At 32.1% G+C, this 72089-nt stretch overlaps 2 protein-coding genes across 2 annotated transcripts; one reads left to right on the top strand and one right to left on the bottom strand.

Moving 5' to 3' along the window:
• The first annotated feature begins 21901 nt into the window (after positions 1–21901).
• Positions 21902–28933, top strand: LOC139865964 (probable CoA ligase CCL8). The gene is made up of 17 exons (XM_071854082.1): positions 21902–22144; positions 22733–22902; positions 23008–23184; positions 23474–23633; positions 23718–23806; positions 24039–24110; positions 24222–24272; positions 24375–24482; positions 25823–25921; positions 26322–26414; positions 26523–26600; positions 27195–27290; positions 27433–27523; positions 27784–27857; positions 27953–28132; positions 28541–28594; positions 28687–28933. Exons 1-17 carry the CDS (start codon positions 21973–21975, stop codon positions 28732–28734), a joined length of 1812 nt encoding a protein of 603 aa, XP_071710183.1. The 5' UTR covers positions 21902–21972; the 3' UTR covers positions 28735–28933.
• An 8073-nt stretch (positions 28934–37006) lies between these two features.
• On the bottom strand, positions 37007–40774 carry LOC139865841 (protein NRT1/ PTR FAMILY 1.2-like). Its single transcript, XM_071853947.1, has 4 exons — positions 40646–40774; positions 40230–40447; positions 38848–39395; positions 37007–38264 (listed from the first exon to the last, which is right to left on the bottom strand). The coding sequence occupies exons 1-4, from the start codon at positions 40731–40733 to the stop codon at positions 37322–37324; spliced, it is 1797 nt and encodes a 598-aa protein (XP_071710048.1). The 5' UTR covers positions 40734–40774; the 3' UTR covers positions 37007–37321.
• Between the last annotated feature and the right edge of the window lie 31315 nt (positions 40775–72089).

Genomic DNA, 72089 nt, shown 5'->3' with positions numbered 1-72089 from the left:
GTACTTTTGATAGACCACAAGATTTAAATGCTGTATGGTACAAATGGGCCCGAATCCTATACCCACCTGTAATGTACATGCGATATCTTTTAAATACAGTACACCTTTCTCGTGTACGAAACCATTTTTCACAAATCTTAGTAACCGTACACATATCTCGTGTACAAAATCACATACACATAACCTGTGTATAAAAATCATTCTCTTGATACATAACATTCACTTTGCTTTCATAGCTTGGCTTGGTAACCGACCTTAACATCTAATGCGCATAAATAATGTCCCCAAAACAGAACCTCTCGTCTGTATAAATATATAAACTTCGAAGTACTAAACACCACGCCCACTAGCTCTTCCGTCTAGTGAACATTCTATGTGAGGGTGTTAAACCCGGTAGCTACCTTTAGGATTCGAGTGAATTAGGGCCATACCCGTTTCTAATTCTTAGGTTACCAAGCAATAATAATCAGGGGAAATATTCACAACAATTAGTAGCAATTATAACGTCCAATTAATTCAATAATAATCCACAGAACTTCTGTCTGCATAATAATTCATTCGAGGAATGTTTTGCTTGTGTCTATCTCGTCAAACATTTATAAAAACATTTCATGTATTCGTAGTTCAAAATATATTTCAAAAGCATTTAATAAAGCAGTTGTAAAAGCAGCGCATGTATTCTCAGTCCCAAAAATGTAAAGAGTAAAAGGGAATCAAATGAACTCACAATATGATATTTTGTAGTAAAAATATGCATACGACGATACAGAACAATGCAGAGTTGGCCTCGAATTCACGAACCTATATCATTTATATATATATATATTAAATTTATATATATATATATATATATATATATATATATATATATATATATATATATATATATATATATATTAGTGATATTGTTTTATATTAATAATTTGTATGTTTCATAAATGTATTCATTTTATGTACTTTAAATAAATAAAAATATAGTTATATTATGTGTATTAAGTATAGTTTTATATAACTAATAGTTATTTGATAAAATAATATTAATAATAATAAATAAGAAGTTGTACCTTTTTATGATAATAATAATTAGACTAATAATAATAATTATAATAATAAGAACAATACTAATAAGAATAATGTTAAAAATAATAATAATAATAATAATAATAACAATAATAATAATAATAATAATAATAATAATAATAATAATAATAATAATAATAATAATAATAATGATAATAGTAATACTACCTCATAGAAGTAGTCCTTAAAAATGCCCAAGTCCAGGTTTGAACCCGCGACGTCCCGCTAACCCGATATCAACCTAAACGTCTTCGGTTCATCAATATAAATCATCACATCACGATCATTATTAATGATCATCAATATCTTATCCGATCGTCATCATCATTGTGACTCATTACGATTATCATAATCATGGATCATCATCACTATCCTATTATTATTATGATCATATTATCTTAATCATTAACACAATATCCTTATCCTAATCATCTTACTCGCTTCCTAATCATCGATCGTTTCTTGTGATATAATTATCTCATCACTTATACCGTATCATTATCAACATCATACAACCATAACCATCTTCACATATCATCATCATCATCATCATCATCATCATCATTACCTTAATATCTAATCATCACCATCATAATCTTAATCATCTAATCTCATGATCAACTTCCATTATTCTTCATCATCATAATCGTCATCATAAATATCATTTTTTGCTCAATCAATTATGCAACTTTGATCATCATTTATCTCGCTATTTACATCATTACTCTTATATTATCCTCGCCCATCACTAGATAACATCATCTATCTCATATTTATCATGTTTCTTCATCGTTGTATATCATAAATGTATTAGAACCAGGGATCGAATAGCAATTTAATACTCCATATCTCTTTCGGCCCAACATCACTAATCATAATGGCCCAACTGAAATATTTAGACATACGGATTCATTCAAAATAAATCAAACCGCTGTACTAATCAACGAATAAAAAAAAAACACGTCGGTATCCAACTCATTCATTATTTATTTCCACATATTTGTTTCTTCACCAGCGCATTCTCCACTTGCGATAAATAAATATATATAATATTCAAAAACTAAAAGTTGTATATGTGTGAACGTCTTTCGGCCAGCCACTTACTTAAGTCTAATAGCACTAGCGAATTGTTGTCTCCATGATTGATTATGCCATGTATTTAATATTCAAACATCCAATAACCACTAAACTCCCCAAACTAAAAGCTGGATCCCGCTAATGACATAATACCTTTAATTATTCACTCAATAAAGTGCAAGTGAATTGCACCGAATTTCTTTGAAAATATTATCAAAAGAATAAAAGGGATATTTGTGTTTAGCACTATCAACTTCATTATTATCACGTCTCTTTTTTTTTTTAAAGAAGTCACGAAGTATAAAGTATACAAAATCAGGTTTGTTGTTTTAGGGAGTCAGAAAAATATAACAGGTATCGTAAAGAGAGAGGTACAGACCAATATCATCATCTCTATATGTGAGTTCAAAGCAAGAATGCTTCAACATATGGATGAAGACTCTAGTGTACAACAATCATGGATGCACTCCAGTTCAAATGGCAAAATTTGTTTATCAAGTTGATAACTTTGAAGAGAAGAAAAAAAAATATATGTAGATTTAGGGTTACATCAAAAAGGTTACAAGATAGTTAAAAGTGGTGTAGGGTTTAAGATTGAAGATGATGACATGGTGGTGGTAGCTCAATGATGGTGGCGGTTTATGAAGGTTTTATGTGGGTCGGTTATGCTATAGCAGAAACAAGGTGATGTTTAATGGGTTTCTTTTAAGGTCATCAATAGCAGCAGTAGTTCACTAATGAAGAGGGAGAGAAAAGAGAGAGGTTGGCGATGGTGGCTAACAGTGGTGATCCAATGGTGGTGCTAGGTGGTTACAAGTGGTGTGTTGTGGTTTATGGTTTAAGGTGATGTTATGGTACTCAGGGTATTGTAATTGAACAATTAACAGATAATAGATTGAAGGTGGTGATGGAGAAATCGAATAACTTCCTCCACAATTTGAGGCCAACGTATGTTATATAAAGAAAGTGTGTTCGACAGATGGAATCAATCCATGAAGAAGGAAACAAAGAAATAAAAGTAGAAAGAGATTGGAAACAGATTCGTACGATTTACTGATATTGATAGGTAATAAATTTTGTATTCATTTGTTTGATTCTTCTCCCCCTCCATTCAAATTTCAGTAATGGTTAACATTATGTATTGTAATCGAATATTTGAAGCTGTAAAGACGATACGACCCGTTTGTTTTGTAGCTTAACAAACTCGACAAGAATCATTTACTCAGTACCGAAATATATTAGAAAATTAAAAGGGGAAGTTGATAGCTAACAGAATTTAGATGCGTTCAGTGATTGGATCCTTGATTGTACAAATTTTGTAAATCAGATATAGTATGATAGTTATGTGTAACAATATCGTACCATCTGTTAATTTCTTTATATATTTTATGTAATTAAATAAATATAAAAGTAAATTAATAATAATAATTACTTCTAATATTATAAATAATACTAAAATTAATAATACAAATTCTTAATATCAAGTATATTGATAATTGTTAATAATAGCGTTAATAATATTAATAATAATAATAATAATAATAGATAATATTATTAAGGATTTATAAATAAAAGGATAAGTTTAATAATAATTAATAAATATAACAAATCATACATATCAAATTTTCATATTTATATATTGTATATTGGGATAATAATATTACTAATACTGATATTAATATTAATAATAATACTAATTGTACTAATTCTAATATTATTAATGATAATAATAATATTAGTAATAACAATACTATAACAATTTGTAATATATGTATATATATTTTATATAATAATATTAATGATACACTATTAATATTAATATTAATAATAATAATAATGAAAGTAATGAATATAATATTAATATAACATTTATATTCAAACTCGTAATACAATTTATTAATTTTATCATGTTTAGTAATTAATATATTGAATCTTTAATTGTTATTGATTACAATACTATTTATGTATAGAATTCATATATATATATATATATATATATATATATATATATATATATATATATATATATATATATATATACACATACATTTATTTAAAAATAATTGTTCGTGAATCGTCGGGAATAGTCGAAGGTTAACTGAATCCATATAAACAGTTCAAAAATTTTGAGACTCAACCTATCAGACTTTGCTTATCGTGTCAAGGATATTAAATCGTATCGAAAGTTTGATTTAAAATTGGTCAAAATTTTCCGGGTCGTCACATTTTTTTTTCCAAATTTTTTTATACAATCACACGTGATTTATCTGCACAATCACATGTGATTGAATTGTACAATCACATGTTATAGGATTTAACATGCATAATCACATGTGATTGGCATGCAGAATCACATGTGATTGTAAAAAAAATATTCGAAAAAAAAAGTTTTCAAAAAAAAATTTCAAAAAAAAATTTTTGAAATCTTTTTTGTCAATCACATGTGATTTTCTCGCCACATGTCGCACTCTCGTTGGTCCCTTAGATTTCAAGCAAATTAATAGATGCAAGTGATTACAACTCTACTAGATGAAGGCCAAACGCGTTTCACTGCTCTTTTTAATATATTGTTTTTGTATACGCTATTACACAAAGTACAGCATTACTACAATAGATTACACAATTAGAGAGGTCCCAACGGCTCGTCCACAGCCCCGCCCACAAGCCTGCCCAGGTGGGCGCCGATGGCACCAACCCCGCCCAAGTCTCGCCCAGAAATCGCCGAGCTCGGCTCGTCTCTTCCTTCGTCCATTCTGAGCATATTTGTGGACGAGAATTTGGTGTATATTTCCTTTTCTTTGTATTTTTTCTTTTTTCTTTTACCAGCTCATTGAAGAAATTTAGAGGATGAGGATGTAAATGGAAGTTGCTCATTGAAGAAATTGAGAGGATGAGGATGTAATAATTGGAGGTTAGCCTATATTTTTTATTCTGTATCTATTTAATAGTGGTTCCAAAAATTTTGTGACTTACATTGATTTAAGTAGTACTTTTTTAATATTCTATTTTATCTTGTAAATAAATATTTAATCAAATTAATTTTTAAGTTTGATGTAATCTAATAATTAATAATTATTTAAATTAAAATTATATTTATAATATTAGTAATAAATAATAATAAAAGTATTTTCAATTTAGTTAAAATAATTAAAAGTAATGAATTATATTTATGTTTAATTTTAATTATTTAATTTTTAGAAAAAAAGTAATTAAAAATATAGAAGGAGGAGTGTCACTGTTGAGAGTGTTTAGTCCTGGGTTTAGTCCTGGGAAGGAAGTGAGATGGAAGTGCTGATGTAGTGCTGAATGGTTGGCTAGTCCTGGAGGAAGTGCTGTCATGGTTGGGAGCCTCTTACTTCAAAAGATTTTTTGATTTCGGAGCTTGCTTTCATGTTTAGTGTGTACATGATTGTACAGAAAGTTACATACACACAGGAAGGGTAGAAGCCAACCTTTCTTAATTAAAATTACATTTCCTTTGCATACAAATTGAATTTGACAGAATGCACCTGTGTGGAAACGCGCATAGATGGCTTTCATGAACCTCAAATCAACCATCCTCCTATATTATAAAGATGACAACTAATAGGATAAGCATGTAATATACATCAATAAGATTGCAAAATATGAATCTTTTTTAGAATTTATCATAAATAATGCATGTTTTGTAGCTGGTCCCATGACATTAGGCCCGCTTCCTTCTCAGATAGTTGCTTCATTTTACCCGGTTGACCTGCCAGAGATAATACATAACCAAAATCAACCAATTCATAACCTAATGGGCTCTAATAGCAACCTCAACGTACGTGAAAGAGCATGAAAGTATATAATACCCATGAGTTTTGAAACATATGCTTATATTTGCTGAAAAGCTGGATCATCTCTTGCCTCGGCTCAACTTGATGTTAAAGTAGAAATTAAGAAATGTGTATATAATACCTGGGACACTTCAATCAAACATGCAATAATGATCATGTAACATAAAACTGTATATGAAGTGTCTACATCATGCTGTTTCATATTTTAAGAAAAAGATTATCCATCTATTAGCATCATTGGGCAGTAAAAAAAAATTTATAATACTTCAATCAAACCAACCTCATATCATATCATACTTACTAATATTAAACTAAAATCATATGAAAAAATCACAGTTGTAAATACCATTGCTACGTTGCTAATTGGAGCAAAATACATATGTATTTGACAAATTACATGTTTTTATGTGACAAATGTGTTTAATTGACAGTTTGGTTTTCACATTACTATGTATTCCATTTGACAAAAACTCATGAACCTGAAATATCATCTACTTCAAAACATGTAAAAAATAAAACATTAAGAAAACCTTAGTAACTTTCCTCTATAAATACATACAACATCCCAAACGACAGTGAGTGATCACAGAATGGTAAACATAGGACAGCGGCAAATACACAATTACTTAAAAAACAAACACGGTCAGATTCAAAAGAATTAGGCAAGGATTTTGAAATATTGAATATGCAAAGGGTAAGTGAACTAAAACATGTGATGATAAAATCTCAAATTACCCTGAAACGGAAGAAAGGTCGAAGGCAGTAAGAAGCTTGATCAACAACGAACATACAATAGCATTAAAATCAAACTCTTTGTAATATGAGACAAAATGACAATCGAAAGAGGCAGTTACCAATGACGCCCTCAAAGCGCGTTAATAACCTACAAACAACCAATGCACTCAAAACGATAAAACTTAAACAAAACCATTCTTGTAATTCCCAATTATATTGTGTTGAGAGAATGGACTCATCCCACACAAAATTGCATGTTAATATGTAACAATATTACAAACTAAATAAACTAATTCTGTAATAGAATCTTGGGAAAATTATTTAAAAATACATTGAACTTTCACCAAATTCCTATTGTATGCATCCAACTTTCATATCTTCTATTGTATGCATTCAACTTTCTAAATTGTTCTATTGTATGCATCATGTAACTTGTATACAAGGTATCTAGTAATTATGTAGAAAAAATAGTAATTATGTAGAAAAAATTTGTGATTGGTCCCTCGACTTAACGTCCGTTAAATTTTTCCGTTAGATCTTATTTCATCTTACCATTCCCTTCATTAATAAAGAACCCTAACATCTTCATCACTATAAAAATAAAATAAGAACTCTAATTTTAAAAACCTCAAACATTGAATTCAACCATTAAACATGGATTATAAACTATTGTTGTTGTTTTTTTGAAGTAATCTACAAAATTTGGAGTATCAAGAGTGTACGTTGCTGTAAGATAACGGTTTTTCGGTGGATGTCCAGCATAAAAAGATTAAGACGGGAACCGCTGTGAGATTGCGATTGAGAAGATCTACCAAAAGTGTACGTTGCTGTAAGATAATTTGTTCTCAGTCAAACTTTCAAATACTAATGGTCTGTTTTCTTGAAATAGTTTGTTGATTTGTTGGATTTTTTTCCAGGAGATGCATTTAAATATGTTGTGATATGTTTCTCTATGTTGCAGAACTTCATTCAAGGAAATCGTTAGTAATCCATTAAACTGTTAGGATATTGACCATCTACTTAGCTCTAACCATGGTCAAATTGATACCCCTTGTTGTTGTGTGATTTAGCAAAAAGTGCAAAAACGTTGTGATCATTATAGTAAAATTAGATGAGGGATCAATGAAAGTAATTTTGTCTAGAAAAAATAAATGATGCAATATCTAATAAACATGAGGGACCAATAATGTAACTATTAAATTGAGGTGACTTGAAGTTTACCTGTTATAACAGGTTAAATACATACAATAGAACAATTTAGAAAGTTGAATGCATACAATAGGAGATTTGAAAGTTAGCTGTATACAATGGGAATTTGGTAAAAGTTCTGTGCATTTTCAAACAATATTCCCTAGAATCTTATATTCATCTCAATTTAATATATGGTACTACATGATCGATTTGTAGCGGTTAATATAACACTACTAACCATTCAAAATAATTGATAGTGACAATACATATGTAGCTGATCGATGTTGTCCAGAAGAAGCTCTTATAATCCAAAATTGTGAAAGAGCTCCATGAATACTACTCCGTATATTAAACAAAAGAAAATAAATACGGGAACAGATTATCACAAAGAAAGATTAAGAAAAGTAGCTTAAAAAGTGAAACATGTATAATGAAGTGGTTGATCATTACCTTCATCGTACGAAAAACCATCTTTATTCTTCTTTCAAGCACAGAAACAATACCTATTAATGACACAAAAACGCAAAAAGTAACCAAATTTCAAAACTAAGATTAAAAAAAATAGCCATCACTAATCTTTTTTTCTTTTTTTTTTTTAAAGCTATGGCTTCCATTAAAACTAACACCAAGACAGGAGCTAATTACAACCAGAGGGGGCTATTCATAAGGGTGCAAACATTTAGACACCTGATGATAAAAATCACAAAAATTACCTAGTTATCATTTACATCACTTAAGATTGCTACACTCTAGAATAAGTTGTATTATCTAGTTTTTCATCCCCTGGTTTAGGATTACACTTCCAGTCTTCCCATGTAAGTTGCAGTTGAGAACTTCGATTCAGAATCCGACGTAAATTTCAGTTTCGCCAACAAATTTCCATCTAAAACGGAATGACAAAAATTGAACAAACATAGCGACAACCTAAAATTTAACACAAAAACCCAAGAAATCAAACAAATCTAACACTTCATACTTTATACGATAAATGTATATATTCTCACTTACCAATTGCAAAAACAATAACAAACATAAATCTCCCGTAATCCACCAACACAAATATTTTCATTCTCAAGTAGATAAAAAATCTATGAACCACACTAACAAAGCCCCCAAACCTTCTAAATTTTTACAGTAGAGGTGTCAGTATACACGCCGACAGTTGGGCAGAAAAAATCAAGAGCTTCCGAAATTGTAGTTTTCCAGCGCGTATAGACGCGTTGTTGTGTAACATCTAGTGATATTTGTAAGGAGATGTTCGGGCGCAGAGCCACCAGAAATCAAGTAACCCATCAATTGCTTCAAACCCTAATCTGAACCCTATATCTGCATCGATATAATTTGTGTAAGATACAAATTGATTAAAGGAGATGATGGAGAAGGGGTTGAGGTCAATCACCCAATTTGTGAAGTAAACATTAGGTGGTTTCATTTTTTTTTAGACCAAGAGAGACGACATGATGTGGAGTGGGTAAAGGAACAGACCAGAGTAGGCTGCTGTTGGAAACGGTGTTGATGTTGGCGACGATGGTGTTGATGGCGATGATGGCGAGTAAAGAGTGATCAAGTGAGAGAGAGGTGAAAGAGGGATGAATGATGAAGGGTTGGTAGTAGGAGTGTTCATGGGTTTGGTTAAGAGTTAAGACCATTTAAATCGAATACCAAATCGAAACCAAATCAAAAAAATCCAAACCGAATGTATAAAATGATTTTCGGATCGAGCGAAACCGAAAACCGAATTAAAATTTGATTTTCGGTTCGGTTTTTGGTTTTGAAATTTTTGAATTTGGTTAACCGAAAAACCGAATATAAAACCGAATTCAATTTAAACATTATTAAATAAATATATTAAGTAATTAATATTATTGTATACATGTGTTAGATATATGATTTAAGTAGATAATTTACATTTTCAAGTCAAAGTTTGTTTACTCGATTTGAAATCCTATTTAATTTATTAATTCATATATTTTCTAATTTCTTTCTTTCCGTATTCTTATACATGTAACAAATTTAAATCGACTTTCTCTTGGTTATTGATTTTGTTTATTTTTTTTATATAATATGTATTGTATTATGATATTTTATAAGCTAATATAAGCTTATTGTATTTTGTAAATTTGTATATATACGTACATTCGATTTATATATTACTTTAGTATGATATATTACAAAGTTGATACAATAATGTTTATACATCTCGTAGGGAAAAAGTAAAAAATTGATTTTGAAAGTTGAATTCGATTTTAACCGAAACCAAACCGAAACCGAATTTGAATTTGGTTTGGTTTTGGTTTTGGTTTTGGTTTTGGTTTTGACATTTACATTTGGTTTTGGTTTGGTTTTCGGTTTTAATTTTTGAAGTTTCAAAACCAAAAAAACCGAACAGAATAATCCAAAAAACCAAAAACCAAACCGATGAACACCCCTAGTTGGTAGGTGGTGGAGTGTTGTAAGAGAAAACAGAAGAACGTGAAATTACAAAATTAACCTGTTACTATTCATCAGCCTCGGCTGATATACTTTTTAGTTATTAGAAATAGAAATGGAAATAGAAATGTTTATATCGTTCTTCCAGACTTCTAGCAATACGGCTTTTAAACTCGTTTACTTTGAGCCAAACATTTGGGCTTATGTCCATTAATGTATATGTAAGCTACATTATGATATTCTCATATTGCAATTGGGCTATTGGACTATTGGGTGGTTAGATATAGATATAAAACAAAAATATACTAAACTGTAGTTAAGAAAAATAAATTCTAAACGACTACATTTTTGTTTAAACATCTACTTCTTCGTTCCGAAATAATTGTATACTTTATTATTTTTATTTGTCCTAAAAAAATTGTCTCTTAGTCAAAATAACAATAAAAATTCCCTATAATTCCAATTATATCATTATATCATGTCGGTTATTGAAAGATACAAATACAATTAAATACGGAGTATGTCAACTACTTAGTAGTTTAAGCAATCTTTAATTAAAACTAATCAATTAAATTAAGTGCAAATGGACAATCTGCTCATATCTCTTAAATCTAAAAAAAACAAACCAAATAATCATTTTGGGACTGAGGAGTAAAATTTTTATAAACATAAAAAGTTTATATAATAACAATTTTATAAATTCAACAACTTTTATAACTTTATTCTTTTTATACTTGTAGGTTTAGTATTATTCTTTTATTTATCCTTTACCTAAATCACTTACTACTATATTTTTTTTTTTAAAATTTAATTAATAAAAGGTTAGATAAGAAGATTGTAATTATAAGTGTACGACACAAACTAATTCCTCGCAAGACCGTGAGTTATATTATTTAATAGATAGTCGTTTCATTAATTTTAGCTAGCAATTTATATAAATAAATATGAAAGATTAAACTATTGATGCGCATGTCAATATCAGACTCGGTTATTAAGACTTCAACATAACTTCAACCTAAATGTAACTATCGACGACTCACAGGTCCGTCGCAGTGCAAGGACCTACCATTAATTCTCCTCTATTGAAAGAACAAACCCTACCTCAAGGATTGATTTAGGAAGAGTGTTTTATGTATTTAAAGAATGGACTTTTTTCCTCTGTTGTTACCTGTATTATACCTCATATTGCTAACAGCGTCCCTCAGGCCTTTTTGTGCCTTTAGAATCTTTTTGTCAAACTTATGTTAAATACGTCCGTTAAGTCTTGACATATGCAATGTATGTGAGGGTGAAATCGTCCTTTAACCCATCTTCTTCATCTGAATTGAATGCAGAATGCCAAAAACAAAATAACAAAATTGTTACATTTGACAGTTATAATTTGAAAGGGTGTAACCTTTCATTTGGGTGGGACCTCAGCCAGGGGCGCTGGGGCGCAAATGAAATGTCCCGTTCATATTGATTATAAACGTTCCATATTAATGGATTTCGTTACGAGGTTTTGACCTCTATATGAGACGTTTTTCAAAGACTACATTCGTTTTTAAAACAAACCATAACCTTTATTTTATCGACAAGGTTAACAAGACACCACTTAGATTATCCAGAAATAATAATCTAACAAATATCACACTTACACACTACCAATACATATTGGTTTACAAATATTAATATGTTACAACAAAATAAATCTCGAATGCAGTTTTAAACAATATTATACAAGCATGCTGACACCAAATCTTGTCCATATAATAGCATGCAACAGCGGAAACTCTTAATAATCACCTGAGAATAAACATGCTTCAAACGTCAACAAAAATATTGGTGAGTTATAGGTTTAACCTATATTTATCAAATCGTAATAATAGACCACAAGATTTCATATTTCAATATACATCCCATACATAGAGATAAAAATCATTCATATGGTGAACACCTGGTAACCGACCTTAACAAGATGCATATAGAATATCCCCTATCATTCCGGGACTCCCTTCGGACATGATGAATTCGAAGTATTAAAGCATCTGGTACTTTGGATGGGGCTCGTTGGGCCCAATAGATCTATCTTTAGGATTCGCGTCAATTAGGGTATCTGTTCCCTAATTCTTAGATTACCAGACTAAAAAGGGGCATATTCGGTTTAATAATCCAGCCATAGAATGTAGTTTCATTTACTTGTGTCTATTTTGTAAAACATTTATAAAACTGCATGTATTCTCATCCCAAAATAGTAGATTTTAAAAGTGGGACTATAACTCACTTTCACAGATTTTTACTTCGTCGGGAAGTAAGACTTGGCCACTGGTCGATTCACGAACCTATAACAAATATGTACATATATATCAAAGTATGTTCAAAATATATTTACAACATTTTTAATACGTTTTGCTGTTTTAAGTTTATTAAGTCAGCTGTCCTCGTTAGTAACCTACAACTAGTTGTCCACAGTTAGATGTACAGAAAATAAAGCAATATATATTATCTCGAATCAATCCACGACCTCGTGTATACAAGCCTCAGGCTAGATCATAACTTAAAGTATATATAATATTTTGGAATCAACCTCAACCCTGTATAGCTAACTCCAACATTACTGCATATAGAGTGTCTATGGTTGTTCCGAAATATATATATATAGATGGGTCGATATGATATGTCAAACCATTATATTCGTGTCTATGGTATCCCAAGATTACATAATATATTAAAATACATGTATAATATAATATGAGTTAGCTAGGATATGATTAATATATATTTGTTACCAATTTTCACGTAGCTACAACAAGAAAAATTATCCAATCTTGTTTTACCCATAACTTCTTCGTTTTAAATCCGTTTTGAGTGATTCAAGTTGCTATGGTTTTATATTGAACTTAAGTTTATGAATTTAAACAGAAAAATTATAAGTTCATAGTCAGAAATACAGGTTACAAGTCGTTTTTGTAAAAGTAGTCATTTCAGTCGAAAGATCGACGTCTAGATGACCATTTTAGAAAATATACTTCCACTTTGAGTTTAACCACGATTTTTGGATATAGTTTCATGTTCATAAGAAAAATCATTTTCTCATAAGAACAACTTTTAAATCAAAGTTTATCATAGTTTTTAATTAACTAACCCAAAACAGCCCGCGGTGTTACTACGACGGCGTATATCCGGTTTTACGGTGTTTTTCGTGTTTTCAAGTTTTAAATCATTAAGTTAGCATATCATATAGATATATAACATGTGTTTAGTTGATTCAAAAGTCAAGTTAGAAGGATTAACTTTATTTGCGAACAATTTTAGAATTAACTAAACTATGTTCTAGTGATTACAAGTTTAAATCTTCGAATAAGATAGTTTTATATGTATGAATCGAATGATGTTATGAACATCATTACTACCTTAATTTTAGTAGGTAAACCTATTGGAAATGAGAAAAATAGATCTAGCTTCAAAGAATCCTTGGATGGCTTGAAAGTTCTTGAAGCAGAATCATGACACGAAAACAAGTTCAAGTAAGATTTTCACTCGAAATAAGATTGTTATAGTTATAGAAATTGAATCAAAGTTTGAATATGAGTATTACCTTGTATTAGAAAGATATCTTACTGTAAATAAGAAAGATTTCTTGAGATTGGATGACCACTTTACAAGATTGGAAGTAAGCTAGCAAACTTGGAAGTATTCTTGATTTTATGAAACTAGAACTTATAGAATTTATGAAGAACACTTAGAACTTGAAAATAGAAATTGAGAGAGATCAATTAGATGAAAAAAATTGAAGAATGAAAGTGTTTGTAGGTGTTTTTGGTCGTTGGTATATGGATTAGATATAAAGGATGTGTAATTTTGTTTACTTGTAAATAAGTCATGAATGAATACTAATATTTTTGTAATTTTATGAGATATTTCATGCTAGTTTCCAAATGATGGTTCCCACATGTGTTAGGTGACTCACAAGGGCTGCTAAAAGCTGATCATTGGAGTGTATATACCAATAGTAAATACATTTAGAAGCTGGTATTGTATGAGTACGAATACGAGTGCATACGAGTAGAATTGTTGATGAAAATGAATGAGGATGTAATCGTAAGCATTTTTGTTAAGTAGAAGTACTTGGATAAGTGTCTTGAAGTCTGTCAAAAGTGTATGAATACATATTAAAACACTACATGTATATACATTTTAACTGAGTCGTTAAGTCATCGTTAGTCGTTACATGTAAATGTTGTTTTGAAACCTTTAAGTTAACGATCTTGTTAAATGTTGTTAACACATTGTTTATTATATCTAATGAGATGTTATATTATTACATTATCATGATATAATTATGTATTAATATATCTTAATATGATATATATATACAGTTAAATGTCGTTACAACGATAATCGTTACATATATGTCTCGTTTCGAAATCCTTAAGTTAGTAGTCTTGTTTTTACATATGTAGTTCATTGTTATCATACTTAATGATATGTTTAATTATCATTTAACATGTTTATATATAATGTATCAATATCTTAAAATGATTCATATGTAATTAGTAAGACGTTGTTATAACGATAATCGTTATATATACCGTTTTCAAGTTTCTTAATTCAATAGTCTCATTTTTATGTATATAACTCATTATTAAAATACTTAATGAGGTACATACTTATCATAATATCATGATAACTATATATATATATATATATATATATATATATATATATATATATCCATATGTATGTCATCATATAGTTTTTACAAGTTTTAACATTCGTGAATCGCCGGTCAACTTGGGTGGTCCATTGTCTATATGAAACCTATTTTAATTAATCAAGTCTTAACAAGTTTGATTGCTTAACATGTTGGAAACACTTAATCATGTAAATATCAATTTCATTTAATATATATAAACATGGAAAAGTTCGGGTCACTACAGTACCTACCCGTTAAATAAATTTCGTCCCGAAATTTTAAGCAGTTGGAGGTGTTGACGTATCTTCTGGAAATAAGTGCGGGTATTTCTTCTTCATCTGATCTTCTCGTTCCCAGGTAAACTCGGGTCCTCTACGAGCATTCCATCGAACCTTAACAATTGGTATCTTGTTTTGCTTAAGCATTTTAACCTCACGGTCCATTATTTCGACGGGTTCTTCGATGAATTGAAGTTTTTCGTTGATTTGGATTTCGTCTAACAGAATAGTGAGATCTTCTTTAGCAAAACATTTCTTCATATTCGAGACGTGGAAAGTGTTATGTTCAGCTGCGAGTTGTTGAGGTAACTCAAGTCGGTAAGCTACTGGTCCGACACGATCAATAATCTTGAATGGTCCCATATACCTTGGATTTAATTTCCCTCGTTTACCAAATCGAACAACGCCTTTCCAAGGTGAAACTTTAAGCATGACCATCTCTCCAATTTCAAATTCTATATCTTTTCTTTTAATGTCAGCGTAGCTCTTTTGCCGACTTTGGGCGATTTTCAACCGTTGTTGAATTTGGATGATCTTTTCGGTAGTTTTTTGTATTATCTCCGGACCCGTAATCTGTCTATCCCCCACTTCACTCCAACAAATCGAAGACCTGCACTTTCTACCATAAAGTGCTTCAAACGGTGCCATCTCAATGCTTGAATGGTAGCTGTTGTTGTAGGAAAATTCTGCTAACGGTAGATGTCGATCCCAACTGTTTCCGAAATCAATAACACATGCTCGTAGCATGTCTTCAAGCATTTGTATCGTCCTTTCGCTCTGCCCATCAGTTTGTGGATGATAGGCAGTACTCATGTCTAGACGAGTTCCTAATGCTTGCTGTAATGTCTGCCAGAATCTTGAAATAAATCTGTCATCCCTATCAGAGATAATAGAGATTGGTATTCCATGTCTGGAGACGACTTCCTTCAAATACAGTTGTGCTAACTTCTCCATCTTGTCATTTTCTCTTATTGGCAGGAAGTGTGCTGATTTGGTGAGACGATCAACTATTACCCAAATAGTATCAAAACCACTTACAGTCCTTGGCAACTTAGTGATGAAATCCATGGTAATGTTTTCCCATTTCCATTCCGGGATTTTGGGTTGTTGAAGTAGACCTGATGGTTTCTGATGCTCAGCTTTGACCTTAGAACACGTCAAAATTCTCCTACATATTTAGCAACATCGAATTTCATACCCGGCCACCGAAAATGTTTCTTGAGATCCTTGTACATCTTCCCCATTCCAGGATGTATTGAGTATCTGGTTTTATGAGCTTCTCTAAGTACCATTTCTCTCATATCTCCAAATTTTGGTACCCAAATTCTTTCAGCCCTATACCGGGTTCCGTCTTCCCAAATATTAAGATGTTTCTCCGATCCTTTGGGTATTTCATCCTTTAAATTTCCTTCTTTTAAAACTCCTTGTTGTGCCTCCTTTATTTGAGTAGTAAGGTTATTGTGAATCATTATATTCATAGTTTTTACTCGAATGGGTTCTCTGTCCTTTCTTTTCAAGGCGTCGGCTACCACATTTGCATTTCCCGGGTGGTAACGAATCTCAAAGTCGTAATCATTCAACAATTCAATCCACCTGCGCTGCCTCATGTTCAGTTGTTTCTGATTAAATATGTGTTGAAGACTTTTGTGGTCGGTATATATAATACTTTTGACCCCATATAAGTAGTGCCTCCAAGTCTTTAATGCAAAAACAACCGCGCCTAATTTCAAATCATGCGTCATATAATTCTGCTCGTGAATCTTCAATTGTCTAGACGCATAAGCAATTACCTTCGTTCGTTGCATTAATACACAACCAAAACCTTGCTTTGAGGCGTCACAATATATCACAAAATCATCATTCCCTTCAGGTAATGACAATATAGGTGCCGTAGTTAACTTTTTTTTAACAATTGAAACGCTTTCTCTTGTTCATCCTTCCATTCAAATTTCCTCCCTTTATGCGTTAATGCATTCAAGGGTTTTGCTATTTTGGAAAAATCTTGGATGAATCTTCTCTAGTAACCAGCTAATCCTAAAAATTGACGTATATGCTTCGGAGTTTTCGGGTTTTCCCACTTTTCAACGGTTTCAATCTTTACCGGATCCACCTGAATACCTTCTTTATTCACTATGTGACCGAGGAATTGAACTTCTTCCAACCAAAATGCACACTTTGAAAATTTAGCGTACTGTTTTTCTTTCCTCAACAACTCTAGCACTTTTCTCAAATGTTCTTCGTGCTCTTGATCATTCTTTGAGTAAATAAGTATGTCATCAATGAAAATAATGACAAACTTGTCAAGGTATGGTCCACACACTCGGTTCATGAGGTCCATGAACACAGCTGGTGCGTTAGTCAACCCAAACGGCATAACCATAAACTTGTAATGACAGTAACGCATCTTAAAAGCAGTCTTTGGAATATCATCCTCCTTCACCCGCATTTGATGATACCCAGAACGTAAATCAATCTTCGAATAAACCGATGAGACTTGTAGTTGATCAAATAAGTCGTCGATTCTTGGTAGTGGGTAGCGGTTCTTGATGGTAAGTTTGTTCAACTCTCGGTAGTTGATACACAACCTAAATGTATCATCCTTCTTCTTGACAAACAAAACAGGAGCTCCCCATGGTGATGTGCTTGGTCGATTGAAACCACGCTCTAAAAGTTCTTGTAACCGACTTTGTAATTCTTTCATTTCGCTGGGTGCGAGTCTGTATGGAGCACGAGCTATTGGTGCAGCTCCTGGTACAAGGTCTATTTAAAATTCAACGGATCGATGTGGAGGTAGTCCCGGTAATTCTTTCGAAAATACATCGGGAAATTCTTTTGCGACGGAAACATCATTGATGTTCTTTTCTTCGGTTTGTACTTTCTCGACATGTGCTAAAATAGCATAGCAACCTTTTCTTATTAGTTTTTGCGCCTTCAAATTACTAATAAGATTTAGCTTTGCGTTGCTCTTTTCTCCGTATACCATTAACTGTTTTCCTTTTTCCCGTACAATGCGAATAGCATTTTTGTAACATACGATCTCTGCTCTCACCTTTTTCAACCAGTCCATGCCAATTATCACGTCAAAACTTCCTAACTCTACTAGTATCAAATCAATCTTAAATGTTTCACTAACCAGCTTAATTTCTTGATTCCGGCATATATTATCAGCTGTAATTAATTTACCGTTTGCTAATTCTAGTAAAAATTTATTATCCAAAGGCGTCAGTGGACTACTTAATTTAGCACAAAAATCTCTACTCATATAGCTTCTATCCGCACCCGAATCAAATAAAACATAAGCAGATGTATTGTCAATAAGAAACGTACCCGTAACAAGCTCCGGGTCTTCCTGCGCTTCTTCCGCATTAATATTGAAAACCCTTTCGCGGCCTTGCCCATTAGTATTCCCTTTGTTTGGGCAATTTCTAATAATGTGGCCCGGTTTTCCACATTTATAACAAACTACGTCGGCATTATTTGTTCCGACCTTATTTGTTTCTTTATTTTTGTTGTTCTTTGGTCCGTAAACCTCATATTTTGCCGCGCCATGACCACTTCTCTTACACTTGGTGCAAACTGTTGTGCAAAACGCATTCGGATGGTACTCTGCACATAACTTCTTGTTTTACCCATAACTTCTTCGTTTTAAATCCGTTTTGAGTGATTCAAGTTGCTATGGTTTCATATTGAACTTAAGTATATGAATATAAACAGAAAAAGTATAAGTTTATAGTCGTAAATACAGGTTACAAGTCATTTTTGTAAAGGTAGTCATTTCAGTCGAAAGAACGACGTCTAGATGACCATTTTGGAAAACATACTTTCACTTTGAGTTTAACCATGATTTTTGGATATAGTTTCATGTTCATAAGAAAAATCATTTTCTCAGAAGAACAACTTTTAAATCAAAGTTTATCATAGTTTTTAATTAACTAACCCAAAACAGCCCGCGGTGTTACTACGACGGCGTATATCCGATTTTACGGTGTTTTTCGTGTTTCCAGGTTTTAAATCATTAAGTTAGCATATCATATAGATATAGAACATGTGTTTAGTTGATTTTAAAAGTCAAGTTAGAAGGATTAACTTTATTTGCGAACAAGTTTAGAATTAACTAAACTATGTTCTAGTGATTACAAGTTTAAATCTTCGAATAAGATAGTTTTATATGTATGAATCGAATGATGTTATGAACATTATTACTAACTTAATTTTAGTAGGTAAACCTACTGGAAATGAGAAAAATAGATCTATCTTCAAAGGATCCTTGGATGGCTTGAAAGTTCTTGAAGCATAATCATGACACCAAAACAAGTTCAAGTAAGATTTCCACTCGAAATAAGATTGTTATAGTTATAGAAATTGAATCAAAGTTTGAATATGAGTATTACCTTGTATTATAAAGATATCTTACTGTAAATAAGAAAGATTTCTTGAGGTTGGATGATCACTTTACAAGATTGGAAGTAAGCTAGCAAACTTGGAAGTATTCTTGATTTTATGAAACTAGAACTTATAGAATTTATGAAGAACACTTAGAACTTGAAGATAGAACTTGAGAGAGATCAATTAGATGAAGAAAATTGAAGAATGAAAGTGTTTGTAGGTGTTTTTGGTCGTTGGTATATGGATTAGATATAAAGGATGTGTAATTTTGTTTACTTGTAAATAAGTCATGAATGAATACTAATATTTTTGTAATTTTATGAGATATTTCATGCTAGTTGTCAAATGATGGTTCCCACATGTGTTAGGTGACTCACAAGGGCTGCTAAGAGCTGATCATTGGAGTGTATATACCAATAGTAAATACATTTAGAAGCTGGGTATTGTATGAGTACGAATACGAGTGCATACGAGTAGAATTGTTGATGAAAATGAATGAGGATGTAATCGTAAGCATTTTTGTTAAGTAGAAGTACTTGGATAAGTGTCTTGAAGTCTTTCAAAAGTGTATGAATACATATTAAAACACTACATGTATATACATTTTAACTGAGTCGTTAAGTCATCGTTATTCGTTACATGTAAATGTTGTTTTGAAACCTTTAAGTTAACGATCTTGTTAAATGTTGTTAACACATTGTTTATTATATCTAATGAGATGTTAAATTATTACATTATCATGATATAATGATGTATTAATATATCTTAATATGATATATATAGTTAAATGTCGTTACAACGATAATCGTTACATATATGTCTCGTTTCGAAATCCTTAAGTTAGTAGTCTTGTTTTTACATATGTAGTTCATTGTTATTATACTTAATGATATGTTTACTTATCATTTAACATGTTTATATATAATGTATCAATATCTTAAAATGATTCATATGTAATTAGTAAGACGTTGTTATAACGATAATCGTAATATATACCGTTTTCAAGTTTCTTAATTCAATAGTCTCATTTTTATGTATATAACTCATTGTTAAAATACTTAATGAGGTACATACTTATCATAATATCATGATAACTATATATATATATATATATATATATATATATATATATATATATATATATATATATATATATATATATATATATATATATATATATATATATATATATATATATATATATGTATGTCATCATATAGTTTTTACAAGTTTTAACGTTAGTGAATCGCCGGTCAACTTGGGTGGTCAATTGTCTATATGAAACCTATTTCAATTAATCAAGTCTTAACAAGTTTGATTGCTTAACATGTTGTAAACACTTAATCATGTAAATATCAATTTCATTTAATATATATAAACATGAAAAAGTTCGGGTCACTACAGCAAACCCCTTGACCCTCGCAATCATGCGACAGTTAGTAGCCAACTCTTACGGGCGTGTACTCCACACTCTTCGAACCAGTTGTTAAGTATATAACTAACTAACTCTTGCATTCAAGTAAATCGCAATTATCTAAAATGAATGGTGGATGACACTAAAATCACCAACAATCTACTCAAACGAGCGAAAGATTGGCAACCATTTACATTGAGAGGAAATTAAACCGAAAGAAGCCAATGAATCCAGATTAAATATCTTTGATAAACTCGCCGAATTGTTCCATTTCAACACCTTGAACCGGTCTTTGCTTCTTAGGCTTTTTACTCTTTAACCAGGGCAATAGGAGGGTCGCTAGAATTGACAAGAGAAGCCTACACCAACTCGCCTTCCATTTTCTTCATTATATCGTCAAACGCCGCAAACACTTTTTCAACTATTGGTAGTCGAATTTAGAGGCGACATGAGCAAAATCGATACCCACAACCTCATGCTCTTTAAAGCCAACATCACCTCCACCCGCAATCACAGATAATTCGTGCTCGCCCATACCAACCGAATCAACACCCACTGTACCCGGATTCGAAGTAGATTCAAAAAAGACCATTTATATTGGGATCAATCTCATCACCATTAACATCTAGTAACTCAACTTTTATTGTCTACGTCTATGAAAGCTCACGTTCCTATTCATAGTGTTGATAAAAATGCAAAATCCCAATACTGTAATTTTATCTCTAAATATGCCATCTTTCTACTTACAAGAGAAACGTGGAAAAACATCTTTAGTTTTGTTTCGTAGTTCAACATAATCTTTTCATTGATTTATTGATTGATTGACTTTATTTGACAGTTGGATCGCCATAAATTCAATCACCAACACTCATTCACCGCTCAATAGCGATGTACAAATGCTCTACATTTATCACCGCCCTTTATCATCATCATTATAAAAACAATAACTACAATACTAATAAGAAGACGGCTTTATTGTTATTCAACTACTTTCTCACCCAACACAGTCCTTCTCTATTTACTTCTAGTTGTTTCTTCCCTGAATCTCGTCAATTTTCTGGTAAGTTTTTCTAATTTTCTTGATCATTTCTTTGTTGTTTTGTTGATGATCCATGGGTTGTAGCATGTGTAAAGTGTTAAAAGTTTTAGGGTTTTGTGATGGGTACACGTTGTTTGTTACATGTGTAATTGGACACCAGGTGTTTGTTGAAATGCCTGAATAACAATTTTGAATTGTATGCTTTCAAGTTGTTTCTTTCTTGATGGCTGATTGGTATGTCTGTGTGAGTGTGATCTTTTGTAATCAGCATGTTAATATGTTTCATGGAGCCTTTGTAGATTCAAATTATCAGTCCCCACTTGGAACATTAAACTAGAATTTCGAATACTAGTACTTAAATTTGACATGAATAACAAGTATCTGAGAGTTGAATTTTTGAGTCATGGAAATTGTGTCATGTGTGATGATTTAAATGAGAGGACAACCTGAGCATGCGTGATCTGTTAGTAATATATATAACAGACACTGAGACACTAGTTACTTTTATATCAAGAAACTTGGTTACAGCAATGTTATAGAGTAGAGATACGTAACATATGAGGTGTATTTAAAAAATCTTTTCTTTTTAAAGTTGGTGAAATTGAACAGCTTCAAGTTGCGAAACGTTCATGGATGTTGTTAAAGCGGTTGCAAGTCACGGGTCTGCATCTAATGGAAGTATTGCTATCAAAGCTGATGTCAAACGCTATGGCTACAATCACATAGTTTCTTCTGCTAGGAGTATATCTCTGTTGTTATCCAGTCATAACCAAAAAATTGTGAGTTTCAAATAATGCAGTGATATAAGTATATTATGTCAGGTTTGTAAATGTTTTGTGGTAATTGAATATTATTTTGTGGTTATTTTGTTATTGTTTTTTCAGGTTGATGGGACCATGGAGAATAATAATAGTCTAAATGGGGCCAGAATTGGTGTTGTGGCTAAACCGTCAGCTGAGTTTGTAGCCGGAGTACTTGCAGTGTGGTTGAGTGGGGGTGTAGCCGTACCGCTTGCACTCAGCTACCCAGAAGCTGAACTATTACATGTCATGACTGACTCGGTATGCTCTGGAAACCATTTGTGCGTTCTCGTCGTTTTCGTACTTTCTTACATTGTATTGGTGATGTTTTTTTTCCCTGGTTAAGTGTCTGAAAAGTTTAAAAGTTACTCAAAAGTCTATGATACTCGATCTTTGTAAGTTTCTACTTTATGCATCCATTGACTTCCGCGTAGGTAATCGGTTTCTGTGTTTTGTAATTTAGTTTGTAACATACAATACACTGCTCCTTCGATAAATATCATACACTTATTTTATTTTTTCCCGTGTTTAACTAGTATTCTATTTGTAGGATGTATCGATGATTTTGAGTACTGAGGATCACAGTGAGCTTATGCGGAAAGTTGCAGAAAAGACTGAAGCTCAGTTTTCTCTGATACCTGATGTTCCTAGTGGTGATGTCAAAAACGGGGCACATTTGAAAGATAGTCAATTCTCAGTTAACGTAAAAGGTGTTTATCCGTTCTATTAAATACTATATAATTTTATATATGAGTTACATTATTGAATTCCTGTTTATGTTAAATCTCATATAGATGATGATCCCGCATTGATTTTGTATACTAGCGGCACAACTGGAAAACCAAAAGGAGTTGTTCATACACATAGTAGCATTTTAGCGCAGGTCCGTTTTCTATTTTCAGTGTCTTTCTGCGAGACCTATCTTTCTTTTATATCTCATTTTTGGCTTTTTATGATATTGCCTTCCCCAAAAAAGGCATTTTAGCACAGATAATTTAATGTGTGTTATATCATCTAGAAGAAATATTTGATTACAGGACGAAAATGCATAGTACGAAGGAAAAACAATAAAAACATGTGGTATTCTAACTGCTGTTTTTTATGTTTAATTTCAGGTGAAAACGTTGTCAACGGCTTGGGAGTATACATCGAGTGACCGTTTTTTGCATTGCCTGCCATTACACCATATCCATGAACTAAACGTTAAACCATTTGTTCTTGATGCTTGTTAATTTGGTATTCAATCTTTTATGTAAATTAATGGTTTTCTTTTTCTATCCTTAACTTCATCTACACATGTTCATGGGCTTTTCAATGCATTGTTTGCCCCTCTTTATGCTGGTTCCATGGTAAGCAGCTACAGTTATCTCATTGGAAGTTAAGTCAGTTTGAATTCATGTACGCTGAATTGATAGCAGCAGTTAATAATTTGTATGTGTATTTTGTTGAAGGTTGAATTCTTGCCGAAGTTTAGTGTGAGAGGTATCTGGCAACGATGGCGTGAATCTTACCCAAAAGATGGGACTAAGCTTGATGATGCAATAACTGTATTTACAGGGGTATGCCATTTCTTTTTAAATCGAATACAAAGTTCCAGATCTTTTTATTTTTGCTATTTTCACCTCTTTTCTCTGTCACCTGTAATGCATATTGGTGTTAATATAAACACACCACCTTAGGTTTTAAATGAGTTAATCCTAGGTGCTAGTTAGCAGACAAAATTGTCAAGTGTACCAATCTTATGGTAGTATAGCTTAGCAAGACCGGTTTTCGATCACATGGAGTTTGAATTGAATTTCGTTAATTAGAATTCGTCAATGCTTAATTGATAGAAGTTTGGTTAGTTTTAACTTTTAAAATGACGAATTAATGTAAATTTTATTCTAGCAATGAAGTATTTATTAAACTAGCTAATAAGTAAGATGAGGTAAACTGAAATGCAATGATAAAATAAAGGTATCTGCTTAGACTTGATTCCCAATGCGATGACGAAGATGGGTGTTATAAAAACTGTGTGAATTGGAAGCTAGTATGGAGCTCTCTAATATCCCCAACTACACACAAAAATCCAACACTAATAATGCTCTAGTGTTTCCACTTACCTTAAATCGTCTATCAAGCCACTGGTTAGTTACCGATTCCAAATGTGACTTAAACTTTGTGAAATAGTCATGATGTTGTAACTCTAATATGGAGTTCTTCAAAGTTCCGTGAGTTAACAATTAGACCACTCACTATGGTGACTGTGATAAAATATGATTGGTAGTTGAGTGAAAAGTGTTAAAATAATAGAAAGACAAAAAAAATTCACGTGAAACCAAGCAACAACAACGCTCACATTTACCTCCGTTTAAAAACAAATCCCCGACCACAAATTTTCAACCAAAAACGCCTCATTAGCGGCATCTGTGAGCGTTTTTCTTTGTCAGCTAAGATACAACGAGCGTTGTATCTCCTGATAGTGAATAGTGAATGTCTTGGATCAAAAAATTACTATATAACCACATATTTTATTTCTCCTTTATGTGCTTAATCAATGGTTTAACCACAATTTTTAAATAACCAACTACAATTTCTTGTTTTATACTCTAGCAATACTTTTCTTTTTTCTTTTTTTTTTTTTTTTTTTTTTTTTTACTTGTCACCAAATAATCATCAACAAACCTCCTAGCACTTAGTGGTTCATGTCGCTGTAAGAGAACACGCCCCATGTAAGCTGAGTAATGGGTCATGTCAATGTCGCTGTAAGAGAACATGACTCATGTCCTGTTCGATCTTAGCTTCATTGAAATGCACTACAGTCATCATGGCTGATATCACATAATCAAAACATGTTAAAGGTCAGCAAAGTCTTGTTTTGAATTGACGTTGTCATATAAGAATTTATTTGTTCTTTTAGGTTCCTACCATGTATACCAGGCTGATCCAAGGCTATGAGGCTATGGATCCAGACTTACAATCAGCTTCTGCTGCAGCTGGAAGCCAACTGCGTTTAATGGTGATTAACTAAATTTATGGCTATAATCTTTTAAACATACAGATTGGAGCTACTGATACATGTCATTAGAAAACTAAATTTATTCTTATCATCAAAGGTATTTAAGGTTGTTACCAAAAAAGGTTTTATTTTTACCTTTTCAGGAAATCATCAAAAGGTTTTTCAATTGGTTCTGAGACTACCTTATCTGTTTTTAACAATCAAATAATGACATTTATTTTAGTTTTTACATGTTGATGCAAAAAAAGAAACCCTTTTTGATGGTGAAAAACTTAGATACCTAAATTTTATCAAAAATGGCCTTAAATTTATCAAAAATGAAAAAAAAAAATGAGTACCCGATATGATTATATTGGTAATGTTTGGAAAACCTTTTTGTGGCATTGTTTTTTATATTCAGATGTGTGGTTCGTCAGCTCTACCACTGCCGGTTATGCAACAGTGGGAGGCTATCACGGGACATATACTATTGGAAAGATATGGCATGACAGAGGTATCTGCTTATGTCATCTCATAGTCCTTTTTTATACAATTATACAAAGGTTTTAATGGATGATTTACTAATGGTCATTTTAAATGATTTTGACTCGTGCTATTTTAGTTTGTCATGGCAATTTCGAATCCGTTAAAAGGAATGCGAAAAGGAGGCACTGTAGGCAAGCCCTTTCCAGGCGTGCAGGTTAGATAACTTTTTCGGTCTTGGAACATAAAACTAAAATTAAAGCTGTTTGAACATTTATAAGGATATTTGTGCAACACAGATTTGCGTTTAAAATAAAACTTGTATGTAGGACTGTTAACGAACCGAAGAGTTCGTGAACTGTTCGATGGGAAGTTCGTTTATGTTTGTTTATTTAGTGAACAAATGACATGAACATGATAATTTGTCCGTTTGACCAAATGAACGAACACATACATGTATCTCGTTCGCCATGTTTGTCAGGGTTCAGTTATGGTCACATGTTATAGCTATAGCAAACCAATTGATTAACTGACTGTAAATTTGAAAGCTTTTTATACATTAGATAAAACTATTAATTAAGAGTGTGTTATATATGTTTGTTTAAACTTAAAAATCTTGAATCATGATTTAATTATTATGTCTCTTTGTATGTTTTCACTGTGTTCGTTTATGTTTGTTAACTTCTTAATGACCGAACATAAACGAATACGAACACACCTATGTTTTTTAATGGAAAAATATGACTATATGAACATGATATTATGTTGCAGTGAACTTGACTTTTTTTTTCTCTGTAATTGTTGGTAATAGGTGAAGATTCTTGCAGATGATGATCGTAATGAGGGCGTTGGTGAGCTTTGTGTCAAAAGCCCTTCATTATTCAAGGAATACTGGAAACGTCCCGAGGTACTTTTTATATCTTGATCTTCCTACTTTTTGATGTATCAAATATCACGGTTAAGAAAGAAAAAAAAAAACCTGTTAATAATCGTAACGATATCATGTCACATGTTTTGTGATTTAATACTGATTCATTTTAAACTGTTAGGTAACTAAGGAATCATTTATAGAGGGTGGCTATTTTAAAAGTGGTGATGCTGTTAAGGTGGATGAAGACGGATATTATGTAATATTGGGACGTAAGATTCATCTACTGATCTTCTGTCGTATTTTCACTTTTTCTCGTCATGTAAATATACTCTATTGTTCTCATCATTATAAATGGGTCCTTTTTTTTTTTTTTTTTTTGGGTAAAGGGTATTCACCCGGTTGCAGAAAAAGCGATTGCAGATGTATCAAACTTTACACAAATTTCTATTTTATTTAACTTCAAAACTAATCATCAAATTTCTATTTTATTTAACTTCAAAACTAATCATCGTATAATACTAACTTTCAGGTACTAATGCTGATATAATGAAGGTCGGTGGATACAAGTTGTCAGCATTAGAAATTGAAGCAATTCTTTTGGAAGTAAGTTTTGTTCGGCTCATGTTTTTATAGTTACGTCTCCCATTTAGTGATTAAATTACATAATTTGATACATTCAGTCCATTGTTATTATACAGCATCCAGCAATTTCAGAATGTTGTGTATTGGGGTTACCGGATAAAACTTACGGAGAAGCAGTGACGGCGATAATTGTGCCCGATACGGAGATAAAAAATGTTCGTCAGAAAGATTCGAAGCCTGCTTTAACACTGGATGAACTCTCCTCATGGGCTAAACAGAAACTTGCACCTTACAAGGTAATCCTATTTTCTGAAGGTGGCAATATGGGTCAATCAGGTAACAGATCAAACGGGTCATATTGAAATACGCCGGTTCGAGTCGACTCATAAACAGTTTATGCCAATTTCTATAAATAATCAATAGACACAATTACGCGGATGGCTACCAGATTAGTAGTATTGTCCCAGTGCTTTTTTTACTTGGATGGTCCCTGTGGTATTCAATTGTAACGCTGGTGCTCCCTGTCAGTAACAAGCGTTAAAAAATCCCGTTAAATTTTTACAAACTACAGGACCATCCGCGCAATTAATACTTTAACTATAATTTCACATGTTCCCCTTTTAGAGATTTGTTTTTTGTTTAATTTTTACGTTGTTAGAATGACAAAAGCCCACCTCATCTATTATTTTGTGTTCCTTGTACAGCTACCAACCCGATTATTTTTATGGGACTCGCTGCCTCGTAATGCAATGGGAAAGGTAAAATACTGTATTTGTTCGCTCACGTTTCGTACTATTACAATTGCAAACTCTCATGTAAACTAATGAATCCATATTGTTTGTAAGTTTAGGTTAACAAAAAGGAGTTAAAGACAAAGTTGGCTGCTGAAGTACAATAATTTAATTCAGTCATATTCTTAAGATGCAACATAATATTGTTAGTAAATAATGTTTGCAGATTGCAGTGTGTTGTAAGAGGTAAAATTAAAGGATAGAATTTATTGGGGTCTAATTTATCTTGTTAAATTTAACTTCTTGATACAGGTTATTCAGTTTTTATAGGTTGCTAATAATTATTAAATTAAAGTTGAACCTTTATTTTTTTTTTTAATTTGGTGTACTATGTTTCAAGCTCATACCCTTTACGTTTAAGTTGAGTATGTGACTTTTTGTACTCATTTTTTAATGTTTCTTGTAGACGATGGTCCAGTTCATGTGCTGTAGAATTCTTTATTTCATGAGTTGGTTTACATAATATTTTATAATTAACACCATTAATAATAATAAAATAATCCTACACTTAACAGTATATATACAACACTCTAATCTTTCTATTTTTAGTTTAAAATACGCTTAACTTTCTTAAATATTATCAAACTATAGTGTGAAACAACCATAGAAACATACACACTAATAAGATTATCTATCTATTTATCTATCTATACATTATTATTATATATAAAGCGCGTGACAATAATCTTACATGTCAACTCCTAGTTAACTTCTGTCACGTGTCAGTCTATCAATTATTTTCATATATTAATTGAGTTATTAGTTTATCTAATCTAATTTAATTAAACACATAGATTTCACTATCTAAAATATTATGCTCGTGTTATATTATCATGTCATACGATAACCTTATGAAAACTTAAAATATTAATTCAAGCAAGCTTAAAAATAATAACAAGCAAATTCGATTCATAAACTAAAATACATAATAATAAAAAAATTTAAAAGTGTTTATTAAAGCAAGTCAAATTGTAATATGAAAGTTTTAAAACATAAAATGATTTGCTTTCAAAAGCTCTTAATCCTCGATCGTTTGTTTACCTTTTCCTCTTCCATTTTTGTTGGTTTGTCATCTCTTCAATTGTCACATTTAAAACATAAAAAGTAACATAAAACATAATATGTAATTATAATATTTAAACATATATATGAAAGATAATTTTCTTCAAGTAAGATTTTTTAGAGTTTGTTCAATTTTATTTTATTATAAAAATAATTGTGTTACTAATGGTCATGTTTTGCTAAATTTTTTGTTTAATGACTTATATCTATCATGTAATATAGTATTCTCATCGAACCTAATACGCCTCCTTTCATAAATCTAGATCAATTACAAAATATAACATATCATCAAATCACGGGCTCATAAAATAATTGTTTCTTCTAATTAATAATTTCGTTAGTTTTTCCGTTTTCATGTAACGCACGGGCTCATAAACTTTAGATCAATCCAAGAATGTATAACATATCTTCAAATCACGGACTCATAAAATGATTGTTTTTTAGAATTGATATTTTTTTTAGTTTTTACGTTTCCGTGCAACGCACGGGTTCATAAAACTAGTTATAATATATTACATATACATCACAAACACTCAAACTAAACTTAGGAAAGAATGTTCTGTTTCTGTTTGGACAGCAAGAAGTGGGATTAAAGAATTCCCCATATTTAGTGACTGTTATAATAATAATAATAATAATAATATAGATATGGATAGTCAATTTTGGTGTATACATATAGTCAATTTTGGTACACAAAGTATGTATTTTTATATTGAGATTTTAGGCTATAAATACTCATGAATGCAAGCATTAAACTTGCACCATTTCTCACACTTACAAAGTGTTTCTTTCTTTCTCTCCATTATCATCTTTGTTCTTACACTTCATTATTAGTATTCTAAATCAAGAATCAAATCACTAAAGGTAGTTATAAGCCTACTGAATTATAACATCAAGAATCAAACCACTAAAGGTAGTTATAAGCCTACTGAATTATAACATCAAGAATCAAACCACTAAAGGTAGTTATAAGCCTACTGAATTATAACACGTTATCAGCACGATAATCTTAATACTAAATATGGTTGGCTCTGCCACCAAAATGATATATGGTCGGTTATACCACCAAAATGATATATGGTCGGTTATACCACCAGAATGATATAGGTCGGTTATACCACCTGAAAAAATATATGGTCGACACTGTCGCCAAATTTTCATTTATGTTTACTAATATTTATATTTTTGTTATATAACATTTATTTATGATTGCTTACACATGGTCGACACTGTCACCTACTTATCATTTATGTTATATTAAATTTATGTTTAATGTTTATATACTTATGAATATAAATTGACTCTAATTTATCATGATGTTTGTTTTAATTTTTGATAATAGAAAATGTCGAATCTGGAAAAGCTTAAATTTACTCCTTTAGAATCAACTGGAAACAACTACATGCCATGGGTTATAAAAGTAAAAATGCATCTTAAATCAATGGGCATTCTTGAAACCATAAATGAAAACAACACTTGTTCTGAAAAAGAACAAGCTACGGCATGTTGCTTTATTCATCAACATATTGATGAATGCTTACAAAATAATTATGTGACTGTAGAAGATCCCCATGTTTTATGGGAAGGTCTCAAAAGCAGATTCAATAATCAAAGAGAAATTTTACTTCCAGCTGCAATGGAACAATGGAGAACATTAAGGTTCCAAGACTTTAAGAAAGTAAATGAATACAGCTCAGCTCTGTATAATACATGTTCACAACTTAAATTCTGTGGACATGAAATTAGTGATGCAGACATGATGGAGAAAACTTTCTCCACAATGAATGCTGCAAACATCACAGTGCAAAGAAATTTGAGAATGCTAAAGTTCAAAACATATCCTGAACTTAATTCATATCTCTTAGTTGCAGAGCAAAATGATGAGCTATTAATGAAAAATCAGCAATCCCGTCCTACTGGTACACTTGCAATCCCTGAAGCAAATACTGCAAATAATTATAAACAGGGACAAGGACGCGGGCAAGGTCGTGGTTATAATAACCATCACCATCATCATGCCAAAAGCCATAACTATGGTAGAAACCATCCTTATGGTAATGGTAATGGGCGTGGACGTGGTCGTGGTCGTGGCCGTGGTGGTCAAAGAAATAGTAATCCACGAAAATATAAATATCAACCACAAAACAAGCCCATTAAACAAGATGTTGAAGAAAATTCTTCTAAAAATTCTGAAGAATCTTGCTACAGATGTGGTAGAATGGGCCACTGGGCTAATACTTGCCGAACATCTAAACATCTTGTTAAGATGTATCAGGATTCGCTGAAAGGTAAAGAAAAGGAAGTAAATTTTGTGGATAATATTGATCCAACAGTCACTGAGAAACCATCTGATTTATATGAAGATTTCTTGAATGTTTAAGTTGTGTGTCTTTTGAAAAATAAACGATTTAATATCGTCTGTCTTTGTCATTATGTTTGCTAAATGTTTCAGTACTATCTATTTGCGTTTAAAATATTGTGTAATATTAATGTACTCACTATTTATTTCTTATATATGAAGTTCAATATGAATTTTGCTGGAATACAACATCAATCAAGTGGTGGAGATCTCTGTATAGCAGACAGTGGAACTACACACACTATACTTAAATCCGAGAAATATTTTATTGATCTAAAACCAACGGAAGGAACTATACATACAATATCAGGACCTGCTAACTTGATAAAAGGGATAGGAAAGGCAAATTTCATACTACCAAATGGTACAAAATTTTTAATAAATGATGCCTTATTTTCTCCCAAGTCAAGCAGAAATTTATTGAGTTTCTCCGACATATACCTTAACGGGTATGATTATCAGTCAGTGACAACAGAAAATGAGAAATATTTAAGTATCACTGACAAGAGTCATGTGGTTGAAAAACTGCCAAGACTTAGTTCTGGATTACATTATACACATATAAATGTACCAGAAATACATATGGTAGTTAACGAAAAATATATTGATCCTGGTGTATTAAGTTTATGGCATAACAGATTAGGCCATCCAGGATCAACAATGATGAAAAGGATTATTGAATGTACTCATGGACATCCACTAAAGGATAGAAAAATCCATCATGATACAATGGTTCCATGTACATCTTGCTCTCTTGGAAAATTGATAACTAGACCCTCACCACTTAAGGTTGAGAAAGAATCACCAATGTTTCTTGAAAGAATTCAAGGTGATATATGTGGACCAATTCATCCACCATGTGGACCATTTAGATATTTCATGGTTCTAATAGACGCATCTAGCAGATGGTCTCATGTTTGTCTGTTATCAAGCCGTAATGTGGCATTTGCAAAATTTCTTGCCCAAATTATTAAATTGAGAGCTCATTTTCCTGATTACACCATTAAAAGGGTGAGACTTGATAATGCTGGTGAATTTACATCTCAAGCATTTAATGACTATTGCATGTCTATAGGAATTGTTGTTGAACATTCTGTTGCTCATGTGCATACACAAAATGGTTTAGCCGAGTCATTGATTAAACGTTTACAGTTAATCGCTAGACCATTGATAATGAGAACAAAACTCCCTGTATCTATATGGGGTCATGCAATTTTACATGCTGCTGCATTGATTCGCATCAGACCAAGTGCAAGTCATAAATATTCCCCCCTACAACTTGCTTTTGGTCAAGAGCCAAATATTTCCCATCTTAGAACATTTGGTTGTGCAGTGTATGTTCCAATTGCGACACCACAACGTACAAAAATGGGTCCTCAAAGGAGGTTGGGAATATATGTTGGATATGAAACATCTTCAATATTAAGGTATATTGAACCTATGACAGGTGACGTTTTTACAGCACGTTTTGCTGATTGTCATTTTAATGAAACATTATTCCCTAGATTAGGGGGAGAAATGAAAAATAAAGAAAATGATGTTTCATGGTGTGAACCTCAATTAAAGTATCTTGATCCTCGCACAAAAGAATGCGAGACAGAAGTTCAAAAGATAATGCATATACAAGAACTTGCAAATCAATTGCCTGATGCATTTACAGATACAAAAACGGTGACAAAATCATATATACCAGCAGTAAATACTCCAGCTCGAATTGAAATTCCAAAAGCTGGCAATAACGTCACTCATGAATCTTTGCCACGTCAGAAACGTGGAAGACCAATCGGTTCAAAGGATAAAAATCCTCGAAAAAGAAAATCAGCTGATAATGAAGTAAAAGAAAGTGTTCAAGAAGAACCACAAATCAGTACTCCTACTGCAGAGGAGATTGATGATGTCAATACAGAAATTGCAATCAATTATGCATATTCAAAAATATTATGGAACCGAAATGAAATGAAAAATCTTGATGAGAAATTTTCATTTAATGTTGCATATGACATCATGAATAATGATGATGATCCAGAACCAACATCTATGGTTGAATGTCAAAATAGACATGATTGGGCTCAATGGAAAGAAGCAATACGAGCTGAATTAGAATCACTCAATAAAAGAAAAGTTTTCGGATCCATCATTCTCACTCCTAAAGATGTGAAACCTGTAGGATACAGATGGATTTTTGTCCGAAAAAGAAATGAGAAAAATGAAGTTACAAGGTATAAAGCTAGACTTGTAGCTCAAGGTTTTTCTCAAAGACCGGGAATTGATTATGAAGAAACTTATTCTCCTGTTATGGATGCAATTACTTTTAGGTACTTAATCAGTCTGGCAGTTTCTAAAAATTTAGAAATGCATCTCATGGATGTTGTGACTGCTTATCTATATGGATCACTTGATAGTGATATATATATGAAGTTACCTGAAGGATTTAAGGTACCAGAAGCATCAAATGCAAAACCCAAAGAAATGTATTCGATTAAATTACAAAGATCTTTATATGGGTTAAAACAATCGGGACGTATGTGGTATAACCGATTAAGTGATTACTTGATAAGCAAAGGGTATACAAATAACCTTACTTGCCCTTGTGTTTTCATTAAGAAAACAACATCCGGATATGTGATCATAGCTGTTTATGTTGATGATCTTAACATCATAGGTACAAATAAAGAGATCTATGAAGCCATTCAACTTCTAAAGAAAGAATTTGAAATGAAAGATCTCGGAAAAACCAAGTATTGCCTTGGTTTACAAATTGAGCATATGCCTAATGGTTTACTTGTACATCAAACAACATATACTGAAAAGATTTTGAAACGTTTCAATATGGACAAGGCAAAACCATTAAGTACTCCTATGGTTGTTAGATCACTCAATGTTGAAGCTGATCCATTTCGTCCATGTGAAGATCAAGAAGACATTCTTGGACCAGAAGTACCATATCTTAGTGCAATTGGAGCTCTTATGTATCTTACAAATTGTACAAGACCTGACATTTCTTTTGCAGTTAATTTGTTGGCAAGGTTCAGCTCTGCTCCTACCAAAAGACACTGGAATGGGATCAAACACATATTTCGATACCTTCGAGGAACTACTGATTTAGGATTATTTTATTCTAACGAATCAAAACAAGATTTGGTTGGTTATGCAGATGCAGGTTATTTATCTGATCCACATAAAGCTAAATCTCAAACTGGATATGTATTCCTAAATGGAGGTACTGCAATATCATGGCGTTCTCAAAAACAAACACTTGTTGCTACATCGTCAAATCATGCCGAAGTGATTGCATTACATGAAGCTACTCGAGAATGTTTTTGGTTGAGATCAATGACACAACTCATTACTGATTCTTGTGGACTAGAACGCGATAAAAGTCCAACAACTATCTATGAAGATAATGCAGCTTGCATAGCACAGATGAAAGAAGGGTATATCAAAAGTGACCGAACAAAACACATACCACCTAGATTCTTCTCATACACTCAAAATCTCATTAAGGACAACCAGATTGAAATGAGATATGTGCAATCTAGCAAAAACTCTGCTGATCTTTTCACGAAAGCACTTCCAACTGCTATTTTCAGAATACACGTTCATAACATTGGCATGAGACATGTTCAAAAGATGTAACAGCTGAAGCGATGTCTACTTGAGGGGGAGTCAACTCCATGCTGCACTCTTTTTCCCTTAGCTAAAGTTTTTTCCCACTGGGTTTTCTTTAGCAAGGTTTTTAACGAGGCAGTAATTTATAGTTGATCTTCAACAAAATAAAATTGCTATCCAAGGGGGAGTGTTATAATAATAATAATAATATAGATATGGATAGTCAATTTTGGTGTATACATATAGTCAATTTTGGTACACAAAGTATGTATTTTTATATTGAGATTTTAGGCTATAAATACTCATGAATGCAAGCATTAAACTTGCACCATTTCTCACACTTACAAAGTGTTTCTTTCTTTCTCTCCATTATCATCTTTGTTCTTACACTTCATTATTAGTATTCTAAATCAAGAATCAAATCACTAAAGGTAGTTATAAGCCTACTGAATTATAACATCAAGAATCAAACCACTAAAGGTAGTTATAAGCCTACTGAATTATAACATCAAGAATCAAACCACTAAAGGTAGTTATAAGCCTACTGAATTATAACAGTGACAACTATTATCGTAGGCACAGCATCGAATGGATCTTTGCTCCTACTCATCAAATTTGCATTAATTTATTCAATTCTTAGATATTATTTATATTTTTATTTCTACTCCATGAGAATGACACTTGAATCAATATAATGTATTTGTCCATACAATGTTTCATTACAAGATAGAGTAATTACTAAGATAACTCAATTCTTTTAAACTTATTATCACATGTATTAAATTTCATTTGCTAATTAAAAAATACAACAATTAGGTGTACTAAGACCAAATTATCTAAACAGTTGTTATATCATAATTTTCAGGGAACAATTTTAGCTTGATGTGATGCCCTTTCTTTTACATAAAGAGCCATGTCCCTCTGTCAAACCCACAATTTTTGGTTTGGATATGGTATGAATCATTGTTTTTGTATCTGTCAACTTTATATTGTTTTCAATCCCTTTTCAATTAGTACTTATTACTACTTATTTCTTACAGTTTAATCATTGTGTTTAGTTAGCTCATTATCACTTGTCAATTAACATTATATGATGATACATTATGACTTGATAAAGTGTTTGCAACTTCAAAACATTAACATAATGGTACTAACAAAAACCTCAAAAACACTTGGAATTCAGTTTGTGCCCAATTTAAATTGTTTTTTTTATACCTTTTGATACATTCAAATGAGCAAAGTTCTGTTTTTTTACAAACCAGTCATTTTTGATTAATTAGCTCTTTATCAATGAGACATAAGATCCATAACTTGATAAATATTTGCAACTTAAATTATCAACAACATGGTACAAGCAAAAGCCATTCAATAAACACACTTAATATTAATGTTTACATGTATATTTTCAAGTTCGAATGCTATTACGACATCATTAACACAAAACTAAACGAAAACCTATATCTATTCACGCCATCATCTATCGTCACACATCAAACCAAGCGAAACTAAACAACACCCCACATCGAGCCATTCGATCACTTTCTTGATTCACCAATACTCGTTTTTTCCCCATCATTCGAGCTTTAAGCCGATCATTAATCTTCTAATAAAAGATAATTGTGTTCGTTAAAAGTAATAACCTTTGTTGACAAATACTGTCAAGATTATGATGGCAAACTTTTGAAAAGACTTGTCCTTTCATCGGCTACTGATCTTGCGCGTCGTAACTCTTCACTAGGGTCTGTATTATCACTAGTTTTAGCGTCGTTTTTCACCTTTTCGTCAACACAAGGACCATAAGCCCAACTACAAACCAAAAAATAAAACAAGTTCACAAAGCTCATGATAGCAAGAACCCAATAGTAACTATCGTAACGCCCTTGGTTAATGTTAGTAGCGATCCAACCTTCTTTATTGTCACCTTTAGTTATTCGTTCAATCGTACTTAAAATAAGACTAGCCAATAAATTAGCAACCGCCATACCTAACAAGAAAAGCGAAGCTGCAATGCTCGACATACTTTTAGGAAACTCGGAATAGTAAAACTCATTTTGACTAATTGCACTAAACGCTTCGGCTAATCCATGTAAGCAGTATTGTGGGACCAACCACATTGCTGACATGGCAACAACACCTTGTGGATTATTCACTAATCCTTGTTTAAATGCTTGTTTTCTTCTTGCATGTTCAACAATGGCTGAAACCACTACCGCCATTGTTGAGATAATTAGCCCAATTCCCATTCTTAACTTAGCACCAATATGAACCGGTTTACCTCTAATCTTTGATGCTAACGGGATTACAACACGATCGTATAACACGACCCATAGGGCTAAAACCGCGATTGTGAAGAAAGCAAACGAGCCTGGGGGAATTTGGAAACTTGATCCTAGATGTCTATTCATTGTGCTTGCTTGGATTACGGGAAACGACGATTGACTAACGTTTATCGACATCATGATTCCTGATGACCATAATGGTAGAACTCGAATTAGTGCTTTTAATTCTTCGATTTGTTCTACTGTACATAAATTCCATGGGTCTAATGCAATTCCATCTGAGGTCACATCTTTTGGGTTCTGAATGATGCAGGCTTTGTTCAAGAACCTACATAAACAAGTAAAAAGCTTCAAACTTTAGCAAAACTTGCACAAATTAAATCAGAAGGGGTGTAAACCAACCCGACCCATTTTGACATGCTAGTTATTTATTAAAATTGGATAAATAAAATATTAAAATAAACAAAATTGGACGCCCAGTGCTTTGTGCAAGCCAACCCGACCCATTTTGACATGTTACAAGCAATTCAAACAGATAGATTAGTTCAACAGTAAGCATAGATTACTCCAACAGTAAGCAGGTCAAATGGGTCAATAGTAACCAAATTTGCATTACACTCAGACCCTTTTAAATTAATTATATAAGAGTTAAGAATAATACTCTGTAGATAACATTATTTATGTAATCACTTATGTAATCACCGGCCTTTCAAAAAAAAAAAAATTTATGTAATCACCTGCTAGTTATGTACAAAAGAAAAAAAATTGGACAAAAAGTGGTCAAAACCAACCTATTACAAGTTTACAACATGTACCAAAAAATGAACTATTTTGACCCATTACCCAACTCGCCCGACCCGTTCAATTTTTCACCTTTAGGTTTTAATCTATAATCAAAACTAAAACGGTACCTTAGTCTATTGGTGGGCAATGCATCCATTGAATCCTTATGATAATGCCACCCATCAGCATTTGGTGGTTGTGACGGAAGTTTTCGGTTCTTATAAGCAACAACAATCACTTGCATAAAGCTAGTAAACAAGCTCTTTTTGACTTCCATTTTCACATAAAGTGAAGAAGCAACAAAGAACAAAACAGTTGATAACAACATAAGAATTGCAGGAACACCAAATCCAACTTTCCAACCAGCATGATCTTGAATATAAACGATACCGGTAAACGCGATTAAGACTCCGGTTGCACCGGCTGCGTAATACCACCCGAAAAAGCTTTCTAAAGCTCTTTCATTGTTGACATTTTTTTTATTGTCAATTTGTTCAGCACCAAATGCTAATGAACATGGTCTTACACCACCAGATCCCATTGAGATGAATATGAATGCAAAGATCAAGAAAGCAAACTGAGAATGTGTTGACTGCTTACATGTTTCAGTAAATTGATTACATGGAGGTGGTTTTAATTCTGGAACCATTGCTGTTAACCATAGCAAGAACATTCCCTATAATTAATAATTAAATAACTATTAGCTCAATATATAAGATTTATTATATAGCTTACAACTGCAACAATATTGAGCACATTGAATAACAATCTTAAATGTTCCAAATGAACATAAGTTTGTTATTAATTGGGGGTGCATTAAATTTTGTCCCAATTTCAATAGTTATGTGAAATTGAGGAAGTCATTCAGTTGCAATTAATCAAATGTAGAAAAGTCCAATAATTTAGGCAAAAGTTTTAAACTTTAACCTATAGAAGTAACAAAATTATATGCAAGATCATTTTTATCCCTTGAAAATGAGAAATACTACAATATTTTCATAGAAAGTCAACAAGTCAAAAGAACTGCTATAAAAGATGACTTAAAAGGCAGTAACTTTAAAACAGAGTGCAGGATATTATTCCATGTGATCTGTAAGGAAATCATTTGACAAATTTAACATAGTCTTACAAATATATTATATAAAATTCTCTATGTATAGGGGCTGGGCTTCTTTCAAGAATTATGAGGTAGGGCATAAGAACCATAACTGCACTGAAAGCTTGTGACTTTATTAATTGATTTCCCTATTGTTCCTATTGATTCATCAACCTAAAATGTTTTTCTATATAAAAGTCAAGATGTTCAGCTACAGAAACACTGTTCAAAGATCATAAAAGTAACAGCCACGTAGGATAAACTTATTATTAGTTATTAATGCAAGATTTTTCTATAGAGAATTCAGTCATTAACCACCTCTAAAAAAGTAACAAGTTAATGTTTTTTTCATCAGTTAGTGGTTCTTACTACAATTTCAGATTTTCAGTTAAAACAAAATGTTGAAAAAATTACCAGTAGTGAAAAGAGTGAGCCAAAACCAATGGTGAGAAACCGACCCAAATATGAATCTGAAAGAAATGCACCCAAAACAGGGGCAAAATTGGAAGCTGCAACCCAAAGAAAGAGTATATTTGTGCCTTTAGCTACACTAATCTTGTAATCACTCATCAAATAAAGTATCATATTTGGCACCAATCCATAACTAGCCACCTTCTCAAATGCTTCATTTGCTGCAAAAAAAAAAAAAAAAAAAAAAAAAAAAAAAAAAAAATCCATTTTTTAAAAAAATTACAAACAACCCAGATCAAATTCAACTCAAATTTTCAAGATTCAAGATTACCCATGATGTAAAGTTACAATTTTTACAAGATTCAAGAAACCCATAATGTAAAGTTACAATCTTTTCAAGATTCAAGAATGTTACATACCTATGATGAAAGGCATGGTGACTAAACCACCTTTCTTTCTTGTTGAAAGCTGTCTTTCATGGTTTAATTCTTCAACTTGCTCCCCCATTTTGTTTATGTTTAGTTAAGTTTTTTTTTTTTTCTCTCACTTGCAAGACAAATAATAAGGTGGGTTTTCTCTTTATATACTGGTGCTAGATATAGGTTAATTTTTTATAAGTTAAAAAAGTGAAAAATAAATGTTTTTATTAATGGATATGAAATGAAATTGCTCAAAAAGGGAGAGACTAGTCTGAGTCAGAGTAAATTTTTTAACAATGAAAACACATGGGGTTGGCTTTCAACCAAAAGTCCAATCTCTACACTGATACTTCTCAGAGTTAGTGAGTGATAAGAAAGGTCAAAATTTATTTTACTATTTAAATTAAATATTAAATATTAAAATATTACAATAAAGAAAGAAAGAGGAAAAAAGAAGATTTTATTTTTAATTTCCGGTAAATAAGCTGCATTTTACTGTAGTGGGGTTGCATATGGGCTTTGAATCCATGTGCATGTACGTAGACTCCAGTCCCCACCAACTCATGCCTCGAACTCAAACAAATTTTTATATTTAAATAAACTAATCATTACTATAACTATAAGTATATTTTAGATTAGATTTACTTATTATTAATTTATTATTATTATTACTTGCAATTAATTAATATTCATTAATAATTAATTTATAACCATCCAAACTTCAAATAAGCTCGTTTTATTATAATTTAAAAAGCATAATAGTATATTTAGTAGTTTCACAAACTTCAAATAAGCTACTTTTTCGCTTAATGAAAAAAAGATTATAATGTTATAATAATAATAATAATAATAATAATAATAATAATAATAATAATAATAATAATATAGATATGGATAGTCAATTTTGGTGTATACATATAATCAATTTTGGTACATAAAGTATGTATTTTTATATTGAGATTTTAGCCTATAAATACTCATGAATGCAAGCATTAAACTTGCATCATTTCTCACACTTACAAAGTGTTTCTTTCTTTCTCTCCATTATCATCTACTTTCTTACACTTCATTATTAGTATTCTTAATCAAGAATCAAACCACTAAAGGTAGTTATAAGCCTACTGAATTATAACATAATCAAACCACTAAAGCTATTTATAAGCCTACTGAATTATAACACGTTATCAGCACGAAGAGCTCCATATAATCAAGATGATTCTTCTAGTTGCCCAACCACCACTACCACCTCTCAAGATTCCCGCCAGCCACAGTCCTCCGTCGCTGAAACCGTCGGAAGATCTTGAAACCTCCGATGTGTCTTCTGATCAAGAATTTATCAGCTTGGGTTTTCCACCACCGAGTTATACTCATCGGGTTACATCTCCTACGTTTCTTCCTCTTCATCTTTCAGTTCATTCATATCATAAATCATAAAAAAAAAAAAAAAAATTATAACACACTCCATATTATATCATATTCTAAAAAAAAAAAAAAAAAAAAAAAAAAACTCGATAAGCTCATTTTATAAATGTTACGAGTTGATCTAACTCCCTCGGCTTATCCATAAAACGTGGATTGATTTAAACAACAAAATGGAACATATAAATTAATTAACAATTAGTTCCGATTATTTCGCATGTATTAAAAAAAGGGGAATACTGAATCAACAAAAAATAACAGACCTAAATTACCTTTTTTAACATTTTGTTGATAAATTTGGAACTCGCTTCAGCGCCGCGGCTAACAAATTGATATAACAAAGTGCGATTGGACTTCAAGGTTTGATGTGAGAGTTTAATTTATATTTTTGATTTTGATGTGATTAAAATTCAATAATAAAAAGAAGAGACGTTAATGAAGAAGATGAAAATATTAGTCAGATTGTAGTGACACAATGAAAATTTACAATAAGAATGATTAAATTAAATGATACGTAGGGATATAATATATAAAGATTTTTGAGCAAGTGGACAAATGAAGTAGTTATAATTTTGTTAAAATTTTAGGTGTGAAAGGTAGAAAAGTGGCATCATTAAATTGATTGAGTTAAAAAAAAAAAGGGAAAGAAACAAACACATCGTTTCAATTGGTGAAAAGTAAAAAAAAAAAAAATTAAAAAAAATGAATCTTTTGAAAACCATGTAAACCCTTAGCAATCTTAGACTTAAATAATTTGAATTATCTAAAATGTCTAGATTTTTATGTGCACTCTTAATCTACTTAATAGTCTTAATTAATTTTGTTGTGCTAAGTAGGAGTAGATATATTTTAATATCTTCTAGTGTGATCCACAACCTACAAACATTATGTTACTCCATTTAAAACATTAAATCCTCCTTGCTAGATATACTAGTATTCTAGTCTGAGAACTATAGATTTTTGATTGGCTATTACCTAGATAACCATTTAACTACGGTGTCAAGATTAGAAACTAACTCTATATATATATGCTTCAACGGACTGAAGTTTATATAGTTGAAAAATAAAGACCATATATGTTATTAAGTCTTATATAGTACTCCGTAACCGTTATTAAAATAAAATTATGCAAATAATAGAGGTTAACTAATCCAACTAAAACTCCATCCAAATATATGTTTATTAGGTGTTATCATTTATGTACTACGGATTGTAACTTGTTTTCAAGTAATAAAATTTGATTATCTTGATGAAATATTTACTCATTATTTACTTATCTTATTTGAAGTTTTAGCATGAATCTTGCTGAAATACAATATTAATTAGATGATAGAGACCTATGTATTGCAGATAGTGGTAACACACACTATAATCAAATCTAAGAAATATTTCATTAATTTGAAATCAACTGAAAGAATTATTAATACTATATCAGGTCCTGCAAACTTGATAAAAAGAAAGCTAAAATTCATGTTACCAAATGGTACAAATTTTCTGGTAAATAATGCTTTGTTTTCTCTCAAAATCAAAGAGAAATTGATTAAGTTTCTCTGATATATATCATAACGGATATGATTATCAGTAAATGATAACAGAAAATGAGAAATATTTATGCATCACCGATAAGAATCATGTGGTTGAAAAAACTACCAAGGCTTAGTCCTGGTTTACATTATACATATATAAATGTACCAGAAGCACATATGATGGAAATCACATATGATGATTATGAAAAGCACATATGATTAAAAGCGCATATGATAAAAAGCGCATATGATGAAAAGCGCAGCGCATATGATGAAAAGCGCATATGATAAAAAGCGCATATGATGAATAGCGCATATGATGAAATGCGCATATGAAAAAGCACATATGGTGATTAATGAAAAGCACATATGGTGATTAATGAAAAGTACATATGGTGATTAATGAAAAGAATATTGAGAAAGAATCACCAATGTTTCTTGAAAGAATTCAAGGTTATATATATGGACCAATTCATCCATCATGTGGACCATTTTGATATTTCATGGTTCTAATAGACGCATCTAGTGGATGGTCTCATGTTTGTGTGTTATCAAGCCGTAATATGACATTTGCAAAGTTTCTTGCACAAATTATTAAATTGAGAACACATTATTCTGATTACACCATTAAAAGGATGAGACTTGATAATGCTGGTGAGTTAACATCTCAAGCATTTAATGATTATTATATGTTTACAGGGATTGTTGTTGAACATCCAGTGCTCATGTGCATACACAAAATTAGTTTAGCTGAATCAATAGATAAACGCTTGCATCTAATAACTAGACAATTGGTAATGAGTACAAAACTCTCAATATCTATATGGGGACATGTAAATTTACATGATGCGACATTAATTCTCATTAAACCAAGTGCAAGTCATAAATATTCTCCATTACCAACTTAATTTTGGTCGAGACCAAATATTTTCCATCTTAGAACATTTGATTGTGCAGTGTATTTTTAATTGCACCACCACAATAAATGGTTCCTCAAAGAAGGATTGAAATATATATTGGATATGAAACATCTTCAATCATAAGATATATTGAACCCATGACGGGTGATGTTTTTACAGCACGTTTTGCTGATTGTCACTTTAATGAAATATTGTTCCCTATATTAGGGGGAGAAATGAAATATAAATAAAATGATATTTCATGGTGTGCACATCAATTAAGGCATGTTGATCCTCGCACAAAATAATGCGAAAGAAAGTTCAAATATAATGCATATGCAAGAACTTGCAAATTAATTACTTTGTGCATTTAAAGATACAAAAATAAGTGACTAAATCATATATGCCAGCAGTAAATGCTTCAGCTAGAATTGAAATTACAAAAGCTGGCAATAATGTCACTCATGAGTCTTTGCTACGGCAGAAACGTGGGAGACCAATTGGTTCCAATGATAAAAACCTCGAAAAATAAAATCAGTTGATAATGAGGTAAAAGAAAGTGTTCAAGAAGAACCATAAATCAATATTCTTTCTGCAGAGGATATTGATAAATGTAAATACATAAATTGCGATAAATTATGCAATATTATGGAACCGAAATGAAATGAAAAATCTTGATGAGATATTTTCATATAATATTACAATGACATCATGAATAAAGATGATGATCTAGAACCAAAATTTGTCATTGAATATCAAAATAGACATGATTGAGCTCAATGGAAAGGAGCAATACGAGCTGAATTAGAATCTCTCAATAAAAGAAAAGTTTTCGGATCAATCGTTATCACTTTTAAAGATGTGAAACATATGGGACACAAATGAATTTTTTATCCGAAAAAGAAATGTGCAAATGAAGTTACAAGCCAAAACTAGACTTGTAACTCAAGATTTTCCACAAAGACCAGAAATGAATTATGAAGAAAACTTATCCTCCTGTAATGGATACAATTACTTATTAGATACTTAATCAATCTGGTAGTTACTTAAATGCATCTCATGGATATTGTTACTACTTATCTGTATGGATCACTTGATAGTGATATATATGAATATACCTGAAGGGTTTAAGGTATCATAAGCATTTAATGCAAAAACACAAGGAAATGTATTCCATTGAATCACAAAGATTTTTATATGGGTTGAAACAATCGGATCGCATATGGTATACCCGATTAAGTGATTACTTGATAAGAAAAGGGGTATACAAATAATCTTATTTGCACATGTGTTCTTATTAAGAAAACAATGTCCGTATATGTGATTGGAAGTTGTTTATGTCAATGATCATAACATCATATGAACAAATAAAGAGATCAGTATTGACTTGGATTGCAAATTGAGCATATGCCTAATGGTTTACTTGTACATCAAACAACTTATACCGAAAAGATTTTAAAACATTTTTAAAGACAAAACCATTGGTTGTTAGATCACTCAATATTGACACTGATTCATTTTATCACTGTGAAGATCATGAAGATCTTAACGGATCAGAAATTCCATATATTAGTGAAATTGGGACTCTTATATATCTTACAAATTATACAAGACCTGACATTTCTTTTGCAGTTAATTTGTTGGCAAGGTTCAGCTCTGCTCTTACCAAAAGATACTTGAATAGGATCAAACACATAATTTCGATACCTTCGAGGAACTACTGATTTAGGATTATTTTATTCTAAAGAATCAAAACAAGATTTGATTGGTTATGCAGATGAAGTTTGTTTATCTGATCCACATAAAGATAAATCTCAAACTGGATATGTATTCTTAAATGGAGGTACTGCAATATCATGGCGTTCTCAAAAACAAACACTTGTTGCTACATCATCAAATCATGCTGAAGTGATTGCATTACATGAAGCTACTCAGGAATATTTTTGGTTGAGATCAATGACACAACTCATTACTGATTCTTGTGGACTAGAACGCGATAAAAATCCAACAACTATCTATGAAGATAATGCAGCTTGTATAGATGAAAGAAGGGTACGTCAAAAGTGACCAAACAAAACACATACCTCCTAGATTCTTCTCATACACTCAAAATCTCATTAAGGACAACCAGATTGAAATGAGATATGTGCAATCCAGCAAAAACTCTGCTGATCTTTTCACGAAAGCACTTTCAACTTCTATTTTCAGAACACACGTTCATAACATTGGCATGAGACATGTTCAAAAGATGTAACAGCTGAAGCGATGTCTACTTGAGGGGGAGTCAACTCCATGCTGCACTATTTTTCCCTTAGCTAAAGTTTTTTCCCACTGAATTTTCTTTAGCAAGGTTTTTAACGAGGCAGTAATTTATAGTTGATCTTCAACAAAACAAAATTGCTATCCAAGGGGAGTGTTATAATAATAATAATAATAATAATAATAATAATAATAATAATAATAATAATAATAATAATAATAATATAGATATGGATAGTCAATTTTGGTGTGTGTGTATATATATATATATATATATATATATATATATATATATATATATATATATATATATATATATTCAATTTTGGTACATAAAGTATGTATTTTTATATTGAGATTTTAGGCTATAAATACTCATAAATGCAAGCATTAAACTTGCACCATTTCTCACACTTACAAAGTGTTTCTTTCTTTCTCTCCATTATCATCTACTTTCTTACACTTCATTATTAGTATTCTTAATCAAAAATCAGACCACTAAAGGTAGTTATAAGCCTACTGAATTATAACATAATTAAACCACTAAAGGTAGTTATAAGCCTACTGAATTATAACATATAAGAGATTTTTTCATTCGGATTGAGATCCTCTAAAAAATTGCAGAGCCTTCTTAAGAATGCAAAGACTATATAATGATAATGATTAATGATAAAATATTACATAAACGAAATAAGAAAATTCTAAAAAAATAAAAAACACATCAATACTATTTTTATTTATTTACTCTCTTGTTCTCTTTTGCAAACAAGTAACTCTTCAGGCTTTTGAGATCCGAGTTTCTAATGTCTCATCTATCAAAGTTAAGACAAGATCTTGCTTCCAATCCATTTTTACACACTTCCAAAAAATTAGAGTTTATTTTTTATTAAATTAAATTGATAACCGAAACAATATTTTGGCTCTTAACTTTTACTTACTTATTACTTTATTAATCTTAAAAGAAAAGAGACTTGTAACAAAGGAAAGGAAAAAAACGTTAATTCTATTAATTAGCTGCAAGATATAAACTTAATGCCACTTGTTTAATTAATAGACTATGATGACTAGACCATAGGTTGTTGGTCTTTGTAACTCAAGATAGTGTTTTATAAATTAGAATTAGTAAAAGTAATGTACCATGTTATAGAGTTAAATTTCAAGAAGTTGGTTGATTTTATGAAAGTTCAACTAAGATTTAAGATTTTATTTTATAACACGGATAATGTAGATAACTTGTCTGTAACATACATACACGAAAGATAAGTAATGAAACTGTTTCCGAGTTTAAATATAAAGGAAAGGAGTTGACTCAGTCTTTTAGTACTTTAAAACTAATAGGTGATAGAAATATCTCCAACAATCACACTTAACCGGTGGACTCGTTCAACACCATCTCGACTCTACCCGGACCCCCGACCTCTTACCTGGTCACGTCCATAATCATCTCGGTTTAAACCACCGCCCGTCTACACATTTGGGCTACAACCGTAGCTCTGATACCACTTGTTGGATCGTTTTAGCCCAACATATAAGCCCATTAGTCCATTAATTAGTACTCTAAAATCAATTGGTAATAGAGGGGGTTACCCTAGGTTCATACGGGGAAATTTGTTTCTTTTCATATCCGATGTGGGACGCCAATTACCCAGTTATCTCCAACAAAGAGAAGAAAATTAAAAGAGAAGGAAATGTAGTCCCTCCAATTTGGAAGGAAAGCTTAGAATGAAAATTAACTAGATTTTCATTTAATTTCTTTTCTTTTCTCTCCAAAATAAATCTCGAGAACACCATTCTTTTTTTGTTTCACTCCATTTACTTTTCTTTCTCTCCAAAATTAAACTCGTGAACAGAATTAGTTTAATTATGAAAGAAAAGAAAGGAAGTGAAAAGGGATGAGAGGAAAGGAAGGAAGCGGAATCTTTTCGATTTTCCAAGAAAGATTCTTTCCTTTTCCTCTAACAAAATTCAAAAACACACCAATGCGTTTCGGCGTCAACGGCACCTGTCACATTTGAAGCTGGGGCCAAGTTTGGAAGCCTTGCCAAAAATGAGGCAGTTGGAGCATATAAATCCTTGTACGTGGGGAGCATAACACCCTTGACTCTCGGGTGGAATCTATTACTTTGACTCTCGGTGCAATACCACTGTACGTCGGCATCATAGCTCATTTGACTCATTCGTTCTTGTCACTCAAGTAGTATTTAGTGGAGGTGTTTTACAAACACCCGACTCTTGCATGGTGTGTGGTGGGTTTTTATTAACGGCGATATCGACATCGAATGCTCTCATTTGTCACCCACACACGCGTTAGGAGGAAACCCAATTCGCGACGATGTTGGCAGTACCATCGAAGGTTGAGAAACCCCCCCCCCCCCCCAGAGACCTTCCTAAATCGCATTAAAGTTGAGAAAACCCAATTCACGCGTTTGGTGGGTTGCCAAAGGCAACACAAGATTAGGGTGTCTTTGTCCGTTTACACCTTTTGCCAATAAATTTAAAAACACATACTATTATTTTTAATTTCTTTTAACATTCCTTTTATGTTCTTCAAAATAAAACTCGTGTAACAACCTGACTTCGATATACCAAAATCACACCTTAAAAAAACTTTTCTGAATCAACACATCTGGACGGCATCCAGTTATCTGGACGGCGTCCAGCAAAGAAGGCTTGGACGACGTATAGAAGATCTGGACGGCGTCCAAATGAACTGCCAGGTTCTGATCTGGATGTCCAACTTACTCGAGCGGAAAACCCGCTTCCCGACACTTTTAAACGAAACCGTTTTCACAACATGTTAACATAATTAAAACTAAGAAGTTTCCACCATAAAACCAAGTTTTACAACATCAGGCCCACATCAGCCGTTTTACGAGTTTCGTACAAAAATACAAGTTCGACCATAAGAGTTTAAATTCCAAACGACACCTAGAGCACGGTGTTTGGGGTTAAACTACTCACATATTGGCCAAACTTCAAAAGCTAAACATGTCCAAAAGCGTACCCTATCAAAACAAAGCGGGATCACTAATCCAAACGAACGCCCTTACCCTTGTCCACGCCGGAGCCTATATAAAGATAAACAACGAGAGGGTAAGCTAAAACTTAGTGAATGCAATAATTATACATATACATATATAATATACCTATTTGCATACACTTACACACACCGTATAATCGCTAGTAATAACAATTAGCATACCAACTCCGAGTATAAACTAATAACCTCCAAATACCGCAACTAGCATAATCAATAGTATATTCACCGAAATAATATATTATGCTATACAACAACACATACACAACTATATGGTTAACCATAAACGCGTCATGGTGCTACCGGCTCCGTGGTTCACACCATACGCAATGCTATGACGCTACCGGCTCCGTGGTTCACGTCACTACGCATTTGAGTCATACTCTTTTATAGTGCTACCGGCTCCGTGGTTCACACTTTGGTGTTACCTGCTCCGTGGTTCACACCTCATTTTATAGTGTTACCGGCTCCGTAGTTCACACTTTGATGCTACCGGCTCCATGGTTCATATCATAACTCGAGTCATACTCTTTTATAGTGCTACCGGCTCCGTGGTTCACACTTTAACGACTTGTGCTATAGTGCTACCGGCTCCGTGGTTCACACTACAACACACGTACCATGATGCTACTGGCTCCGTGGTTCACATCATAGCACACTCGCACATACTATGGTACTACCGGCTCAGTGGTTCGTACCATAGCACAAAAATAAATACATTATATACATACATGCATAATTACTCCACTCACCTTAACGCCGTCGGTGAACGTTAAACCAAGCTCGCAACCTTCAATATAGCGCACCTATTACAATAAGTACTCAATCAACACACAAACTAGTTGGACTAAACACCAACCATTCACTCATGTGCATTTAATGACTTAAATACATTAAATATCCCATTTTCACCAACCGTCCATTTAAGGTCAAGACCATCACATATCACTAAAAGCTAGTGACTAAGGTCCACAACACTAACTAATACAAAATTAGGGTATTTCATACCCATCTTTCCCAACTAGGTCAATTATTACCCATTTAACCATTTTAAAGTCACACACCCATTTCGAGTCATCCACTAACCCCATTAACACCCATTTGCTTAATAACTAGGTGTGCTAGTAATTAACTAACCAATTATGACTCATAATTCCATTTAACATTTCCAAAACCCTAGGTTAGTCATCCTTGGGTCCTCATGACCCAATCTTACCCAAGAACATTCAAAATCACCAAATATGGGTTTTGTGTTCATCACTAACCCAAACCCTAACCCTTAAACAAATTAAAATAAGGAAATCAAGATTAGAGCATACCACTACAATCACAACGAAGCTAGTGATTAGATGAACAACTTTAACACACGCGCTTTGGCCCGAAATCAACTTCTTCTTCCTCGATTTGAGCTTTCTCACACAAGAATCACTCTCTATCTCTAGAATTGAAGTGGAAGGAGGAGGTAGTTGAAAGTGGAGTGAATGAGGCTCCTAGAACTGATCTTGTGGCCTTAGATTCGTCCAACAAGTGAAAAGACCAAACTACCCCCATTTAATATCTAAAAGAACACAGCTGGCCTGCCAGTTCAACTGGACGGCGTCCAGGATTTTGGACGACGTCCAGCCCTTTACAATTGGACGGCGTCCCATAGATTTGGACGGCGTCCCAAACACCTGAGAAAACATGATCTTACAACTCTCCCCCACTTGAACCGGATTGCGTCCTCGCAATTCAAGCCGCATGACAAGCAGGAAGATAGACCAAAACAAACTCTTCGGGCTCCTAAGTAAACTCGAAACCTATACTACGTCGCCATTGAACTTTAAAAGTTCTCACCTCTTTATTTCTCAACCTTTTGACCTTCTCATCGAGTATAGCAATCGGCTCCTCAACATACTCTAACTTATTATTTAGCTCAATCTCGTCTAATGGCACCCATGAAGAATCATCCGCAAGACACTTACGGAGATGGGAAACATGAAATGTATTATGGATCCCCGCAAGCTCTTCGGGTAATTCCAAACGATACGCAATTTCACCAACACGGGCTAAAATTTTAAATGGCCCAATAAACCGAGGAGTTAACTTTCCCCGTTTTCGAAATCGAATGACACCGTTCAATGGCGAAACTTTAAGCATCACCATGTCACCTTCTTGAAACTCAATCGGTCGCCTTCGTTTGTCGGCATACACCTTTTGTCTATCTTGGGCCTTTTTCAAATGAGCCCGAATCATATCAATCTTACTATTCATCTCTAAAACCAAATCGGTACTCCCGATTTCTCTTTGACCCACTTCACCCCAACAAATCAGGGTTCAACACCTACACCCATAAAGCATCTCGTAAGGTGGCATCCCGATACTAGTATGATAACTATTATTATACGAGAATTCCACCAATGGTAAGTGTTCATCCCAACTACCGCCGAAATCAATAATACACGCCCGTAACATATCCTCCAATGTTTGATTCGTACGTTCGGTTTGACCGTCCGTTTGAGGATGGTACACCGTGCTCAATTTCAATTGTGTACCCATATCTTCATGAAACTTTTCCCAAAACCGAGATGTGACAACCCGGAAATTTCAAACCAAATTTAAACTTTAATCTTTATATGTTTCCGATACGATAAGCAATATTTGTTAAGTTAAATTTCAAGAATTTTAAACTATGTTCATACATTCATTCAACCTCGACCAAGTTCCAACGATTCACGAACCATTAAACGAATATGATTATATATGTATATGTGTATATATATTATAACTTGAAACGTAAACAAAATATTAGATTAAATACTTTATATGATTGTATCTGTTTCAAAATGTTTATCAATGGAATTAGAAGATAAGATCAAATGATTGAATTATCAGATATATTGAATTATGATTACAAGTCTCTGTTGAAAGGCCCACGTTGATTTGAGAAATCTTTCCATTTTAATAATATTCGGAAAATAGTAAAGTGATTTATAAATAAGAACAAATTGTCAATCATTGAGAACTAGACAAAGGATAGTGGAAGATTGAATCTCATAAAGACTCGATTTATCTATTTAGTTTCAAACGTACAAAAACGTTTTCAGTTTAAAAAGAACTTTATTATTAAAACGTATATAACTTTTATAAATATCTAGAACCACTTTTGACAACTCATTACTTAACTAGTATGATAAAGATAACGATATTTATATTTTATTTTATTAAATATATATAATGATTTAAATTAATATTATATATATTTATACGCGTATTATACGTACATAGTTTTATACTTTTACTATACTTAAACTTTACCTTTACTTTATTTTTACTTTACTTTAACTTTAATAATTCACTTTAATAATTCATACTTTAATAATTCACTTTAATAATTCATACTTTAATAATTCACTTTAATAATTCATACTTTAATAATTCACTTTAATAATTCAAAAATCTATTATAAATAGAATTCAATAGGTTTCATTATTTCATAGAAACTTGAAAATATTTTTCTCTAAACTCTCTCAATCGGTTTACATATATATATTTACTCCGTATTATTTCAAGATATTATTAGTATACATAAAATATTACGACGGAGTGCTATCCGAGTGATTTCAAAATTGTTTTTCGAGTAGGATAGGATTAAGGAAATTATGGGTTATAGCTATGGAGGTGATTGAGTATGGTTCATGGGTATGCTCGTGAGGTCAATATAGTGTTTATCATTTCCGTTACGTCTACGTACCTTTCCTGCAATATTGAATCTCAATATTGATACGTGAGTATTCATAATTTAACTTTTACATACTAATAGTGTATCCCTGACTAGTGCTCGAGTATTTAGGATTATGCATGCTTGTACTTTTGATATTGCCCTTAGACATGTTAGGTTCAATCTTGAATTAGTTACACTTGTGGTTGAGATAAGGTATAAGATATGCATGTCCTTGGAAAGCTAGCGAAAAATTAAGAACTTTTCCTTTAGATATCGAATGATTTCGATGAACGGATTAGAAGTTATAATCAATTAAATTTTCAATATTTTTATTAAAAATGATTATTATTATCGTCGTTTTTATCGCCGTTCTAGTTTTATCTTAATTATTATCATTATTATTATCTTTATCAATAAAAGGGATTTATCATTAAAAATTATTATTATTTTTTATTATTACTATCGTTATTATCGTTAAAGTTATAATTAGTATTATTATTATTATCCAATTATTATTATTATTATTATTATTATTATTATTATTATTATTATTATTATTATTATTATTATTATTATTATCATTATTAATATATATATCATTATTTAAAAATGGTTATTGTTATTGTTATAATTATTATTACTATATTATCATTAAGATAATTATTAGTATTATCGTTAATAATGTTATAGTAACTATCATTATTAATATTAGTGTAATTAAAACAAATATTTGTAATACCTAATTATTTTGATTACTATTATTATCATTATTATGAACACGATATAAAAGACGATTAAAAGCTATTAAACGAAACGATTAGGAAATAATGAGTAAGAGTATCATGATGAAATTAAAATATTATAAGATATTGATTTAGATAAAATTATCGTTCTTATTATTTTTATCATTACTATTATTATTAAAAGTATCGTTAGTATTAAAACTATCATTTTAACAAAAATTATCATTTTAATAGAAATGTCATTGTTACTATAAAATATCATTATTATTATTATTTTAAATAGAATTATTATTTTAAAGATAATATTAAAAATTATCGTAAATATTAAAGTTATCATAATTAGAATTATCGTTTTATCATAATGTCATCTTAGTAATTATAAATATTGATATTTTTATAATAATAATTATTATTACAAAATAATACAACTTTTACTTACTATCATTATAGATATTATTTTATCAAATAAATATGTGATACAAACATATTTTACTACGTGTAATAACTTACTTTAATAATACCTATCATATTATCTTTCTGATATTAAATGAACCCTATAAATTTTATTACTTAATATATATAAAAGTATATTTTATTATATAAATTTAATATAAAATTTTATTTATTAATAAATAAATTATATTATTTACTCTAATAAATCTTTTAAAAATATAAAATGACGATATTTAAACTATATATTAATCATGTATAGATTTTTGGAAATTATTTTGAGTCAAATTTACTTTTGTTGACTTTTGCATATTAGTCTCGAGCATTAGGATGGTAGTACACTATGACTTGACCTAATTTGTGAGACAAATATTGACCAACACATAAATATATATAATTAATTTAGGTTCTTGAATCCGAGGCCAACCTTGCACTTGTTCAATGACGTTATATGTATTTTTACTACGAAATACAGTATGGTGAGTTTCATTTGCTCCCTTTTTAAATGCTTTTGCAATATATATTTTTTGGGACTGAGAATACATGCGCTACTTTTATAAATGTTTGACGAAATAGACACAAGTAATCGAAACTACATTATATGGTTGAATGATCGAAATCGAATATGCCCCTTTTTATTAAGTCTGGTAATCTAAGAATTAGGGAACAGACACCCTAATTGACGCGAATCCTAAAGATAGATCTATTGGGCCTAACAAACCCCATCCAAAGTACCAGATGCTTTAGTACTTCGAAATTTATATCATGTCCGAAGGAGGATCCCGGAATGATAGGGGATATTCTTATATGTTTCTAGTTAATGTCGGTTACCAGGTGTTCACCATATGAATGATTATTTTTTTGTCTCTATGCATGGGACGTATATTTATGAGAACTAGAAATGAAATTCTTGTGGTCTATTAAAATGATGAAAATAAATGATTATGATAAACTAATGAACTCACCAACCTTTTGGTTGACACTTTAAAGCATGTTTATTCTCAGGTGTTAAAGAAATCTTCCACTGTGCATTTGCTCATTTTAAAGATATTACTTGGAGTCTTTCATAGCATATTTCGAAGAACGTTGCATTCGAGTCATTGAGTTCATCAAAGATTATTATTAAATCAATTTATAGTTGGATAGTGGATATTATGAAATGGTATGCATGCCTGTCAATTTTTGATGTAAAGAAAGTTTGTCTTTTAAAAACGAATGCAATGTTTGTAAAATGTATCATATAGAGGTCAAATACCTCGCAATGTAATCAACTATTGTGAATCGTTTATAATGTATATGAACGGGTCCTTTCAGTTGGTATCAGAGCGGTGGTCTTAGCGAACCATGTCTGCATTAGTGTGTCTAACTGATAAGTCGATAGGATGCATTAGTGAGTCTGGACTTCGACCGTGTCTGCATGTCAAAAGTTTTGCTTATCATTTTGTGTCGAAAATTAACTACTTATCATCCTCAGGAAATTACCTGCTTATCATTTTTAGTCTAAGACACGTCTTGCTGCATTGATTGCATGAATAGTGTATAGACAAAAATTCATATCTTAGCATATCTGCTAAATCATATCTTATCGTATCTGTTACTTTAAACTTTGCCTGACATATCCCGCAAAGTCCTCCGTAATCTATGAAATCTTTTGATCTATATATATATATATATATATATATATATATATATATATATATATATATATATATATATATATATATATATGTAATTAGAATACCATCCGTTAGCCAAAATCATTTCATATCGAAAAAAAAAATCCTTTATCCAATCGTACGAAATGGAATTCGTCATCAGTTCAAGTCACTCAGATTCCGAAATGGAATCTCATTCAAGCTCCGAAAGCAGTGTGACCGGAATAGATCAACCAATCAGTCATCACCTATTCTGGATGAATTGGGGATGGGTTCGTAGCCTCCTCAATCATTGGAGACAAGAAGAAGGTGATCCCTTCCATCCACCACATTGCCCTCTTGACGAAGAACCTGAAGCACTTACCGGCGAACCTGTCCGAAACACCATTTTCTCGCTCATTTCCAGAGTATCTCGTCACGATTATATATTACATCAAATTTTAGATTTTATTTATCCGCTCGTCTGAACCGACAATCACCCCGGTGTAATAGAAGAAGTCAACGAGCTTCGCGCTCGGGTAGTGGCTTTGGAGAATATGGTGCAGAGATTACAAACACCAGCAGCAGCATCAGCAACATAACCAGTACCACCATCATCAACGCCAACAGTACCATTACTACCTCCAACCACAACCGCGTCGTAAACCTCAACTTCACAATCTGTCCCACGCGCATCAACGTCATACGCACCATAGATACCAAGGAGTACCAACAACAATAAATGACGAAGTATTAATTCATAACTTCATTGGAGAAACATTCCGAGGCGATTATGTAATCTCTAAAGTCTTAGAGATTATCTAATCTAGCCCCAACCATAAATCAGTTAAGCGAACCAAAATGATAGAAGGAAGAGTAGAAACCCTGACAAAAATGGTGTGTGATTAACAAGCTAAACTTGCTTTACCAACAACATCAACAGTACCGTCAGCGTTACCAGCATCGTCAGTACAGTCAACATCCGAATCAACAACATCAATAACATCACAAACTCCGTCAGTTCAAGAATCACTGTGGACATCATTACGAATCAATAACATGTATATTGTATCAACAAGTTATGAAGAATTAACTCATTCCCTCTGAAGAAATTATATGTATATATATATATATATATATATATATATATATATATATATATATATATATATATATATATATATATATTGAAATAAATCTTTCCGTGCTAAGCTATTGTGTATGAATCTTAACTACTCGGTTAATTCATATTACAAATATGCAATAATGTACGTCCTTCGGCAGCAACTTAACCAGCGTTAACTACAATCTCTGTCGCAATTCAACAAATTCCAATTCATAATAAATCAAGTATATATTTGATTTTACACTTTCATCATCGATGTACCCAAAACTTTTCAGATAACATCATTCGTACTTTGCGAAATTCACAAGAATTCCACGAACCAAACATCATACATCAACAAATAACGAATTATTGATTCATAATTTCAATGTCATTAAAGAAATACTGCGTAAAAGTTATGTACTTTTTAAAGTCTTTAGGGATTATTCAATTCTAGTTTCAACCGTAAATCAAATGAGTTTAATTTAACATTAACTCATTAAATCTATGTTACATCTGAAGAAAATATACATATATATATTTTCATAAAGACTGTAATAAAATTTTTTTGTACAAAATATTAATTGTGAAATTTTTTCTTAACGGGTAGGTAATACTCGAGAGATATATAAATTCACAATTAATATGTTACATTCTTCGAATCTGATTCAGCAAATCATCCATTATACTCCCTACTTTCACAACAATATACATTCTTTTATAGAAATCAAAACAACCATACTCATTCAAAATTTAATTACATATTCTGATTTTGAAATCTCAAAATTCAACTTGAGATATGACCAGAATCATTACTCTTAGATCCTTACATCTTTCACAAGCTATATTTTGACTTCAAAACTGTGTTAGAACATCAAATGTATGTTAACGATTACAATCTGTGTTCAAACCCTTCGAAAATTTCTGAAGACACTTCGAATGATGAGCAATCGAGATGATGATCCAACCACATGTTACCCACAGTTATGTACCCGAAAAACTCTTGAAACCAAAGTAAAAGTTTAAACAACGTATCCGCGTCAGATTCTTTGGCATTTATTAGCAAAAATAACTTTGCGACTCCTATTCAAAGTAGCCAGTTTTGTCACAGCTCCAGCAAGTCAACTTCGACTTTTCAGACAGACTAACCTTATTATAACCTTGAGATATACACCATCATTACCAGGGAACCTTTTACATTCCACCACATTATTAGCAGATGTACCAACAACTTCATTACCCTTTGACTTTAGCCTCTCCAAAAAGTCATTATAATTATTCATTGAAACCCTATCATTTACTCATTCGCATCTTGTAATGAGAATTGCCATACGAATCATTGGGAATTAGCAATCAGTATTTTAAAATCTCGCAGCATGTCTACGCCAACAGTTATATGTGTATATATAACGTCTATCTTCTGGACTTAATTTGAATGTGAAGTTTCTGAAAAACACTCCGAACTACGAATTGGTTCTCCGAAAATGGAAAAAATGCTGATGAAGTAGCAAAAACTATAAACGACTTTAAACAGTAAAAGCTGGATGATAATGATGAAGTGTGCTGGCAAAGCGCAGAAAAAGAGAAGTTTTGGAACTGAAAAACGGATTGAGCAAAGTAGGAAGGAGGCTGTGGACAAATTACAAAGACTGAACCTGACTTCAAAGGATCCAAATGATTCAGTACCTACTGAAGTCATTAACGAATACCTTACTCCTGACTCTAAACCCATGCGGACAATATTCTTCATCATCCTCTGATATTAGAAATTCTAAAATATCATCATATATTTCATTATAAATATCCTCCATATTTCTGAAGATATTTTCTTAATTTTTCTTATTTGAAATCATTTACCTCTTCGCGCTATCTGTATTACATCATAAAAGAAACTATTTTAGTTTCTAAATTCTGAAACATTCAAGTTTAAAATAGGAATATTTTGAAGTAGTGTTGGGAACTGAAGCATGAATTAGTATAATATAATGACACTTGATCAATGTGATTATATTACAGTAAGTCATGCTGAGTTTCTAAATGGAACGTGATGATTCACAGATCATAACATCATCATGTGCCATGTTATACGACTCTTGTATTCTATTTAACCTCTAAAATATCAAGAAAATATTTCTTGATGATTCGGCCTTTTCCAAGGTATTCTAGTAATTTGACAAGTCAAGATCTTGCCATCACAATTTCCTTCCTAGAACATTAACAATGTTCATTCCGAAATTCATATCTGTGAATTCTGGACCATTACAAGCGGTGCTTAATCGCAAGAAGAAGAAACGAAAGGACAAAACTCCGAAATAGAAATTGGGGTATAAATTGCAGCAAATAAAAGAGAGCATTAACTGTGAATGATAATGATTATAGAAGACAGAAGCAGAGACTTTGAAATATAAGGGAACATATAAAGCCTAACGACAAACCAGAAATTATAAACCATATATATCGATGCATATAGCAATATAATGACACGGGAGAACTAGAAACACTATAAACCCAAGAGTATAGTAGAAGTAAATAGATTCTTCCGGCGGTAGATGAAAAAGAAGAATGACCGATATGAAAGTTAGAAGTATATTGAGAATCAGAACTGGATGGAGCATATTGATGAATACTTTAAAATATGAGTTGAGGAGGAAAGAATAGAAGGTGATGAAACATGACTAGGAACTTAGAAATCAACAGATTTAACTCACACAATGGCGGAATAAGTGAATCAAACCCTCTAGTGAATAGGTTAAGTTTTTTTTGATTAATTTAGTCAAACCACAACTAAATCAAGTGTGATTAGATCAACACCTAGAGCTATTATTCACCACCTGGGTGATTTGGACTGAGAAAGAATTGGAGGAGCTCACTAGATCTGAGTGTGTGTAACAAATGAGAGGCTTAACCTAAAATGAAGAACATAAGACTTTATATACCCCTGCTGTTGACTCACCCATACGATTCATTCATCACACGTACGAGTTGGCTTCATCAGCCGTACGAGTGATCACTCACTCGTGTCTTCTCATTTAGGTTGTAATTGTGACTTAGCTCAGCATCAACCGTGCGTATGAGCCTGTCAACCGTACTAGTGAGGCTTCACTCGTACATCTGACTAAGTCTAACATAGTCAAACATCTAAATCTCGTTCCTGCAGTTCCTGTAACCACATACAAACACGGATAGGATAATAACGAGCAATCATGGTGGCCTGTAAACTGTTGTACCTGCAATGGACGTGGGTAGATGTCTAGGGACTTGCATAAAATGCATCAACAGAAGGTGTGAGTTGTAAGGAAACGAAGGAGGTGAATTTATAAGAAAATTTCCGACAGAACAATTAAAATGGACGATCGCATTTAAAGCGGATCCTAATTCCCTTGATTACCGGAGAGTCAAATCTTATTAAGAAGATTTTCTTCAAATCCCTTGAAATATGGGAATCAATCATATCTACATCAAATGATAAGATGAATCTACACTTACTCATTTCATTCTTCTATGTTAGCTTCATTCGTACTCTTCATATAAATGGATTGTTTATCCAAATTATTCGCTGATGATAAAACTCTAATTTTCAGCCCGTATGCATCATGAAAACATACTTATTATCATTCACGACCTTTCCACTCAAATTTTGGGACGAAATTTCTTTAACGGGTAGGTACTGTGACAACCCGGAAATTTCCAACCAAATTTAAACTTTAATCTTTATATGTTTCCGACACGATAAGCAATATTTGTTAAGTTAACTTTCAAGAATTTTAAACTATGTTCATACATTCATTCAATCTCGACCAAGTTCCAACGATTCACGAACCATTAAACGAATATGATTATATATGTATATGTGTATATATATTATAACTTGAAACGTAAACAAAATATTAGATTAAATACTTTATATGATTGTATCTGTTTCAAAATGTTTATCAATGGAATTAGAAGATAAGATCAAATAATTGAATTATCAGATATATTGAATTATGATTACAAGTCTCTGTTGAAAGGCCCACGTTGATTTGAGAAATCTTTCCATTTTAATAATATTCGGAAAATAGTAAAGTGATTTATAAATAAGAACAAATTGTCAATCATTGAGAACTAGACAAAGGATAGTGGAAGATTGAATCTCATAAAGACTCGATTTATCTATTTAGTTTCAAACGTACAAAAACGTTTTCAGTTTAAAAAGAACTTTATTATTAAAACGTATATAACTTTTATAAATATCTAGAACCACTTTTGACAACTCATTACTTAACTAGTATGATAAAGATAACGATATTTATATTTTATTTTATTAAATATATATAACGATTTAAATTAATATTATATATATTTATACGCGTATTATACGTACATAGTTTTATACTTTTACTATACTTAAACTTTACCTTTACTTTACTTTTACTTTACTTTAACTTTAATAATTCACTTTAATAATTCATACTTTAATAATTCACTTTAATAATTCATACTTTAATAATTCACTTTAATAATCCATACTTTAATAATTCACTTTAATAATTCATACTTTAATAATTCACTTTAATAATTCAAAAATCTATTATAAATAGAATTCAATAGGTTTCATTATTTCATAGAAACTTGAAAATATTTTTCTCTAAACTCTCTCAATCGATTTACATATATATATTTACTCCGTATTATTTCAAGATATTATTAGTATACATAAAATATTACGACGGAGTGCTATCCGAGTGATTTCGAAATTGTTTTTCGAGTAGGATATGATTAAGGAAATTATGGGTTATAGCTATGGAGGTGATTGAGTATGGTTCATGGGTATGCTCGTGAGGTCAATATAGTGTTTATCATTTCCGTTACGTCTACGTACCTTTCCTGCAATATTGAATCTCAATATTGATACGTGAGTATTCATAATTTAACTTTTACATACTAATAGTGTATCCCTGACTAGTGCTCGAGTATTTAGGATTATGTATGCTTGTACTTTTGATATTGCCCTTAGACATGTTAGGTTGAATCTTGAATTAGTTACACTTGCGGTTGAGATAAGGTATAAGATATGCATGTCCTTGGAAAGCTAGCGAAAAATTAAGAACTTTTCCTTTAGATATCAAATGGTTTTGATGAACGGATTAGAAGTTATAATCAATTGAATTTTCAATATTTTTATTAAAAATGATTATTATTATCGTCGTTTTTATCGCCGTTCTAGTTTTATCTTATTATTATCATTATTATTATCTTTATCAATAAAAGGGATTTATCATTAAAAATTATTATTATTTTTTATTATTACTATCGTTATTATCGTTAAAGTTATAATTAGTATTATTATTATTATCCAATTATTATTATTATTATTATTATTATTATTATTATTATTATTATTATTATCATTATCATTATCATTATTAATATATATTTCATTATTTAAAAATGGTTATTGTTATTGTTATTATTATTATTATTACTATATTATCATTAAGATAATTATTAGTATTATCGTTAATAATGTTATAGTAACTATCATTATTAATATTAGTGTAATTAAAACAAATATTTGTAATACCTAATTATTTTGATTACTATTATTATCATTATTATGAACACGATATAAAAGACAATTAAAAGCTATTAAACGAAACGATTAGGAAATAATGAGTAAGAGTATCATGATGAAATTAAAATATTATAAGATATTGATTTAGATAAAATTATCGTTCTTATTATTTTTATCATTACTATTATTATTAAAAGTATCGTTAGTATTAAAACTATCATTTTAACAAAAATTATCATTTTAATAGAAATGTCATTGTTACTATAAAATATCATTATTATTATTATTTTAAATAGAATTATTATTTTAAAGATAATATTAAAAATTATCGTAAATATTAAAGTTATCATAATTAGAATTATCGTTTTATCATAATGTCATCTTAGTAATTATAAATATTGATATTTTTATAATAATAATTATTATTACAAAATAATACAACTTTTACTTACTATCATTATAGATATTATTTTATCAAATAAATATGTGATACAAACATATTTTACTACGTGTAATAACTTACTTTAATAATACCTATCATATTATCTTTCTGATATTAAATGAACCCTATAAATTTTATTACTTAATATATACAAAAGTATATTTTATTATATAAATTTAATATAAAATTTTATTTATTAATAAATAAATTATATTATTTACTCTAATAAGTCTTTTAAAAATATAAAATGACGATATTTAAACTATATATTAATCATGTATAGATTTTTGGAAATTATTTTGAGTCAAATTTACTTTTGTTGACTTTTGCATATTAGTCTCGAGCATTAGGATGGTAGTACACTATGACTTGACCTAATTTGTGAGACAAATATTGACCAACACATAAATATATATAATTAATTTAGGTTCGTGAATCCGAGGCCAACCTTGCACTTGTTCAATGACGTTATATGTATTTTTACTACGAAATACAGTATGGTGAGTTTCATTTGCTCCCTTTTTAAATGCTTTTGCAATATATATTTTTTGGGACTGAGAATACATGCGCTACTTTTATAAATGTTTGACGAAATAGACACAAGTAATCGAAACCACATTATATGGTTGAATGATCGAAATCGAATATGCCCCTTTTTATTAAGTCTGGTAATCTAAGAATTAGGGAACAGACACCGTAATTGACGCGAATCCTAAAGATAGATCTATTGGGCCTAACAAACCCCATCCAAAGTACCGGATGCTTTAGTACTTCGAAATTTATATCATGTCCGAAGGAGGATCCCGGAATGATAGGGGATATTCTTATATGTTTCTAGTTAATGTCGGTTACCAGGTGTTCACCATATGAATGATTATTTTTTTGTCTCTATGCATGGGACGTATATTTATGAGAACTAGAAATGAAATTCTTGTGGTCTATTAAAATGATGAAAATAAATGATTATGATAAACTAATGAACTCACCAACCTTTTGGTTGACACTTTAAAGCATGTTTATTCTCAGGTGTTAAAGAAATCTTCCGCTGTGCATTTGCTCATTTTAAAGATATTACTTGGAGTCTTTCATAGCATATTTCGAAGAACGTTGCATTCGAGTCTTTGAGTTCATCAAACATTATTATTAAATCAATTTATAGTTGGATAGTGGATATTATGAAATGGTATGCATGCCTGTCAATTTTCGATGTAAAGAAAGTTTGTCTTTTAAAAACGAATGCAATGTTTGTAAAATGTATCATATAGAGGTCAAATACCTCGCAATGTAATCAACTATTGTGAATCGTTTATAATGTATATGAACGGGTCCTTTCACGAGATGTGAAACGAGTATCTTGATCCGAAATAATAGATATAGGAACTCCGTGTCTCGATATCACCTCCTTGATAAATAAGTTAGCCAAAGTCTCCGACGATATCGCTTCCCGAATGGGAAGAAACAAGGCACTTTTCGTCAATCGATCAACTATTACCCAAATCGAATCAAATTGGGTTCTCGCCGTCTTTGGTAACTTTGTGATGAAATCCATGGTAATGTGCTCCCATTTCCATTTCGGAATTTCTAACGGTTGTAACATACCATACGGCTTTTGATGTTCGGCTTTAACTTGCAAACACATGACGCATTGTTCAACATACTTAACAACATCGCGTTTCATGCCCGGCCACCAATACTCTTTCTTCAAATCAAGATACATTTTTGTCGCGTCGGACGAATGAAATACTTTGACTTATGTGCTTCATCAAGTAGCACTCGTCGATAATCACCCATTTTAGGCACCCACACTCGTCCTTGAAAGGATAACAAACCATGTGGACCTAAAGTAATAGACTCCGTTTGTCCCACGATTCGTTCCTCATGCTTATTGTTAACAAAAGCTTCAATTTGAATCTCACCGAGCTTTACAAGAAAATTGTTAGTAATAATCATGCGTAACGATCCTACTCGTATCGCCGGATGTTGACTCTTCCGACTTAGCGCATCCGCGACCACATTCGCCTTACCCGTATGATAAAGTATTTCACAATCATAGTCTTTCACCACATCCATCCATCTTCGTTGACGATAATTCAAATCTCGTTGATCAAAAAGATGTTTTAAGCTCATGTGATCCGAATAAATCGTACACTTGACACCATACAAGTAATGGCGCCAAATTTTCAACGCATGAACAACCGCCGCCAACTCAAGATCATGAGTCGGATATCTCATTTCGTGTTCCTTTAATTGTCGAGAGGTATACGCGATGACTTTACCTCGTTGCATTAGAACACAACCGATCCCATTTAAAGAAGCATCACAATAAACCATCATGTCTTCTACACCTTCCGGCAACACTAAAACCGAAACTTGACATAACTTCTCTTTTATCAATTGGAAAGCAATTTCTTGCTCGTTTTCCCAATTAAATCTCGCGTTCTTTCTCGTTAAATTTGTCAATGGAGAAGCGATTTTAGAAAAGTCTTGGATAAACCGACGGTAATAACCGGCCAATTCGAGGAAACTTCGAATTTCTGTAGGCGTAGTCGGTCATCCCCAACTCTTCACCGTCTCAATCTTCCCCGGATCTACTTGAATACCATCTTTGTTCACAATATGACCAAGGAATTGAACTTCCCTTAGCCAAAATTCACATTTGGAGAATTTTGCATACAACTTCTCCTTCCGCAACGTCTTCAACACACCACGCAAATGATGTTCATGTTCCTTCATACTCTTTGAATAGACAAGTATGTCGTCAATGAACACAATCTCCGACTTGTCCAACATAGGTTGGTACACTCGGTTCATAAGATCCATGAATGCCGCCGGTGCATTCGTAAGACCGAATGGCATAACCACAAACTCAAAATGCCCATAACGAGTTCGAAAGGCCGTTTTCTCAATATCTTCCTCACGGACCCGCATTTGGTGATAGCCGGACCGTAAGTCAATTTTAGAAAAATAAGTCGCGCCTTGGAGTTGATCAAACAAATCGTCAATCCGAGGCAATGGATAACGATACTTGATCGTCACTTTATTCAACTCCCGATAATCGATGCACATTGGCATACTACCATCTTTCTTCTTCACGAATAAAACTGGAGCACCCCATGGAGAACCACTCGGTCGAATAAAACCCTTTTCAAGTAATTCTTGGGTTTGATTTAACAACTCTTGCATTTCCGTTGGTGCTAAACGATAAGGAGTTTTAGCAATGGGAGTAGCTCTCGGAACCAACTCAATGCGAAATTCAACTTGTCTTTCTGCCGGAACACCCGGTAATTCGTCCGGAAAAACGTCTTCGAATTCACTAACCACCGGAATTTCACGAATGGATGGTGGCTCTTCACGAGTATCAACCACATGGGCAAGAAAAGCCATGCCACCACTAACAAGAAAACGACATGCCCGTGCATAAGTGCATAATGGCACAAGTCTTCTCCGTCTCTCACCGTGAATAATTAACTCTCCCCCACTTGGGGTCTTCACACGAATAGATTTTTCATGGCATGCAATATCGGCTCTATGACGATCGAGCCAATCCATACCAACGACAATATCGAATTCACCCAAGGTCATCGGGATAAGATCAATTTTAAACGTTTTGGAACCAAACACAATTTCACAATCATTACAAACATCAACCCCTAGCACCGTCTTACCATCCGCTATTTCAACTTCTACCGGATGACTTAACCTAGCTAGTGGTTTATCAAGCTTAGACACAAATCGCGGAGACACAAATGATAAATTAGCACCGCTATCAAATAGGATCCTTGCCGGATTAGAGTTAACCATGAAAGTACCTGAGACAACTTCGTTTAATTGCTTGGCCTCATCAAGGGTCATTAAGTAATTTCGTCCCCTAGCCGTACCCGCCGCCTTCTCTAACTTCTTAACATGATTGGTGTTTAAATCGGGACACTCCAGCCTTCGGTGCCCTTCCTTACCATAATTATAACAAGTGAGTTTGGTTGTAGAATATGGCTTGGTGCAATCACGAGCCATGTGTCCTTGTCGCCCACAATTATAACATTTGGGTCCAAAACCCCCGGACGTACCCTTCTTCACACTACCAACACTCTCACTCACACCCTTACTTTTCTTGTTCGAATGACTAGTAGCTTCAAACTTCCTCTTGCCAAAAGTAAAGCCAATCTTTCTCAAAGCGAGCGACTCAAAACCTTTGGCCATATCAAACAACTCATCAAAACTTTTCACCACGTTTACACTAATATTATCTTGATAGTTGTCGTTCAAGATTTGATAGAAATCTTCCTTCAACATTTTATCATTCCCGACGTACTCCGGGCAAAATTGGGTCTTTGACAAGAAAACGGATTTGAGAGTGTTCAAATCCATCGACCCTTGCCTCAAGGCACGCAACTCGTCCTTAAGTCTAGTAAGATCGGCCGAAGTTCGGTACTCGTTGAAAAACTCCACCTTGAACTCTTCCCAAGTGAAATCCATACATTGTTCTTCACCATAAAGTTGGATCTTCGCGTCCCACCACAATTTAGCATCGCCCCGCAACATACTACACCCGTACCTTGTATTCTTATCAAGAGGGCATTCACAAGTACGGAAAGTCCCCTCCATATCGGAGATCCAACGGGCACTCTTAAGAGGGTCTCGTTGACCATCAAAGGTGGGAGGTTGAGAATCCTTGAAATTCTTGTAGAAAAAGTCCCGTCTTCCCACATTATCTTCTTGTAGAACAAGCTTAACTTGTTCCTTAACCACATTGACTAGTTGCTCGTCAATCGTATCTAGAAACATCTTCTTAACGTCTTCGAGAAACTCCACTTTTTGATGTTTAAAAATGGCCTCAACTTTGGCCGTGAACTCAACATCCTCACTCGTACCTCCATCATTGTTCTCGGTTTTGTTTCTCGTCTTCATACTATAAAACGAAAATAGATTAAACAACGAAACGAGAGGACAAGACACAAATATATACATATACACCTCACCGCCCCATCTTGCTCAACAATTGTTGTACATCGCTCGTTTGACACGATTTGAACTCGTAACAATGGTAGCTAATCATTGTTACGCGAGCACGTCACATTAACTTGCTAGTACAACGTCTATCTCGCTTGATGATCGCAAAACACAACACAAAACAATTAGCGCGTAGTTAGTTCACCTAAACCTAGGCACTAACCAATTCCCGGTTCGACCCGTCTCCTACAAGTTGAAATGTCCCGTTCTTATTGATTAAAAACGTTCCATATTAATTGATTTCGTTGCGAGGTTTTGACCTCTATATGAGACGTTTTTCAAAGACTGCATTCATTTTAAAACAAACCATAACCTTTATTTCATCAATAAAGGTTTAAAAAGCTTTACGTAGATTATCAAGTAATGATAATCTAAAATATCCTGTTTACACACGACCATTACATAATGGTTTACAATACAAATATGTTACAACAAAATAAGTTTCTTGAATGCAGTTTTTACACAATATCATACAAGCATGGACTCCAAATCTCGTCCTTATTTAAGTATGCGACAGCGGAAGCTCTTAATAATCACCTGAGAATAAACATGCTTAAAACGTCAACAAAAATGTTGGTGAGTTATAGGTTTAACCTATATATATCAAATCATAATAATAGACCACAAGATTTCATATTTCAATACACATCCCATACATAGAGATAAAAATCATTCATATGGTGAACACCTGGTAACCGACAATAACAAGATGCATATATAAGAATATCCCCATCATTCCGGGACACCCTTCGGATATGATATAAATTTCGAAGTACTAAAGCATCCGGTACTTTGGATGGGGTTTGTTAGGCCCAATAGATCTATCTTTAGGATTCGCATCAATTAGGGTGTCTGTTCCCTAATTCTTAGATTACCAGACTTAATAAAAAGGGGCATATTCGATTTCGATAATTCAACCATAGAATGTAGTTTCACGTACTTGTGTCTATTTTGTAAATCATTTATAAAACCTGCATGTATTCTCATCCCAAAAATATTAGATTTTAAAAGTGGGACTATAACTCACTTTCACAGATTTTTACTTCGTCGGGAAGTAAGACTTGGCCACTGTTGATTCACGAACCTATAACAATATATACATATATATTAAAGTATGTTCAAAATATATTTACAACACTTTTAATATATTTTGATGTTTTAAGTTTATTAAGTCAGCTGTCCTCGTTAGTAACCTATAACTAGTTGTCCACAGTTAGATGTACAGAAATAAATCGATAAATATTATCTTGAATCAATCCACGACCCAGTGTATACGTATCTCAGTATTGATCACAACTCAAACTATATATATTTTGGAATCAACCTCAACCCTGTATAGCTAACTCCAACATTCACATATAGAGTGTCTATGGTTGTTCCGAAATATATATAGATGTGTCGACATGATAGGTCGAAACATTGTATACGTGTCTATGGTATCTCAAGATTACATAATATACAATACAAGTTGATTAAGTTATGGTTGGAATAGATTTGTTACCAATTTTCACGTAGCTAAAATGAGAAAAATTATCCAATCTTGTTTTACCCATAACTTCTTCATTTTAAATCCGTTTTGAGTGAATCAAATTGCTATGGTTTCATATTGAACTCTATTTTATGAATCTAAACAGAAAAAGTATAGGTTTATAGTCGGAAAAATAAGTTACAAGTCGTTTTTGTAAAGGTAGTCATTTCAGTCGAAAGAACGACGTCTAGATGACCATTTTAGAAAACATACTTCCACTTTGAGTTTAACCATAATTTTTGGATATAGTTTCATGTTCATAATAAAAATCATTTTCTCAGAATAACAACTTTTAAATCAAAGTTTATCATAGTTTTTAATTAACTAACCCAAAACAGCCCGCGGTGTTACTACGACGGCGTAAATCCGGTTTTACGGTGTTTTTCGTGTTTCCAGGTTTTAAATCATTAAGTTAGCATATCATATAGATATATAACATGTGTTTAGTTGATTTTAAAAGTCAAGTTAGAAGGATTAACTTTTGTTTGCGAACAAGTTTAGAATTAACTAAACTATGTTCTAGTGATTACAAGTTTAAACCTTCGAATAAGATAGCTTTATATGTATGAATCGAATGATGTTATGAACATCATTACTACCTTAATTTCCTTGGATAAACCTACTAGAAAAGAGAAAAATGGATCTAGCTTCAATGGATCCTTGGATGGCTCGAAGTTCTTGAAGCAGAATCATGACACGAAAACAAGTTCAAGTAAGATCATCACTTGAAATAAGATTGTTATAGTTATAGAAATTGAACCAAAGTTTGAATATGATTATTACCTTGTATTAGAATGATAACCTACTGTAAGAAACAAAGATTTCTTGAGGTTGGATGATCACCTTACAAGATTGGAAGTGAGCTAGCAAACTTGAAAGTATTCTTGATTTTATGAAACTAGAACTTTTGGAATTTATGAAGAACACTTAGAACTTGAAGATAGAACTTGAGAGAGATCAATTAGATGAAGAAAATTGAAGAATGAAAGTGTTTGTAGGTGTTTTTGGTCGTTGGTGTATGGATTAGATATAAAGGATATGTAATTTTGTTTTCATGTAAATAAGTCATGAATGATTACTCATATTTTTGTAATTTTATGAGATATTTCATGCTAGTTGCCAAATGATGGTTCCCACATGTGTTAGGTGACTCACATGGGCTGCTAAGATCTGATCATTGGAGTGTATATACCAATAGTACATACATCTAAAAGCTGTGTATTGTACGAGTACGAATACGGGTGCATACGAGTAGAATTGTTGATGAAACTGAACGAGGATGTAATTGTAAGCATTTTTGTTAAGTAGAAGTATTTTGATAAGTGTATTGAAGTCTTTCAAAAGTGTATAAATACATATTAAAACACTACATGTATATACATTTTAACTGAGTCGTTAAGTCATCGTTAGTCGTTACATGTAAGTGTTGTTTTTAAACCTTTAGGTTAACGGTCTTGTTAAATGTTGTTAACCCAATGTTTATAATATCAAATGAGATTTTAAATTATTATATTATCATGATATTATCATGTATGAATATCTCTTAATATGATATATATACATTAAATGTCTTTACAACGATAATCGTTACATATATGTCTCGTTTAAAAATCATTAAGTTAGTAGTCTTGTTTTTACATATGTAGTTCATTGTTAATATACTTAATGATATGTTTAATTATCATAGTATCATGTTAACTATATATATATATCCATATATATGTCATCATATAGTTTTTACAAGTTTTAACGTTCGTGAATCACCGGTCAACTTGGGTGGTCAATTGTCTATATGAAACCTATTTCAATTAATCAAGTCTTAACAAGTTTGATTGCTTAACATGTTGGAAACATTTAATCATATAAATATCAATCTCAGTTAATATATATAAACATGGAAAAGTTCGGGTCACTACAGTACCTACCCGTTAAATAAATTTCGTCCCGAAATTTTAAGCTGTTGAAGGTGTTGACGAATCTTCTGGAAATAGATGCGGGTATTTCTTCTTCATCTGATCTTCACGCTCCCAGGTGAACTCGGGTCCTCTACGAGCATTCCATCGAACCTTAACAATTGGTATCTTGTTTTGCTTAAGTCTTTTAACCTCACGATCCATTATTTCGACGGGTTCTTCGAT

This window comes from Rutidosis leptorrhynchoides, chromosome 9 (assembly GCF_046630445.1).
Source record: "Rutidosis leptorrhynchoides isolate AG116_Rl617_1_P2 chromosome 9, CSIRO_AGI_Rlap_v1, whole genome shotgun sequence".
Lineage (NCBI taxonomy): Eukaryota > Viridiplantae > Streptophyta > Magnoliopsida > Asterales > Asteraceae > Rutidosis > Rutidosis leptorrhynchoides.
This window is presented reverse-complemented; position numbering and strand designations above follow the sequence as displayed.

Bases quoted from the DNA above. Each gene is read 5' to 3' on its own strand.
- LOC139865964 (XM_071854082.1), top strand. From the start codon at position 21,973: ATGTACAAATGCTCTACATTTATCACCGCCCTTTATCATCATCATTAT. The intron at 22,145-22,732 runs GTAAGTTTTTCT...GAAATTGAACAG, and splicing joins TGAATCTCGTCAATTTTCTG to CTTCAAGTTGCGAAACGTTC. The intron at 27,858-27,952 runs GTAAGTTTTGTT...GTTATTATACAG, and splicing joins TTGAAGCAATTCTTTTGGAA to CATCCAGCAATTTCAGAATG.
- LOC139865841 (XM_071853947.1), bottom strand. From the start codon at position 40,733: ATGGGGGAGCAAGTTGAAGAATTAAACCATGAAAGACAGCTTTCAACA. The intron at 40,448-40,645 runs GTATGTAACATT...TTTTTTTTGCAG, and splicing joins CACCATGCCTTTCATCATAG to CAAATGAAGCATTTGAGAAG. The intron at 39,396-40,229 runs GTAATTTTTTCA...TATTAATTATAG, and splicing joins GCTCACTCTTTTCACTACTG to GGAATGTTCTTGCTATGGTT.